A 72,089-nucleotide genomic window follows, 5' to 3' on the forward strand; every position below is an offset into this window, starting at 1 on the left:
CTATAAGAACATGTTGAAGGCTAGCTGTATTGTGTGAGGATGACTGAACTGCTCACTTTTGTGTCTGAAGGCATACAGACAAGGAGGCACACAAAGGTATGTCAATTAGTATTGGTATGTTATGCAGATCAGATGTACCATCCTCACCTACATTATGGACAAGGTATGTGTATGAAACCATTATAAAAATAAAACAATCATTCACATTTACCACAAAAACCAAAGTATGAATACTGTCATGTGCAGGTTTTGTTAAACATCTTTATAATTACTATTTTTTTGGATTCACAGATTTCACCCACTGCCTACACCTTTGATGAATATAACAGGAAACCTGTTCGATCACCATGCACTGCAAAATCATTCTGGCTATGGATACGGAGAACATCAACACATTAACATCAACACTCCAGAGGATATACCCATTGGACTTAGGGCTCTGCTGGGAGTTATTTTTTTTATTCTGCTATGCCACAAAATCCTAATAAACACTGACAACTAAAAGATTGTGTTATTGTTATGCGTATTATTAATAATAATAATAGGGGGGGGGGGGGGGGGGGGGGGGTAGTTAAAAAATGAACCCCAAAAGCGTGTTCAAAAGGTTCTCTGAGGAACCATTAAAAGGGGTTCTTTAAAGAACTTATAGGGCTTCCCCCACAGTTTCAATTTGAAGAACCCCCAGGAATATTTGATTTTTAGAGTGTCACAAACATTTCCACCTAAACAGTCGAATCCTGAAGGCTTTTCCATTGGATTTACATGTAATGAACCAATGGCAGCTTTAGAAATGCCTTTGTCAAATGTAGTTTATAAAGGGTCTGGTATAAACGTTTATTAGTAAGTAATACATTCATTAGAACATAGACCATACCAGTGAACTTATTTTTTGTTGTTGTAATTATTCATAATTTAAATATTTATTGACTCATTGATACAGCATCTGGGATGATGGGTGAAAATTGATGAAAATGCTCTAATGCTCATCCAGTAAGCCAGTCTAACATCCGTTCATACTGTAGGCTATATAAGGCGACTCTAGTTGGGCATATCTTTAGTTTGTATTAAAAGTTACAGTAAGATATCCCTATATACCATGCGTAATTGCTTGGTGCCAGACACCCGGGGGCAGCAGCACATCAACTGTACCACTGATGCAACTCATCACTATGAAGTTGTGCACCTGCAGCTGTTCTGTCAATGATCATAGGGAGGCGTGATCACTCCGCCTTTGACACCTTGCACCGTATTTATTTAGGGCTTCTATATGAAAATAGACACGCCTTATCTCTCTATATGAGGTTTAGTTTGAAAGAGGAAGTTTAGCTGCTATTACGTTGCACTCGCTGCTCGTTCTTTTCGCAGTTTTTTTTTTACTGAGGCATCAGTGGCGTATTACCGCTTCAATTGAGCAAGTGAAGATTCTATCATAGCCTATCCACCTCCGTCAAGGCCTCTGACATCGCAAGGCCTTCGTGGATGAAGAGAACTGCCAGAGTAACATCATTGATTATACAAAATATCTGCTTCCTTTAATTTTTATTATAAGTAGATTGATTCAATAAGACAGATGAGCTCGTTTTACGACAGAAAAGACCCTAGTGAGTTAGGGCTGGAAGAGGAACTGAGTCAAGTAAACTGCCAAGATGAGTTGGAGTTTGATTACCTGTTTGAATATGAACCACCTTGCAACAACTTTCCCGGGGAAGATCAAGGTTTGTCCAATGGCTTGTCAAGTCTCCCGCGCGCTTTTCACATTTTAGATGCTTATATTACTTTTCAACGTAAACACGTTAAATGCAGTGGCGTCATTGAAAACAAATAAACAGCGATGTGATTTTGACAGAATGCTATTTTCCTTCCACTTATAGTTCTAGTAAACATTACTAAAAGGAAATAGATTTTTTTTCTCACAAAAATTATACAATTGATCCTGCATTTGCTCTGCATGTCTGTATACATTGTATAATCATGGCTAGCTTGTTTCAACACACTTTCTAACTGGAAAACATAATCTGTCATTTGTTTTATGTGCACGCTTTAATGTTTACAAATATTCTAACAGTCACAAGGGGCCCCATTTGATGATGTGAATAGTTTCCACACCTAAACCTTTTGTTTTCAATGATTGTTAATCAAACTGATCAAAAGGATTGAATAAAAATGATTGACAACATTATTATTTGAAATGGTTGTTTGTTGAATTCAAAGAACATATAATTTCTGTTTAATGTGGCTCTCATGTGTATTGCAAACATGGATCCAAAGTTTTGTAAGATGTGTGATTTCGGAGAAAACGTAATATCTTCAGTAATTTTACAGACAATGGACAGTCCGTTTATAAATAATATATTTTCTTCTGATCATTTCTCTTCATTGTTCCCTATCTACCTTTCAGCAGATGAGCCAAATCTCTCCTCACTGAGAGTCCTCAGTGCTGCATCTCATCTGGCATACCCCCTGGAGGAGACTTCCCCCTACGACATCAAGTGCAGCGAGCACAACCCAGAGAGCCTTTCTGGTTATGAACACCTGGAGGCTAAAAACTACCTGGACCACACCAGGCCTGGGGGTATCGCTCTGAGCCCCAGGATTGAGATCACTCCATCACGTGAGCTCTACAGCCATGGACGAGACTCCCTACAGAACCACCCTCTGAACATCAGTCCCCGGCCCACTCTGACCGTCCCTGGCCACGACAGCCTGGTATACCGAGAGCCCCAGTGCCTGAGCCCAGCCAGCAGCAACTCCTCCACCAGCTGGCACTCGGAGAGCTATTCCCCCTGGGCCTCCCCTTGCGTGTCCCCAAGTAGTGGCCAGACCGGGGCCGGAGACCTCTGCCCCCGCTTCCAGAACATCCACACCGGCTCCCCCCGCACATCCCCAGGCACTTCCCCCCGTACTGAGGAGGGCTGCCTCGGCCCCCGTTCGCCCTCCCCATCCATTAGGCCAGGATCCCGCTCCACCTCGCCACAGGGCAAGCGCACTTACGACATGTACAGGAATCCCAGCCTGGTCACTGGGATCCGTTCCCGCAGTCCCTCCCCACACGGGGGCCACGGGGAGCACTCCCAACAGAACGCAAGTGCCCATTACGGGACCCCCAACAGTATGGCTGAGGCCATGAACGGCTACGGCACTGTCCAGCCTGGTCTGGTCCCCACCAAGGTAGTGAAGACGGCCAACCAGGCGTACGCCCTCTACCCAGAGAACCACAGGGAGGTCAACTACCTGGTGTCCTGTGAGCAAGACGTTAAGAGTAAAACTGGGGCGGAGTCCTTCTTTGTGATCCCTCCCATCTGGACCAAGCAGCTGGTCCCCAACCTTTGCAGGTGAATGGTGTAGGAAGCCTGTACTGTATAGATAAAGGGTGCAGTGGAATACTTTCTGCCTAACCAGGGACACACCCATATTATGAATAAGATTTAGTGTCTATTACATTGTATCAGTTATATGACTACATTAGGAGCCACGCTTTAGGAAGCCTAATCACAGACAATTAACCCTTTTTTCCATATCTTATTTCCTGTAGCATCCCATTTTCTTCTCTGCCCCCTCTGGAATGGCCTGTCCCCAGCCATACAGACAAGTACGAGCTCCATGTTGACGTGCAGCCCAAGCCTCATCACCGAGCCCACTATGAGACAGAGGGGAGCAGGGGAGCGGTCAAAGCCCCCACTGGAGGTCATCCTGTCGTCCAGGTACGCCGCTGGCTCTGTATCACTCTTAGAAAAGGAGGTGCTTTTGGGAACCTTTTTTGGTTCCATGTAGAACGTTTTCAACAAATGAAGAACCATCAAGAACCCTTTAGGAACCATTTGGTGAAAGGAATCTACAGTACGTTGCAGCAAAAAGTTAAAACACAAACCAAAGAGGGACAGGCGAAGAACCGTTTATGGTTCTAGGTAGCCCATTTTAATGTAGGACACTCTGAATAGGAAGGCCTGTTGCGTGTAATGATATTTCCTAGTCATCATTACAGCATGTGGTACTACTGCCCTAGGGCCTGGCTTATGAAAATGACTACTGTGTGTTACCGTGTACGCTCTGTCATCCTTTACCTCATCTTTTCTCTCTCCCTCTATCTCTCACTCCTCTTTTATTCCTAGCAGCCTGCCACACTCACTGAAATTAGTTATATCTTGCACTGATGTCTTATACATGGCAGCTAATGTATCCTCACCCTAACTCCCATACTTACTACAGTAAAACCTTCCTAGACTATAATTTATTGAATTTTCTATGAACAATATACATTGAGTATACCAAACATTAGGAATGACCCTTTTGCCCTCAGAAGAGCCTCAATTCGTCTTAGCATGGGCTTTATAAGGTGTCAAGCGGTCCACAGAGATGCTGACCCATGTTGACTCCACTGCTTCCCACCGTTGTGTCAAGTTGGCTGGATGTCCTTTGGGTGGTGGACCATTCTTGATACACACAGGAAACTGTTGAGAGTGAAAAACCCAGCAGCATTACAGTTCTTTAAACACTCAAACTGGTGTGCCTGGCACCTACTACCAAACCCCATTCAAAGGCACTTAAATCTTTTGTCTTGCCCATTCACCCTCTGAATGGCACCCATACACAATCCATGTCTCAATTGTCTCAAGGCTTACAAATCCTTGATTACCCTGGCCCCTCACTTTCATCTACACACCTTACCCCTTTACACACTGGTCTCATGACAGTTGTCTCAGGAGACAGGAGTTGTGAACTTTTAGTCAGGCATACTCATATGAAAAACAGAAATGTAAGCTGAACTTAAAGCGCAACTGAAGGCAATAACTTATCTGAGAGAAAATGGCCTTTGTGGCATCGATATTGTTCAGAAGCATTTATTCTAGTATCAAATTTACTACAAAGTGTAAATATGAACATTTTGGTCATAAAGTGACATGAATACGTGGTGTTGAACAAAGGTAGCTGAGTCTGACACAGTGAGTAAAATAGTCTACTGCTGCAAATACTAAACAGGCCATTTGAGAAGCCGGTTGCCATGGTTGCAGTGAGTGAGTCAGAATGAGGGGGACTGGGAAAAGTAAAGTGAAGAGTTCAGTCTGGGACTGGGAGGGAGTTTGGACGTGCCTAGCCAGCCACATGATTGGATGACACCAGGCACAACTCACTGACCATGAGAGACAGAAAATAGAAAGTGAGAAATGCTTCATTTCCACTCGGCCAGGTTCTGACAGTCAACAACCACAAGGAAGCTTTCATTACGTTGCCGTGGAAACGTTAAAATATGAACTAAAAATTATAGGCCCTGCTTAAAATATACAGACGACTGTCAACATGTGGAAATGTCTTCTATTAAAGAGCATCTGAACGCACTGATTCCACATCTATTTCTCTGTTGCTCACTAAGAAAACAAGATTTTTGTCTTGGGGTGTAGTTAGGTGGCAGTTACTGATGTTTGTCCCCCATGAGACACCATAGGAACAAAGCCAGTATCACTTCCTCAAAATAGTCAGAATGAATTTAAGAGAACTCAATAAATCTGTCATTAATTGAGACGTTTTTGTAGAGAAGGTTTAGTCGCACAATTTTACATCTAGCACAGGTGTCTGATGCAGTATTTATCAAGTTAAATGTGAGATATGTTGACTTAGGTACAGTGCATTTGGAAAATTATTCAGACCTCTCGACTTTTTCCACATTTTGTTACGTTACCCCCTTATTCCAAAATCACTCTGCACACAATACCCCATAATGACAAAGCAAAAACTGTTTTTTGAAATGTTTGCAAATGTATTAAAATAAATATATTTACATAAGTATTCAGACCCTTTACTCACTACTTTGTTGAAGCACCTTTGGCAGCATTACAGCCTTGAGTCTTCTTGGGTATGGTGCTACATGCTTGGCACACCTGTATTTGGGGAGCTCCTATTCTTCTCTACAGATCCTCTCAAGCTATGTCGGGTTGGATGGAGAGCGTTGCTGCACAGCTATTTTTAGGTCTCTCCAGGCATGTTCGATCGGGTTCAAGTCCGGGCTCTGGCTGGGTCACTCAAGGACATTCAGAGACTTGTCCTGAAGCCAATACTGCGCTGTCTTGGCTGTGCTTAGGGTCGTTGTCCTGTTGGAAGGTGAACCGTCGCCCCAGTCTGAAGTCGCGAGCGCTCTGGAGCAGGTTTTCATCTAGGATCTCTGTACTTTTCTCCGTTAATCTTTCCATCGATCCTGACTAGTCTCCCAGTCCCTGGCACTGAAAAACATCCCCACAGCATGATGCTGCCACCACCATGCTTCACCGTAGGGATGGTGCCAGGTTTCCTCCAGACGTGACACTTGGCATTCAGGCCAAATAGTTCAATCCTGGTTTCATCAGACCAGAGAACCTTGTTTCTCAAGGTATGTCAGTCCTTTAGGTTCCTTTTGTCAAACTCCAAGCGGGCTGTTCTTTTTACCGAGGAGTGGCTTCCATCTGACCACTACCATAAAGGCCTGATTGGTGGAGTGCTGCAGAGATGGTTTTCCTTCTGGAAGGTTCTCCCATCTCCACAGAGGAACTCTGGAGCTCTGTCAGAGTGACCATCGGGTTCTTGGTCACCTCCCTGACCAAGACCCTTCTCCCCCAATTGCTCTGTTTGGCCGGGCAGCCAGTTATAGGAAGAGTCTTGGTGGATCCAAACTTCTTTCATTTAAGAATTATGGAGGTCACAATGTTCTTGGATGTTTTTGTACCCTGCCCCAGATCTGTGCCTCAACACAATCCTGTCTTGGAGCTCTACGGACAATTCCATCAACCTCATGGCTTGCTTTTTGCTCTGACATGCATTGTCATCTGTAGCACCTTATATAGACAGGTGTGTGCCTTTCCCAATCATGTCCAATCAATTGAATTTACTACAGGTGGACTCCAATCAAGTTATAGAAACATTAAGGATGATCAATGGAAACAGGATGCACCTGAGCTCAATTTTGAGTCTCATAGCAAAGGGTCTGAACACTTATGTAAATGTATTTGCAAAAATGTACAAACATTTCTAAAAACCTGTCTTCGATTTGTCATTATGGGGTATTGTTTGTAGATTGATGAGGGAAAAAAAAGATTTAATCCATTTAAGAATAAATCTGTTAACAAAGTCTGATCCGCTGCGCTGCTGGGCAGTCTGTCACACTGTCTGTGTATTCTGCAGTTGGATTGGATAGAGTGCAATCGCTGCAGATGTGTATCCCGTGTTAGTGGGCAAGTGAGCATTGTTGAAATCAATACCAAACTCTCAAGTCATGACAAACTAATTTACAAAACTCAGTTTTGAACGAGACTGACTTTATGACCAAAATTATCCTATTTACACTTTGTAGTCAATTTTGACACTAGAATAACCGTTTCTGAACAATATCGATACCACATAGGCTGTTTTCTCTCAGGGAAGTTGTTTCTTGCCAGTTGTACTTTAAGTTCAGCTTACATTGAACATGTAAAGAAGTGCTGCTAACTCTATACAAGCCTGCCACACATACTGTACGATACATTTATTAAACATAATAATGAGTGTGAGTTTTTGTCACAACCCGGCTCGTGGGAAGTGACACAGAGCTCTTATATGACCAGGACACAAATAATAATAATATAATAATCAATAATTGTTCTCTTTATTTAGCCATCTTACATGTAGAACCTTATTTGTTCATCAGAAATTGTGAATAACTCTCCACAGGTTAATGAGGGTGGGCTTGAATGGATGCACATAACTCTGCAATGTTGGTTGTATTGGAGAGAGTCTGTCTTAAATAATTTTCCATACACAGTCTGTGCCTGTATTTAGTTTTCATGCTATTGAGGACCGGGAATCCACTCTCACATAGGTACGTTGCTGCAAAGGGCATCAGTGTCTTAATAGCGTGATTTGCCAAGGCAAGAAACTCTGAGCGCAGCCCTATCCAGAAATCTGGCAGTGGCTTCTGATTAAATAACATTGTCACAGAACCGCTTGTTGCAATTTGGATGAGGCTCTCTTGTTCAGATATCGGTAAGTGGACTGGAGGCAGGGCATGAAAGGGATAACGAATCCAGTTGTTTGTGTCATCCGTTTCGGGAAACTACCTGCATAATTACTCACCCAGCTCACTCAGGTGCTTCGCTATATCACGTTTGACATTGTCCGTAAGCTTGAGTTCATTTGCACACAAATCATAGAATGATGGAAAGACCTGAGTGTTGTCCTTGTTAATACAGACAGAAAAGAGCTCCAACTTCTTAATCATAGCCTCAATTTTGTCCTGCACATTGAATATAATTGCAGAGAGTCCCTGTAATCCCAGATTCAGATCATTCAGGCGAGAAAAACTTGTCATCATGCAAGCGGTCAGACAAGGGAAAATTATGGTCAGTAAAGAACCTTGAGACATGGATTGTGTATTTACTTATTTATAGGGGACAGTGCACATTAATCAAGATCAATATTACAATAAGGCAAAATTCATGTAAATGTGCCGGGGTTAGCCAAAAGCAAATTTTCACTGTAGTTCCAGGGCAGCTAAGGACAATTACAAGGCCACAATACACATACTCACTAAAACAATACAAAATACAAATACATTACATCCAATAATATATAATTATTTGTGTGCCATTCAGAGGGTGAATGGGAAAGACAAAAGATTTAAGTGCCTTTGAATGAGGTATGGTAGTAGGTGCACCAGTTTTAGTGCGTCAAGAGCTGCAACACTGCTAGTTTTTTCATACTCAATAGTTTCCGACACCTTGTAGAGTCCATGCCACGATGAATTGAGGTTGTTCTGAGGGCAAAAGAGGGTGCAACTTAATATTAGGAATGTTTTGTACACTCAGTGTATATACACACACACACACACACATACACACATACATACACACAGATGAAGATTAGTGGAGAGACCAGCAACTACCTTGGAAGGAAGCATGCAAAAACCACAAAGCGTGAACTTGCAACTAAAAGTATCTGTCTAAAAAGTCATGAGCTTGACACTGTGTTTGTGCGTGTGTGTGTGTGTGTGTGTGTGTGTGTGTGTGTGTGTGTGTTTGTGTGTGACAGAGACATAAGGGGGTTTAGTGGTGTGAGTTAAAAGAGAAGTACGTAAAGTGTAGACGTCTGAGGTTGCAAGCAGACTTTATTTAGCTCAATATTGTCGACAACTAGGCCTACAACTTATTTGCAATTTTATGTAATGACTTTGATAAACATTTATGATTAGGAGTTTTACATCATGTTATAAACATGTATTTTCTATGTGGCCACCTCCAATTCACCAGACCTCTCCACTGTATAGAAACTTGAGAAGTACTGGAATTAACGTAGACCTTGCCTTCTTTCTTTTGTCTTGAAAGTGTCCGTGGAACATTGGCTCACAGGGTAAAGCTAAGGCTTTGGCAGTCTAATTTTCTCATAATCGAACAAGTATTCCAGTGAATCATAGTTATTCCTACGTAGCTCTTTTGGATTCCATTTACTTTAGGACAAACAGAAACCATCCTCCGACAGGGCCGTCCAACTTTTTAAAATATTTTAAAGTTCAAGCTCATTTACTATTAGCTATACAATTAGCCGTTACACATGAATCCTTAAGAGTTTATTAACGCACCCATGCGTAAATCTAAGTAAGATAATAAAAAAATCCCCATTACAATCCGTCAGATTAAGCTAGAGATATCATCCGCCTATGTCGGCCTTCCGCATTTGCGGTGGAAGGTGGCAGAACTACAACGGTGTTTGTCAGACCATGACAAAAAGAAAATCGGTCTTCTCACGAAAACGTTTGTAGTGTCCGAATGGTTATCACCACTCTATGGAAAGGGGAGACTCTCACAACATGATGGTGTTCTCTGTTTTGCTCTACAACCCCCATCAGTGTCACGGGACTTGTCTGAATATAACCCAAACAAACTAATGGAAGTATGTTTAACCCCTTATTTTTGTGGCAACAAAAATAAGTGGTTAAATATGTTTCCAAAAAAAGCACAAATATTTACTGAGCTTTCTTATATCTTCTAGATATAGGACAAACACTTCAAAACCATATTCCTTATGATACATTTTTTTGACTGTATTTTTGCCATTTGTGGATGTGTTATTAAATGCTATTCTATGGACTATTGTAGCAAAGGCCAAATTCTATATTTGATCAAATAACATTTACATTACCTCAGCACTGGGATTAAAAACTCTAATTTAATACATACTGGGGGATCTGTTAGCAGAAAAAGTATTTAGTTAACAAAAGGTAAAGAAATAAGTTTGATATGTATAACCATTAAAACAATGTTTTTTAATCAATTTTCCTGCAATTCAACACATTTTGCCATGCCAATATCAAATCAAATTTTATTTGTCACATGCACTGAATACAACAAGTGTAGACCTTACCGTCAATGTAAATAGTCCGGTGGCGATTTTATTAATTGTTCAGCAGTCTTATGGCTTGGGGGTAGAAGCTGTTGAGGAGCCTTTTGGTCCTAGACTTGGTGCTCCGGCACCGCTTGCCGTGCGGTAGCAGAGAAAACAGTCTATAACTTGGGTGACTGGAATCTCCTCTGACACCGCCTATTATATAGGTTCTGGATGGCAGGAAGCTTGGCCCCAGTGATGTACTGGGCCGTACACACTACCCTCTATAGCACCTTACGTTCAGTTGCCATACCAGGCAGTTGCCATACCAGGCGGTGATGCAACCGGTCAGGATGCTCTCGAAGGTGCAGCTGTAGAACCTTTTGAGGATCTGAGGACCCATGCCAAATCTTTTCAGTCTCCTGAGGGGGAAAATGTTTAATTGTGCCCTCTTCATGACTGTCTTGGTGTGTTTGGAAAATGATAGTTCGTTGGTGATGTGGACACCAAGGAACTTGAAACTCTCGACCCACTCCACTACAGCCCCGTCGATGTTAATGGGGGCCTGTTCGGCCCTCCTTTTCCTGTAGTCCACGATCATCTCCTTTGTCTTGCTCACATAATATGATATCTGAGTGAGAGTGACTAACAAAATCAGTGGGGGCCATCGGTAATTCGGCCATGATTACAACAAGTGTAGAAAGCTGGCTAGACTAATTAGACTAATTTACCAATCAAAATGATTTCAACTGACATGGGCTAATTGAGGGACTGTCAGTGAGTGGCATGTAACAAGACGAAAACTGCCTCAACAAAGTTTTGAAATTGCACCTTGTGTATTCTACTATTCTAACTCTCAACAGTAAATTGAGACTTGACTGAATACTAATGTTGAGGACTGGAAATAATAATGTTTCCAGCAGTGTGTGTGTCTACCAGGGTGTAAGCTTTATGTTCAGCCTAAACTGTTATCAGCAAACTGGCAAAAAAATACATCTAGTTATTGGCAAAATAATGAGAAAAAACAATCATTATATAAATTCAACTATGTCATAAAACACTGGGTACCTACCAGGTAGAGTAGAAATGTTATTTAAATTTTAAAATTACCCATTATAAAAAGTGTGAACATCTTGACTTTGTTTTATTAATGTTTTATTGGAGTTTCCTCTGGTGTTTCTTCCAGTTGCATGGCTACAGGGGTAAGGAGCCCCTAGGCCTTCAGATCTTCATCGGGACTGCAGACGACAGGATCCTGAAGCCTCACGCCTTCTACCAGGTCCACCGCATCACGGGCAAGACGGTCACCACCACCAGCTACGAGAAGATTATCAACTCCACCAAAGTTCTGGAGATCCCTCTGGAGCCCAAGAACAACATGAAAGCGATGTGAGAGTAGCTAGAGTAGTGACACATGCCGAACACCACCCATACAGAGCAGTGTCTTTTGCAGAACTGGGTTCAAATAGTATTTGTTTTCTTCTAACCTTTTGGGCATTTTTACTCAGCCTGTCTCCAGTGCCACAAGATGGGCATGATGGATTTGCACAGATAAATGATTCTATTGGTTCCATTGTGCCAGGCAAGCTCAATCAAGGATATGAATTAAAAATAGCATACTAATTGAACACAGGTCTGATGTAATTAGCCATATCGGTTGTAATCATAATGCAACATTTGTGTACCGGTACAGGATTTACAGTAGATCTCATATTGGTGTGTTTCTCACAGAATCGACTGTGCTGGGATCCTGAAGCTCAGGAATGCTGACATTGAGCTAAGGAAGGGCGAGACGGACATCGGACGGAAGAACACTCGTGTGCGTCTGGTGTTCCGTGTCCACATACCCCAACCCAATGGGCAACCCATCTCACTGCAAGTTTCCTCCCATCCAATTGAGTGCTGTAAGTACTATAAATCCAACACGTTTAATTTTTTTATTTCACCTTTATTTAACCACGTAGGCTAGTTGAGAACAAGTTCTCATTTACAACTGCGACATGGCCAAGATAAAGCAGTGCGACACAAACAACAACACAGAGTTACACATGGAATAAACAAGGGTACTGTCATTAACACAATACAAAAAAAAAGAAAGTCTATATACAGTGTGTGCAAATGGCGTGAGGAGGTAAGGCAATAAATAAGCCATAGAGGCGAAGTAATTACATTTTAGCAAATTAACACTGGAGTGATAGATGAGTAGATGATGATGTGCAAGTAGAAATACTGATGTGCAAAACAGCAGAAAGTAAATAAAAACAATATTGGATGAGGTAGGTAGATTGGGTGGGCTATTTACAGATGGGCTATGTACAGCTGCAGTGATCTGTTAGCTGCTCAGATAGCTGATGTTTAAAGTTAGTGAGGGAAATATAAGTCTCCAGCTTCAGCAATTTTTGCAATTCGTTCCAGTCACTGGCAGCAGAGAACTGGAAGGAAAGGCGGCCAAAGGAGGTGTTGGCTTTGGGGATGACCAGTGAGATATACCTGCTGGAGCGCATGCTACGGGTGGGTGTTGTTATCGTGACCAGTGAGCTGAGATAAGGCGGAGCTTTACCTAGAATAGACTTATAGGTGACCTGGAGCCAGTAGGTCTGGCGACGAATAGAGGGCCAGCTGACTAGAGCATAGAGGTCGCAGTGGTGGGTGGTATAAGGGACTTTGGTAACAAAAACGGATGGCGCTGTGATAGACTGCATCCAGTTTTCTGAGTAGAGTATTGGAAGCTATTTTGTAGATGACATCGCCGAAGTTGAGGATCGGTAGGATAGTCCGTTTTACTAGGGTAAGTTTGGCGGCGTGAGTGAAGGAGGCTTTGTTGCGAAATAGAAAGACGATTCTAGATTTGATTTTGGATTGGAGATGTTTAATAAGGAGAGTTTAGTCTAGCCAGACACCTAGGTATTTGTAGTTGTCCACATATTCTAGGTCAGAACCATCCAGAGTGGTGATGCTAGTCGGGCGGGCGGGTGCGGGCAGCGAACAGTTGAAAAGCATGCATTTGGTTTTACTAGCATTTAAGAGCAGTTGGAGGACGCAGAAGGAGTGTTGTATGGCATTGAAGCTCGTTTGGAGGTTAGTTAACACAGTGTCCAGAGAAGGGCCATGTCATTCTATATGTCATAAACCTATGATTTTATTTTATGTATAATTCTGTCTATGCGTTCTATAGCCTTCTATAGGTGTGTCCTAAAGGGTGGTTTAGGTTTAACATGTGCTTGTATGTTGATTTTACACAGTACAGTATATTTCCAGCTATGTTTCTTCTTGCCTGTTTTATTTGGACTGACGTTAACCAGAGGTAACACACATAGTAAGCGGGGCTATATTTAAATGAGCTGGGAGTAGTACTGATGGTCCAGGCACACGGACATACAAAGCCTCTTTTATGATTAGGCTTGACAGCCTTTTTATTTGCACTGACTCTCCTGCACCAGCTCTATGCACACTCAAGGGACTCTACCCACACACTTGCACATACTACACTAACACTCCAACACACACACACACACACACACACACACACACACACACACACACACACACACACACACACACACACTACATATGCTCACGCACACAAAACACACACACGCACACATGTATATTGATGCCACACTCTCACACAATCACACATACACAACACGTTCACACTCGTCACATACGCTGCTGCTACTCTCTTTATTATCTATCCTGAATGCCTTGTCACTTTAACCCTACCTACATGTACATATATGAGAACTTGTTCTCAACTGGCCTACCTGGTTAAATTTAAAAAAATGAGAAAACATTATCTCAATTACCTCATACCCCTGCACATTGACTGGTACTGGTATATAGCCTCATTGCTGTTATTTTGTTGTGTTACTACAAACATTTTTTTTACCCATTTTTCTTACTTTTGAACTCTGCATTGTTGGGAAAGGGCTTGTAAGTAGGCATTTCACATGAATGTCTAAACCTGTTGGGTGGCAGGTAGCATAGCGGTTAAGAGTGTTGGGTGGTTAAGAGCTTTGGGCCATTAACCGAAAGGTTGCTGGTTCGAATTCCTGAGCAGTCAAGGCAGTTAACCCCCCAAAACTGCTCCCTGGGTGCCTTATGATGTTGATTAAGGCAGCCCCCAGCAGCGGTCTGATTCAGAGGGGTTGGGTTAAATGCAGAAAACACATTTTGGTTGAATGCATTCATTTGTTCAACTGACTAGGTATCACCTTTCCCTTCCCTGTTGTATTTGGCGCATGTAACAAATTTGATTTGGTTCTCTCAACCCTTAACACTGTGTGTGTATGTGTATGTTTACGATTATGTAGTGCTGGTATCACCGGACCCCCCCAAAAATCAGGTGCAAAGTTGTTTTTGCACAATCGCACTATAACACCCCCAGCACATCTGTCAAAATGGCCGATAAGTAAGCGAAACTGTCGGTCAGTGATGTGGATGAAGAGACTAGCCTCCAGGTATCATCCTCAGTGTACTCACAGTATAGTAGACTGTCCAAAGGTCACTTCACAAGCCTCAGTGGAGATTGAATTTCAGTAATTAAGGCAGGACAATGACGATAAGCTTGAGGAAGTAACTACACCGTTCATGTGTACTAAATGTTTTTAAATTTAATTGCCACACAAACTACTCTAGAAGTAAACATGAAACAGTTAAAACGAGGGCAACTGCCCTTCTCATTCATTACAAGTGATTAATTTGGTCCCTTTGTAACTCAAGCATGCTACCTGGCATGAATCAACTTCAGACTGCCGACAGTTGATCCAAAGGAATAAGGTCAGTCACTATAGATAGCAAGAGTAGCGCTGAGTCATTTAATGCTGTAACGTAATGGTTCCCCAACACTGGATGCCTCCCTATGGGACCCGAGAGTGACACAGCAGTCTAAGGCACTGCATCTCAGTGCAAGATGCGTCACTAGAATCCCTGGTTCGAATCAAGGCTGTATCACATCTGGCTGTGATTGGGAGTCCCATAGGGCGGTGCACAATTGGCCCAGTGTCGTCCAGATTTGGCCAGGATAGGCCGTCATTGTAAATAAGAATTTGTTCTTAGCTGACTTTCGTAGTTAAATAAATATTACAAAAATAATGACTATATCCAAAATTCCCATTCAAGTTGATGGGTTTATGCACAGGTGACCATATTGAATGTACCCATGAGTGTTCCAGTTGAATTGCCATGGTCTGAGGAGCTTTTCCCATTCTATTAATTATATTTCTATGGCTGCCTCTATTCTATTTCTATGGCTGTCTCTGTGGCCGTAGCTTCCTGATTAAGCTATCAGTCCAGGAAATCTACCGTTCCAGGAGAGAACACACTACAGTAGCCGTTCAGTGTCTACTTCACATACAGGTCACAGGGTTTGTTGAACATATGCCAAAATACGCTCCATTGCGTAATGATGATAGTGTTAGAGAGGTCCATCCTTCATATTCCTTCTTCCTCCTCCCCTCTGCCCCTTTCTGTACTGTAGGTTTCTGCACTCTATCATTTGTTTCCACTGGACTGTGTCCCACTTCCATGATGTGCTCTGTGTGTCCAGGCCTCTAGCGTGTAGCCTCATTTTACATCACAACCTTCATTCATATCCTCCCACTGCACTAAATGTACTGCACTGTACCAAGTCATTGGCCTATATTAATGTTTACACAAATCTTATATTTAGACAAATATTTGAAATACACAATGAGGAAATATGGTTTTGAAATGAGTCGTGACAAGCCTCATTCATTGAAATCTGTCAACAATTACCTTGTGAGTTCAAAGCAAATATCAACCTGAGATCAAACTGACCTACCACAGAGTGTGTAATGTCAAGTCATAATACCATGCTCAGTCTGCTGTTCTGCAGCCCAGCGGCCAGTTCTCTACCCACTACGCCAACATGACCTGTCAGTACCACAGATTGTGTAACGTCATGTTCTCTCTTCCGTCCCACAGCCCAGCGGTCGGCCCATGAGCTACCAATGGTGGAGAAACAAGACATGGATAGCTGCTCTGTCCTGGGAGGTCAGCAGATGATCTTGACGGGACAGAACTTCAGCTCTGACTCCAAAGTCATCTTTATGGAAAAAACCCATGGTGAGTATTCAGCCAACACCTCTGAGGGAGGGAGGAAATGATAATGGCATGGTCCATATGCTGTATGATGTGCTGCCTCATCTATTTCAAATGTTATGGTTATTTTGATCCAGGAAAATGTTTGGCAGTATTCGTCTAACAGCTGCCAGATTCTGTTGCAAAAAACCTTTTGCATTATGTGCCAGAAGGGTTGCAAAAGTATTTACCCTCATAAACCAGCCATGATAATCAGACTTAGAGTTATTACCCATGCTTTTAACACCACAGTCCTTTATTATTACATTACTCTCTTGCAGGTTGGGGTCAATTCCATTTTAATTCCATTCAATTTAGAAAGTAAACCCAATTCCAATTTAACATTTTCCTAATTGAAAAGCATTGAAGAGAATTGGAATTGGAATTTCAGTGTACTTCCTGAATTGACTGGAATTGAAATGGAATTGACCCCATCCCTGCTCTCATTTTGGAATGGCAGAATCACCATTACAACACAGATGGTGTCAGATATTGCTGTATGAATCAATGTGACTGAGTAATAGTGACAAAGGCCAGCGTGCTTTCTCTGTCATTTGAATCCTGACCTTTCCTCCTCACTCACCACTCAGATATTTGCATTCAGATTCCTCCTGATACTAAACAGTGGTGTCTTTTTTCAGATAAGAAGCTTATCACAGCAAGGTTTTGTTGTAGGTTTATTTTAGACTTCACCCAATTATTCAACAAGCTGACAGTATTAGTATCGAGTGCAGATTGTTCATGTGCTTCATTGACAGCTTACAGGATTGTACACTGTACTTAAGAGATGTACTTTTTTTGTCATAGTAAACATAAAAAATAAATGTTTTATTGTCACATACACCAGATAGGTGCAGTGACCTGTGTTCGTTTACAGGGTCAGCCATATACAGTTGAAGTCGAAGGTTTTACGTTTTAGGTTGGAGTCATTAAAACTCTTTTTTCAACCACTCCACAAATGTATTGTTAACAAACTATATTTTTGGCAAGTCGGTTAGGACATCTACTTTGTGCATGACACAAGTCATTTTCCCAACAATTGTTTACAGACAGATTATTTCACTTGTTATTCACTGTATCACAATTCCAGTGGGTCAGAAGTTTACATACACTAAGTTGACTGTGCCTTTAAACAGCTTGGAAAATTCCAGAAAATTATGTCAATGCTTTAGGAGCTTCTGATAGGCTAAATAATGTAATTTGAGTGAATTGAAGGTGTGTCTGTGGATGTATTTCAAAGCCTACCTTCAAACTCAGTGCCTCTTTGCTTGACATCATGGGAAAATCTAAAGAAATCAGCCAAGACCTCAGAAAAACATTGTAAACCTCCACAAGTCTGGTTCATCCTTGGGAGCAATTTCCAAACACCTGAAGGTACCACGTTCATCTGTACAAACAATAGTAATCAAGTATAAACACCATGGGACCACGCAGCCGTCATTCCACTCAGGAAGGAGACGCGTTCTGTCTCCTAGAGATGAACGCACTTTGGTGCGAAAAGTGCAAATTAATCCCAGAACAACAGCAAAGGACCTTGTGAAGATGCCGGAGGAAACCGGTACAAAAGTATCTATATCCACATTAAAACGAGTCCTATATTGACATAATCTAAAAGGCCACTCAGCAAGGAAGAAGCCACTTCTCCAAAACCGCCATAAAAAAGCCAGACTACGGGTTGCAACAAAGATCGTACTTTTTGGAGAAATGTCTTCTGGTCTGATGAAACAAAAATAGAACTGTTTGGCCATAATGACCATTGTTTTGTTTGGAGGAAAAATGGTGGGGCTTTCAAGCCGAAGAACACCTTCCCAACCGTGAAGCACGGGGTGGCAGCATCTTGTTGTGGGGGTGCTTTGCTGCAGGAGGGACTGGTGCACAAAATAGATGGCATCATGAGTGAGGAAAATTATGTGGATATATTGAAACAACATCTCAAGACATCAGTCAGGAAGTTAAAGCTTGGTTACAAATTGGTCTTCCAAATGGACAATCACCCCAAGCATACTTCCAAAGTTGTGGCAAAATGGCTTATGGACAACAAATATTAGGTATTGGAGTGGCCATCACAAAGCACTGACCTCAATCCTATAGAAAATGTGTGGGTAGAACTGAAAAAGCGTGTGCGAGGAAGGAGGCTTACAAACTTGACTCAGTTACACCAGCTCTGTCAGGAGGAATGGGCCAGAATTCATCCAACTTATTGTGGGAAGCTTGTGGAAGGCTACCCGAGACATTTGACCCAAGTTAAACAATGTAAAGGCAACGCTACCAAATACTAATTGAGTGTATGTAAACTTCTGACACACTGGGAATGTGATGAAAGAAATAAAAGCTGAAATAAACATTCTCTCTACTATTATTCTTACATTTTACATTCTTAAAATAAAGTGGTGATCCTAACTGACCTAAAGATGGGAATTTTTACTAGAATTGAATGTCAGGAATTGTGAAAAACTGAGTTTAAATGTATTTGGCTAAGGTGTATGTAAACTTCCGACTTCAACTGTAAATATGCCGCCCCTGGAGCAAATTAGGGTTAAGTGCCTTGCTCAAGGGAACATTGACAGACTTTTCACCTTGTTGGCTCGGGTATTTGAACCAGCAACTCTCGATGGGACGAGTGTGGGTAGCTATGAAATGTGGGATCTCTGTGGGCCGAGTGTGGGGAGCTATGAAATGTGGGATCTCTGTGGGCCGAATGTGGGGAGCTATGAGATGTGGGCTCTCTGTGGACTGCTTTAGCTAAAATGTGGATTTCTTCTCTACACTTTTTTCACTGGGCTTTCTTGCTGCTGGTTTACAACACACTGCAGTAATGTATAGTATTGGAGACAGAAAGAAAAATAAAGAAAAAAATAATATCTACTTAGAAGAGGGATTGGCATTGTGCTGTAGAGGTTCTCCACATGACACAGAGTTCTGGAACAGTAAGCCAATGAAATCCCTTTGAATGGGACACAACTGGCTCTGGCTGGGCCTTCTCTGGCTCTAGGATACACACACAAAGACAGACAGACAGACAGACAGACAGACAGACAGACAGACAGACAGACAGACAGACAGACAGACAGACAGACAGACGTGTGTGCACACACACACAGACAGAAGCCAAGCTGGGCCTGCTCAACTCTTTCTGACTGCCTCCATTCCTAATGACCAGAGATACACAAAAATACTAGAGGTATCCAGTAGTTTTGGTACAAAACACAAAAAATATATAAACACCAAGACAGCAGCAGTCATCACCTGTCGTTACTGTGTACTGAAACGGGGCGAGTAAACCATAAAACAAGAGAAAAAAATAAATAAAGAAATCTTGCCAATATTCATGGATTCCACCTCTGTTCTGCTGACTAATTTCAGTATATGTGCCTTTCATTTGTGGACTGACATGGGGTTTCCCACACAGTTTTAAAATGATATTAGGCCGCTGAATACTGGATTTCTTTCCATTTGAGAAAATAGGTAGGCTGTTAATTTTGAAAAGGTGGTCAATCTAGTTTAAATGTAAAAATGTTGATAACAATGGTTCTTTTTGTTGGTTATTTGTGTGTTTTGGAGAGGAATTAATCTTGAAACATAAGTTGTGTTCTACTAGGGCACCTTTGTTTCATGTCTCAGATAGCCCACAAAAGCCAGCATGGATAGAATGCAAGAATTTACTAATATTTGCCATATTCTAATAATTGTGCCTACCTAATCTTGTGCCTACCTATTACCACGGTCTGTGCCATAGTGTAACTTGCACTCACGTAGGCCGATGATCTGAAACAATTTGATGGTGTAACTTCGAATTCCAATGTGAAGCAATTCAGGCATTCTTCAAGTCAAGACAATCTTTGTGCTGCAAAGAAACATTGTCTTTATTGTTGAATAAATGTTTTTTTCAAGCAGTAGGTATTTAGAATTAAATGTGGAGTGGAGCTTTATAGTTGGTAACATCACATGCCTTGAAAATTACAGTATTTTTCACGTACCTTGAAAATTACAGTATTCAGCAATCATAATTTATTAAAAAAACACACATTTGTCGCGATAAAGAAAGGAAAACAAAAGAAAATTCCACCCCTGTCGAACGGATAAAAATGCATTAGATCTTTAAAACAAAATCTCCTATACAGTGCCTTGCAAAAGTATTCATTCCCCTTGGCGTTTTTCCTATTTTGTTGCATGTCATTTAAATGGATTTTTATTTGAATTTCATGCAATGGACATACACAAAATAGTCCAAATTGGTGAAGTGAAATTTAAAAAATGAATTGTGTCAAAAAAATAATAATGGAAAAGTGGTGCGTGCATATGTATACAGCCCCTTTGCTATGAAGCCCCTACAGCCAATTACCTTCAGAATTCACATAATTAGTTAAATAAAGTCCACCTGTGTGCAATCTAAGTGTCACATGATCTGTCACATGGTCTCAGGATACATGTATATACAGTTGAAGTTGTGAGTTTACATACACCTTAGCCAAACACATTTAAACTCAGTTTTTCACAATTCCTGACATTTAATCCTAGTAAAAATTCCCTGTCTTAGGTCAGTTTGATTTGATTTGATTTTGAGGATCACCACTTTATTTTAAGAATGTGAAATGTCAGTATAACAGTAGAGAGAATTATTTATTTCAGCTTTTATTTCTTTCTTTCATCACATTCCCAGTGTGTCAGAAGTTTACATACACTCAATTTGTTTTTGGTAGCATTGCCTTTACATTGTTTAACTTGGGTCAAATGTTTCGGGTAGCCTTCCAAAAGTTTCCCACTTGGATATAGATAGTTTTGTACCTGTTTCCTCCAGCATCTTCACAAGGTCCTTTGCTGTTGTTCTGGGATTGATTTGCACTTTTAGCCCCGAAGTACGTTCATCTCTAGGAGACAGAACGCGTCTCTTTCCTGAGTGGTATGACGGCTGCGTGGTCCCATGGTGTTTATACTTGCGTACTATTGTTTGTACAGATGAACGTGGTACCTTCAGGCGTTTGGTAATTGCTCCCAAGGATGAACCAGACTTGTGGAGGTCTACAATTTTTTTCTGAGGTCTTGGCTGCTTTCTTTGGATTTTCCCATGATGTCAAGCAAAGAGGCACTGAGTTTGAAGGTAGGCCTTGAAATACATCCACATATACACCTCAAATTGACTCAAATTATGTCATTTAGCCTATCAGAAGCTTCTAAAGTCATGGCATCATTTTCTGGAATTTTCCAAGCTGTTTAAAGGCATATGTAAACTTCCGACCCACCGGAATTGTGATACATTGAATGATAAGTGAAATAATTTGTCTGTAAACAATTGTTGAAAAAATTACTTGTCATGCACAAAGTAGATGTCCTAAGCGACTTGCCAAAACTATAGTTTGTTAACAAGAAATGTGTGTAGTGGTTGAAAAACGAGTTTTAATGACTCCAACCTAAGTGTATGTAAACTTCTGACTTCAACTGTACACCTGTTCTGAAAGGCCCCAGAGTCTGCAACACCACTTAGCAAGGGGCACCACCAAGCAAGCGGCACCATGAAGACCAATGAGCTCTCCAAACAGGTCAGGGACAAAGTTGTGGAGAAGTACAGATCAGGGTTGGGTTATAAAAAAATATCAGAAATCTTGAACATCCCACGGAGCACCATTAAATCCATTATTAAAAAATGGAAAGAATATGGCACCACAACAAACCTGCCAAGAGAGGGCCTCCCACCAAAACTCACTGACCAGGCAAAGAGGGCATTAATCAGAGAGGCAACAAAGAGACCAAAGATAACCCTGAAGGAGCTGCAAATCTCCACAGCGGAGATTGGAGTATCTGTCCATAGGTCCACTTTAAGCCGTACACTCCACAAAGCTGGGCATTACGGAAGAGTGGCCAGAAAGAGCCATTGCTTAAAGAGAAAAATAAGGAAACACGTTTGGTGTTTGCCAAAAGGCATGTAGGAGACTCCCCAAACATATGGAGGAAGGTACTCTGGTCACATGAGACTAAAATTGAGTTTTTTGGCCATCAAGGAAAACGCTATGTCTGGCGCAAACCCAACACCTCTCATCACCCGAGAACACCATCCCCACAGTGAAGGATAGGGGTGGCAGCATCATGCTGTCGGGATGTTTTTCATCGGCAGGGTCTGGGAAACTGGTCAGAATTGAAGGAATGATGGATGCCGCTAAAAAATTATTGAGGGAAACCTGATTCCGTCTTCCAGAGATTTGAGACTGGAACCGAGGTTCACCTTCCAGCAGGAAAATTACCCTAAGCATACTGCTAAAGCAACACTCGAGTGGTTTAAGGGGAAACATTTAAATATCTTGGAATGGCCTAGTCAAAGCCCAGACCTTAATCCAATTGAGAATCTTTGGTATGATCTTTGGTATGGAACCCATCCAACTTGAAGGAGCTGGAGAAGTTTTCCCTTGAAGAATGGGCAAAAACCCAGTGGCTAGATGTGCCAAGCGTAGAGACATACTCCAAGAGACTTGCAGCTGTAATTGCTGAAAAGGTGGCTCTACAAAGCCTTTTTGAACACCGATTTGGCCGATTGTTTTTTAATTTTTTATATATATTTTTTTAAATATAACAAAATTACACCTTTTATTTAATCTTTATTTTTTTTATTGAACCTTTATTTAACCAGGTAAGCTAGTTGAGAACAAGTTCTCATTTGCAACTGCGACCTGGCCAAGATAAAGCATAGCAGTTCGACACATACAACATTTAACTAGGCAAGTCAGTTAAGAACACATTCTTATTTTCAATGACGGCCTAGGAACGGTGGGTTACTGCCTTGTTCAGAGGTAGAATGACAGATTTTTACCTTGTCAGATCGGGGATTCAATCTTGCAAACTTACAGTTAACTAGTCCAACGCTCTAACCACCTGCCTCTCACTCTCCTCATTCCACGAGGAGCCTGCCTGTTACGCGAATGCAGTAAGCCAAGGTAAGTTGCTAGCTAGCATTAAACTTATCTTATAAAAAACAATCAATCAATCAATCATAATCACTAGTTAACTACACATGGTTGATGATATTACTAGTTTATCTAGCGTGTCCTGCGTTGCATATAATCGATGCGGTGCGTATTCGTGAAAAAGGACTGTCCTTGCTCCAATGAGTAACTAACCATAAACATCAATGTCTTTCTTAAAATCAATACACAGAAATATATATTTTTAAATCTGCATATTTAGCTAAAAGAAATCCAGGTTAGCAGGCAATATTAACCAGGTGAAATTGTGTCACTTCTCTTGCGTTCATTGCACGCAGAGTCAGTGTATATGCAACAGTTTGGGCCGCCTAATTTGCCAGAATTTTACGTAATTATGCTCGTAAGCATTCAGCACTTTCGTGCGTTTTGCCAGCAGCTCTTTGTTCTGCTTCAATCATTGCGCTGTTTATGACTTCAAGCCCATCAACTCCCGAGATTAGGCTAGTGTAACCGATGTGAAATTGCTAGCTAGTTAGCGGGGTGCACACTAATAGCGTTTCAATCGTCACTCGCTCTGAGACTTAGAGTAGTTGTTCCCCTTGCTCTGCATGGGTAACGATGCTTCGAGGATGGCTGTTGTCGATGTGTTCCTGGTTCGAGCCCAGGTAGGGGCTGTTTTCTTTGTTATTTTGGTTATGTCAGGGTGTGACGAGGGTGGTATGTCTTTTCACTTGTCTAGGGTTTTTTGTATATCTATGGGTTTTGGTATTGTCTAGGTAAATGTAGGTCTATGGTGGCCTGAATTGGTTCCCAATCAGAGACCTCTGTTTATCGTTGTCTCTGATTGGGGATCCTATTTAGGTTGCAATTTTTCATTTTGGTTTTGTGGGTTATTGTCTATGTGTAGTTGCCTGTCAGTACTTGTTATTGTAGCGTTACGGTCATTTTTTTAGTTTGTTAAGTGTTCTTCGTTTAATTAAAAGAAGAATATATTCTTATCACGCAGCTCCTTGGTCTCATCAATACGACGAATGTGACATAACCTTGAGTTTCAAACAATGCCTTACAGTGTGACAGTTGTCAAAAGCAACAATTTCATAGTATTGGTATACATAAAACATGGTGTAAAACAAGTGTGTTAGTATCTCCTCTAAAATCTCTTCATACCCAGACAGGTTTAAGTCTTGAAAACCTGACCCTAGGAAACACAGTGACTAGGGTCTGGTTCCAGTGATGAACTCCTTTGGCATAGAGGAAATGCGTCACTGCGTATGTCACTACTTATGTCACTACGTTATCCCCTTGAATAAAATACAAAATAGTAGCTAGCAAGATGGAGATCACGGAAGTTATTTTTAATGAGTGCATTTCACAAGTGGCTAGTTTGCATCAGCTGAAGCCATCAGCTAAAGCCACATGTTTTGCCTGCAAACTTTGGTTTTGAATCATGACGTTCTGGCATGTCTGCCTTGCCTTGTGATTTGTTCGGACCCCCCCCCCCCCCTTCTATCATGTAGGCAGTGACATAGTTAATCTATGCAAAAATGGTCCATCATTGAAACCAGACCCTAGTCACTGCCTTGCCAAGGGTCAGATATTAAAGACAGGTTTTTGATCACTAGTGTGTATCAAACCTTGGGCCAATGTTCTCCATCACACTTTGTTTATAGAATATACTTTTCTTACTTTAGAAAAATTACCAATATTGCTTGACACACAGTAAATATGTGATTGTATGTATGATTTCATACAATATATTATGGTAAATGTAAGGTCAGGGAATGGCTTCACTTCATGGTAAATACAGTGCCTTCAGAAAGTTACATTACAGCCTTATTCTAAAATTGATTTAAAAAATAAAAAATCACACACAATACCCCATAATGACCAGCTGAAAACAGGTTTTTAGACATTTTGGCAAATGTATTAAAAATTAAAAACGGATACCATACTTACATAAGTATTCAGACCCTTTGCTATGAGACACGAAATTGAGGTCAGGTGCATCCTGGTTCCATTGATCATCCTTGAGATGTTTTTCAACTTGATTGGAGTCCACCTGTGGTAAATTCAATTGACTGGACATGATTTGGAAAGGCACACACCCTTCTATATAAGGTCCCACAGTTGACAGTGTATGTCAGTGCAAAAACCAAGCCATGAGGTCAAAGGAATTGTCCGTAGAGCTTCGAAACAGGATTGTGTCAAGGTACAGATCTGGGGAAGGGTACCCAAAAAGGTTTGCAGATTTGAAGGTCCCCAAGAAAACAGTGGCCTCCGTCATTCTTAAATGGAAGAAGTTTGGAACCACCAAGACTCTTCATAGACCTGGCCACTCCGGGCAAACTGAGCAATCTGGGGAGAAAGGCCTTGGTCAGGGAGGTGACCAAGAACCCTATGGTCACTCTGACAGGTCTCCTGCATCTCTGTGGAGATGAGAGAACTTTCCAGAAGGACAACCATCTCTGCAGCACTCCACCATTCAGGCCTTTATGGTAGAGTGGCCAGACAGAAACCACTCCTCGGGAAAAGGCACATGAAAGCCCGCTCTGAGTTTGCCAAAAGACACCTAAAGACTCTCAGACCATGAGAAACAAGATTCTCTGGTCTGATGAAACCAAGATTGAACTCTTTGGCTTAAATGCCAAGTGTCACGCCTGGAGGAAACTTGGCACCATCCCTACAGTGAAGCATGGTGGTGACAGCCTCTTGCTGTGGGGATGTTTTTCAATAGTAGGGACCAGGAGACTAGTCAGGATCGAGGCAAAGATAAACAGAGTCTTTAAGTACAGAGAGATCCTTTAAAAAACCTGCTCCAGAACGCTCAGGACCCCAGACTGGGGCAAAAGTTCACCTTCCAACAGGACAACAACCCTAAGCACACATTAAATACAAAGTAGGAGTGGCTTCGGGATAAGTCTCTAAATATCCTTGAGTAGCCCGATCGAACATCTCTGGAGAGACCTGAAAATTGCTGTGCAGCAACGCATGTACAGAGAATAAGTGAAGAAACTCCCCAAATACATGTGTGTCAAGCTTATAGTGTCATACCCAAGAAGACTCGAGTCTGTAATGATTGGCAAAGATGCTTCAACAAAGTACTGGGTAAAGGGTCTGAATACTTATGTAAATGTGATATTTGTTTTTTAATTTTAAATACATTCGCAAACATATTTGAGCTTTTCCATAGGGGGGGGGGTTGTATGTAGATTGATGAAAAAAACAATTTAATCAATTTCAGAATAAGGCTGTAACCTAACAAAATGTGGAAAAAGTCAAGGGGTCTGGATACTTTCCGAAGGCATTGTATATAGCTGTCTTTGGCTGTAGGTGAGCAGAATGGTGGAAGGGTAAGTGGTTAGATTATATCTCTTTCCTATGTGACACAAAGAGCCTTCTCTAACACCATGTTAATCATTTGGCCTATGGGTTAGTGGCAGGAAGACAGTGATGTGATGGGTTAAACTAGGCATTGTGTTCTGAGACAGGTGGAGAATCCCATCCCATGCTCTCAATCTGTTGAAGAGACAATAGAGATACAGCTGGGATAGTTAATTTGTTATTGTTTAGAGTACATTTTTCATTGGTCAGCAACTTAGTAAGCACACATTATTTTACCATTGTTAATTTATTTTTTTACCTCTCCTTGTTCTGTGTTTCTGTATTTTCTGTGTCCAATAGGGTTTTGAAATATACCCTGAATTATTGATTTGACCTGAAACAACCCTTCCCTTATCTGTCTCTGCAGATGGACAGCAGATTTGGGAGATGGAGACAACAGTAGACAAAGATAAATGTCAGCCTGTGAGTACCAGTCCTTTCATAGATGGCCCACTTCTCCATGTCTGAAACAGTGGTCAAACCAGTCACTGATTATACTGTCTGGATTGTTTGTCTTAGAAAAAAACTAATTTGATTTAAAATAATGTCCTACTTTATCAACTCTGATTATAATCTTAAATAATAATGTGACAGATTATTATGAACTGAAAACGATGTCATTTTGTAGAGTCTGCTGTTCGTTGAGATCCCTTCCTATCGTGATCCATCTATCTGCCATCCTGCCAAAGTGAACTTCTATGTCATCAATGGGAAGAGGAAGCGCAGCCAGCCACAGCACTTCACATTCACCCCACTGGCAGGTAGGTACCATACGCATCAGCACTAAGGAGGCTCTGAGCCCCTTTAAGTGCTCTGAAAGAACAATACAATGATGTAGGAATGATATCAAGTTACTGTATATGTTTTTCCTTGTCATTAGTATGTCACATTGATATGCTTGGTGTAATAGGCCGTAGTTACTTTAAGCAATATGACTTAACCCCCAGTCATATCTCTGTTGTCTTCCATCTCTCCCACAGTTCCCTCCATTAAAACAGAGCCTGTGGATGACTATCCTTTCACCATGCCCCAGATCCTGGGTGTTTCCCCGCAGTCCTACTACCACCACAGTCCTGTGGGGATCATTCACCCAGACAACAGCCTGGTCTCCAGCATGGCCTCATGCCAGCAGGTCCGATCCGGCCTCCCCACACCCGGCCCAGACCCCCGCTTCCAGCAACAGAGCCCAGCTATTGTGTACACCCGCGGGGGCAAGAGTCTGAGCGGCAGCCCCGAAGGGCTCTACCAGCAGACTGGAGGGATGGGGATGATGCCCGACCCACACCGCTCTGTCCTGGTCCACACAGGCTCCCTAGTCCAGCAGCAACACGGAGGGGGCCAGGGCCAACATCCCTCCATAATTCAGTTCTCCCCCACCAACCAACACCTGCTCAGGGGAGGCGACCCTCCACCTCTCCAGCCTGACAACCAGCAGCATATCATCTACTGTGATGGCTTCCCTCAGCAGGCTGGAGCCCAAGCTCACTCCCCTGTCCCGGCCCACTCCCCCCAGCATTACCCCACCACGGTGATCCAGCAACAGCCCTACGTACCCAAGGTGGTGCCCAAGGGCAGGTCTTCCCCTGTAGGGATGGAAGCCCAGAGATGCGCCCCTGGAGAGGAGCAGAGAGCCAGCCTCCCTGGAGGACAGGTCACGGTCAAGGAGGAGAACCTGGATCAGATGTACCTTGATGACGGTGAGTGTAAGTTAGTGCCAGGGTTTTATACATCAATAGAATTAATGCTCTTGAATGATGCATGGTGGTGTAACATCCATGTTTTTTAAATGTTATTGTCTGAATCACAACAGCATTGGATAGTCATAATTTAGGAAAATAATAATCACTGTTCGCAAAAAAGACTGCAGTGTTCAATGCATGGCTGAGCGTGCAGTGGCAAATCAAATCAAATCAAATCAAATGTTATTTGTCACATACACATGGTTAGCAGATGTTAATGCGAGTGTAGCGAAATGCTTGTGCTTCTAGTTCCGACAATGCAGTAATAACAAGTAATCTAACTAACAATTCCAAAACTACTGTCTTGTACACAGTGTAAGGGGATAAAGAATATGTACATAAGGATATATGAATGAGTGATGGTACAGAGCAGCATAGGCAAGATACAGTAGATGGTATCGAGTACAGTATGTACAAATGAGATGAGTATGTAAACAAAGTGGCATAGTATAAAGTGGCTAGTGATACATGTATTACATAAGGATACAGTCGATGATATAGAGTACAGTATATACGTATGCATATGAGATGAATAATGTAGGGTAAGTAACATTTATATAAGGTAGCATTGTTTAAAGTGGCTAGTGATATATTTTCATAATTTCCCATCAATTCCCATTATTAAAGTGGCTGGAGTTGAGTCAGTGTCAGTGTGTTGGCAGCAGCCACTCAGTGTTAGTGGTGGCTGTTTAACAGTCTGATGGCCTTGAGATAGAAGCTGTTTTTCAGTCTCTCGGTCCCAGCTTTGATGCACCTGTACTGACCTCGCCTTCTGGATGATAGCGGGGTGAACAGGCAGTGGCTCGGGTGGTTGATGTCCTTGATGATCTTTATGGCCTTCCTGTGACATCGGGTGCTGTAGGTGTCCTGGAGGGCAGGTAGTTTGCCCCCGGTGATGCGTTGTGCAGACCTCACTACCCTCTGGAGAGCCTTACGGTTGAGGGCGGTGCAGTTGCCATACCAGGCGGTGATACAGCCCGCCAGGATGCTCTCGATTGTGCATCTGTAGAAGTTTGTGAGTGCTTTTGGTGACAAGCCGAATTTCTTCAGCCTCCTGAGGTTGAAGAGGCGCTGCTGCGCCTTCTTCACGATGCTGTCTGTGTGAGTGGACCAATTCAGTTTGTCTGTGATGTGTATGCCGAGGAACTTAAAACTTGCTACCCTCTCCACTACTGTTCCATCGATGTGGATAGGGGGGTGTTCCCTCTGCTGTTTCCTGAAGTCCACAATCATCTCCTTAGTTTTGTTGACGTTGAGTGTGAGGTTATTTTCCTGACACCACACTCCGAGGGCCCTCACCTCCTCCCTGTAGGCCGTCTCGTCGTTGTTGGTAATCAAGCCTACCACTGTTGTGTCGTCCGCAAACTTGATGATTGAGTTGGAGGCGTGCGTGGCCACGCAGTCGTGGGTGAACAGGGAGTACAGGAGAGGGCTCAGAACGCACCCTTGTGGGGCCCCAGTATTGAGGATCAGCGGGGAGGAGATGTTGTTGCCTACCCTCACCACCTGGGGGCGGCCCGTCAGGAAGTCCAGTACCCAGTTGCACAGGGCGGGGTCGAGACCCAGGGTCTCGAGCTTGATGACGAGCTTGGAGGGTACTATGGTGTTGAATGCCGAGCTGTAGTCGATGAACAGCATTCTCACATAGGTATTCCTCTTGTCCAGATGGGTTAGGGCAGTGTGCAGTGTGGTTGAGATTGCATCGTCTGTGGACCTATTTGGGCGGTAAGCAAATTGGAGTGGGTCTAGGGTGTCAGGTAGGGTGGAGGTGATATGGTCCTTGACTAGTCTCTCAAAGCACTTCATGATGACGGATGTGAGTGCTACGGGGCGGTAGTCGTTTAGCTCAGTTACCTTAGCTTTCTTGGGAACAGGAACAATGGTGGCCCTCTTGAAGCATGTGGGAACAGCAGACTGGTATAGGGATTGATTGAATATGTCCGTAAACACACCGGCCAGCTGGTCTGCGCATGCTCTGAGGGCGCGGCTGGGGATGCCGTCTGGGCCTGCAGCCTTGCGAGGGTTAACACGTTTAAATGTCTTACTCACCTCGGCTGCAGTGAAGGAGAGACCGCATCGAGTAGGCCTAGGCTAAAGGTTATATCAGATATGTATCTTTCTTTTTGTGTTTAGAAACATATTCCATGCAATTCTATTACACCTTCTGTCTAGAGACATTAGCAGAATATTTTTTTAATATGACAAAAATGACAGAGTACTATAGGCCTATATTGCTAACACTAACTGTACAATATGAAGTCCATTTAACCTGGAGGAGGAAACAAAGTTTCAAGTGGAACTGACCTAATTATTAAATGTTAATACGTGCACAAGGCACTCACAGGGGATATGGCCAATGTGCTACGCTGGTGCCAATAAGACTATTCCCTCAAGTTGCAGAACTACTGTAAAAGAAAGATTAGAGTCTTTTTATTGTCTTCTCTTTACAGCAATAGCAATTTGCTTTCCAAACTATGTTTTATATCAATTAAATTAGGGGTAGAAGAGAGAACACGGGATATTAAAATATATATGACTGACTATTTTCTATTCGTTTACATATCTAAACTTGGCGAACGGGAATAGGAATAATATCAAATACCTCTCTTGCAGTAGCCTACAAAGAAATGTGTGTGCTGTCCACAACATGCTTTTTTTGCAGCCATGAGGCTGCAGTAATACTGTTACCAAATCTTGTCTTACGCTTAGGCTAGTCATCACATTAGTAATTGGATTTTGTTATTCTGCATAGATGCATGCATTACTTTATTATAAAGGTGATTGGTCAGCACCCCCTGCTCAAAACAAATTCTTGCAGCTATGCCTTGTATGCAAACATCTAATCTAGGTCTACTAAAAAGTGAGACAATAATTGTACAGTATGACGTTTAACCTGGAGGAGGAAATTATTGTCCAAATACAAAGTTTCAAATGGCACTCATTAGCCCAATGATAAAGAGTGAATATGCTCACTCATTGGGGATGAAGACTATGTTCTCCACTGGTGTTAATAAGATCCTAAAATACTCAAATTGAGAATTTTGATAACTAGAAGACAGATTAGTATTGCTTTCCAAACAATGTTTTCCCACGATTGTATTTTAAATATTGCAATATGCATGGGCCTATATTAGCAGCTTTTCACTGACAGTCGCAACTCAACAATCATTTGTTTGGTATTCTGCCCAAATTGTGGGCCTTCCAATTGTAGGCTATATGCTTGTTATTTAACACATTTTTTGAAGCGAATGATCATCTGGGGCAAAATCATGCTTGCTGGTGTACTAGTCTATTTTGAATGATTGTATTGACAGGAGTAATTACGTAATTGAGGCATTTTAATTCAATTCAATTCCATTTTTTTTACAATTGGACACGCCACGCTACCTTCTCTCTCTCAATTAAGTTGAATTCAATTAAGGGCTTTATTGGCATAGCAAACATATGTTTATATTGCCAAAGCAAGTGAAATAGATAATAACCAATCAAAAATGAACAGTAAACATTACGATCACAAAGTTTCAGAGAAATAGAGACATTTCAAATGTTATATTGTGGCTATGTACAGTGTGACGATGTGCAAATAGATAAAGTACAAAAGGGAAAATAAATAAGCATAAATATGGGTTGTATTGACAATGGTGTTTGTTCTTCACTGCTTGCCCTTTTCTTGTGGCAACAGGTCACAAATCTTGCTACTGTGATGGCACACTGGGGTATTTCATCCAATAGATATGGGAGTTTATCAAAATTGAATTTGTTTTCAAATTCTTTGTGGGTCTGTAATCTGAGGGAAATGTGTTTCTATAGTATGGTCATACATCTGGCAGGGGGTTAGGAACTGCAGCTCAGTTTCAACCTAATTTTGTGGGCAGTGTGCACATAGCCTGTCTTCTCTTGAGAGCAAGTCTGCCTACAGCGACTGCTATCAATAGCAAGGCTATGCTCACTGAGTCTGTACATTTTCAAAGCTTTCCTTCATTTTAGGTCAGTCACAGTGGTCAAGTATTCTGCCACTGTGTACTCTCTACTTAGGGCCAAATAGCATTCCAGTTTGCTCTGTTTTTTGGTAAATTATTTTCAATGTGTCAAACAATTATCTTTTAGTTTTCTTATGATTTTGTTGTGTCTAATTGTGTTCCTGTCCTGGGGCTTTGTGGGGTCTGTTTGTGTTTATGAACAGAGCCCCAGGACCAGCTTGCTTAGGGGACTCTTCTCTAGGTTAATCTCTCTGAAGGTGATGGCTTTATTATGGAACATTTGGGAATCGCTTCCTTTTAGGTCGTTGTAGAATATAACAGCTTCTTGGTTGGTGAGTAAACCCCAGACCCCCAGACCATGAAGGGCAATGGGTTCTATAACTGATTCAATTAACTGATCCTAATTGGGATTTTGAATTTTATGTTCCTTTTGATGGCGTAGAAGGCCCTTGCCTTGTCTCTCAGATCGTTCACAGATTTGTGGAAGTTACTTGTGGTGCTGATGTTTAGGCCAAGGTAGGTACAGTTGTTTGTATGCTCCAGGGCAACGGCGTCTAGATGGAATTTGTATTTGTGGTCCTGGCAACTGGACCTTTTTCGGAAACACCATTATTTTTGTCTTACTGAGATTGACTGTCAGGGCCCTGGTGTGACATAATCTGTGCAGAAGATACTGGAGAGAAGCACTAGATCATCAGCAAAGAGTAGACATTTGACTTCAGATTCTAGTAGGGTGAGGCCGGGTGCTGCAGGCTGTTCTAGTGCCCTCGCCAATTCGTTGATACATATGTTAAAGAGGGTTGGGCTCAAGCTACATCCCTGTCTCACCCACGGCCCAGTGGTAAGAAATGTGTGTTTATTGCCCATTTTAACTGCACACATGTTGGATTTTAGAATGTCGTATGTTTTTCCCCCAAAACCACTTTCTAGCAATTTGTATTGCAGACCCTCATGCCAAATTGAGTCAAAAGCTTTTTTGAAATCAACAAAGCATGAGAAGACTTTGCCTTTGTTTGGTTTGTTTGCCAATTAGGGTGTGCAGGGTGAATATGTGGTCTGTCTTATAGTAATTTGGCAAAAAGCCTATTTGACATTTGCTCAGTACATTGATTTCACTGAGGAAATATACAAGTTTGTTGTCAATGATAATGCAGAGGATTTTCCTAAGGTTGCTGTTGACACATATCCCACCGAAGTTATTGGGGTTAAATTTGTCTCTACTTTTGTGGATTGGAGGGATCAGTCCTTGGTTCCAAATATTGGGGGAGATGCCAGGGCTAAGGATGATGGTTAGTGTAGCCAATTGGAATTTGTGGTCTGTATATTTTATCATTTAATTTAGGATAACATCAACACCACAGGCCTTTTTGTCCTGTAGTTCATTCAATATAATTGGAAAATCCAGTAGGTTCTGGAAGTCCTTGATAGCTGATTTTAAGACTTGTTATTGATCATTTATATTGGAGAAGTGGTTTATCCATACATCTCTGTTTTGAGTAACTCTTCATGTTTGTTTAGTGTGTTCCAATTTTCCCAGAAGTGGTTAGATTCTATGGATTATTAAATTACATTGAGCTGATTTCTGAAATGCTGTTCTTTCTTTTGCCGTAGTGTATTTTAGTGATTCACAATAGTGAAGGTCTCTTTATGTTTTTGGTTTCTCAATTTCTTCTTAGGTTTTTGAATTTTTCATCAAACCATTTGTCATTGTTTAAAATGTTCTTAGGTTGTCTGCTTGATTATTTTTTTTGATTTGATAGGGAAGCTGAAAGGTTAAATATACTGTTTAGGTTTCCTACTGCCAAGTTTACACCTTCACTATTACAGTGAAATGTTTTGTCCATGAAGTTGTCTAAAAGGGATTGAATTTGTTGCCTAATAGTTTTTTTGGAAAGTTTTTACACTATTTTCCTTCCATCTGTAGCATGGGAATGGGAATGGTTGATCTCCCCCTCTAGGATGGAGAAGCTGTCATCATTAAAGTATGGGGATTCTGTTGGGGGGATATAGGAAGGAGACATGAGGACATTTTTCTCTGAGATAATTACCTTATTAATTTCAAGCCATATGTAAAATGTTCCTGTTTTGACTAATGTGGTGAATATCAAATGATCTGGAGTAATGCTCTCAAATAGTCTTCCACTTCTATTTTTTATTAGTTTACAGTTCTAAAGGTGTCAAAAAGGGAATTAAAACAATATTAAATAAGTGACATGGCATTCTCTCGCCCTTGACTCGCAGGTCTGCTCCTGCCCATGTCAAACATGTATGCATACTAGCCCACTATCTAGCAAGCAACACAGTATTGGGTGCGGCCCAGCGAGTGGCAAATGCGCTTTCTACCTACTGGTGCTGGATTGAGATCTTTTCTTTGCGATGGATCGCTTTGCTGTCTATTTGTGCTCAGTTTTAATAGGCACAATCTTGTGTTTACTAATTAAATTACAACACCCCTTTTGTTTTCTCTCTTTCTCACACACACATTGTTATGCAGTAATTTACAAAGAAATGTGCGCTGCTCTGTCCACAAGTCTATTTTGTATTGTAAACAGAGTTAAATTAACTTAGGCTGCAGTGACTAACATTACCTAATCTTGTCCCGAATCTTGGCTGCTCATCACATTAGGAAATGTATCTTATTGTTAACCTGCAAATGTTTTATTATAATTATTTTTTATTTTTTTCAACCCCGCCCCCCCCCCAATAGGAAATGGCCAGGAAATGTAGTTACGTATGTTCCTCAAGGTGGAAATAACATGGTTTATGAGTCATATATTTATACTTAACCTGTGTCAGCCTCATTATTAATATTATTACCCTGTGAGATCAGAATAACAGACCACATCCAGAAGTCATGGTCTTATACCCATCCATTTTTGTTGTGCCCCTTCCAATCCAAATGACATGTTATTACAGTGTGATCGCCAGACCTGATGATGATGTTGACCTTTTAAACATCTGGTTGGGATGGAGAGGTAGGTAGCTAGTCCTCTCTGGTTGGGATGGAGAGGTAGTTAGTCCTCGTCAGTCTCAGGGCAGCTCCCAGACCATGTTGAAGGGTTGTAACCCTGGTGATCTGTGGTCTGAAGGACCTGACAACCCTGTGGTTCAGTTCACCACAACCCTGTCAGAGAGAGAGATGGGTTTCTCTGACATCGCCACATATCATTACATTTATTTTATTTATTTAACTAGGCAAGTCAGTTAAGAACAAATTCATATTTACAATGTCAGCCTACCAAAAAGGCCTCCTGCGGGGATGGGGGCCTGGGATTAAAAATAAACAAATAAATCCACTATTAATATAGGACTAAACACACATCACGACAAGAGAGACAACACTACATAAAGAGAGACCTAACAACATAGCAAGGCAGCAACACATGACAACACAGCATGGTAGCAACACAACATGGTACAAACATTATTGGGCTCAGACAACAGCACAAAGGGCAAGGTAGAGACAACATATCACACAAAGTAGCCACAACTGTCAAATTAAACTTCTCTTTTTTTTTTTCATTCTCTGAAATTAAAAGGGAAAAAGGCAGCAGCCAGTTCTCCTGACCAATCGCCTGGAGATGTTGACACTGTTATGATCTGAAAAACAAGTTCCATGGCAACCATTGTCAAACAGTGGAACGGGCTGCCTCGGAGATCCGGGGAAAGCCTCTTTGTTTGTTGTACTTGGCCAGGGTTTCTCCTTGGCCCCACACCCCTCAATTCTGTGGGGGAACCCACTGGAGGATTTGCTTTTTTCCATCTCCTGCCCGGGATTCTGCCAATATGGCACAATAAATTCCTATTTGCAGCTGCTCTCTTCCAGAAAATCCAGCCTGCTCTCCGTAAGATAGCTATAAGTGTGGGAGTCGGGAGAAAAGCAGCAGCAGGAAGAGGGAAGGGACCGAGTTCGGATGGAAAAAATGAAATTGAAATAAAGGGTACAAGAGTGGACGAGTGGAATTGAGTTTTGGATGGCCTCATAGTGTTTCCCTCCGTAAACTGCAACAGCATTTACTGTTTCTGAATTAACACAGAGTAACTGGGAGAGTCATACTGGTTGGACTGTGTTTGATCCTCCTCCCTAACATCAAGGTATTGATCTCAGAGCTCCCTAGCAAGATCCCTCCATGTAAAGCCTTCCCTCAATTCTGTTAGCTACTTGAACAATTCACCATCTTCCTGGAAATCTCGTAAAAAATATTAATTGGGGAAGTACTACATTTAAGTGCCCTCTTTAATTCCAAAGCATTGTAAATACTAAATTCAGAACACATTATGTAAAGCTTAAAGCAATAAAGACAACATAATAATGGCTCCTAACCAATTGTGCTTTTTTGTGGTTTTTCTGCGTTATTTGTAACTTATTTTGTACAAAATGTTTCTGCCACCGTCTATATGACCGAAAGAGCTTCTGGATATCAGAACATCGATTACTCACCTCAAACTGGACTTACTCCAGATACCCGACCAGGCCCAAATCCCTGTCATCCGTGTGAAGAGAAGACACAGATACAGGGGACACAGGTCTGGGTGCCCTGTGAGAATTCTTTGTTGAGTGGGTAACCCACCTCTATCATCCTTCTTATTGGCCATTGTCCAATCATTGGAGAATAAACTGGATGAGCTCCGATCAAGACTATCCTACCAATGGGACATTAAAAACTGTAGTATCTTATATTTCACTGAGGCCTGGCTGAACGACGACATGGACAATATACAGTTGGCTGATTTTTCCATGCATCGGCAAGACAGAACAGCTGCCTCCGGTAAGACAAGGGGTGGTGGTGTGTGTCTATTTGTCAATAACAGCTGGTGCGAAAAATCGAATATTAAGTATCAAGGTTTTGCTCGCCTGAGGTCGAGTATCTCATGATAAGCTGTAGACCACACTACTTACCAAGAGAGTTTTCATCTATATTTTTCGTAGCTGTCTATTGAACACCACAAACCGATGCTGGCACTAATTCCGTACTCAACGAGCTGTATAAAGCCATAAACAAACAAGAAAATGCTCATCCAGAGGTGGCGCTCCTAGTGGCTGGGGATTTTAATGCAAGGAAACAAACATACAGTCAATAATTCAGTAGAAACAGGTCTATATACGTTGTGAGCAAATGAGGTGAGATAAGGGAGGTAAAGGCAAAAAAAAGGCCATGGTGGCAAAGTAAATAAAATATAGCAAGTAAAACACTGGAATTGTGGATTTGCAGTGGAAGAATGTGCAAAGTAGAAATAAAAATAATGGGGTGCAAAGGAGCAAAATAAATAAATAAATGTTAGAGATATGTTAGAGAAAGACCCCACTGAATGATTCAGAACACGAAGAATCATATGTGTCTTGGTACAATGTATTTTACAACATAAGGTTGTCAAGGTTTACAACATTTTCTCACTGTAGCACATTTTCACCCGCTCTAGGCAGAGTGGGAGGACACCTTTTATATAATATTTCAAAAAGGCACAACTATAGGTGCACTTTGAGACAGAGCATCAGAAGAATCTTTTTACTCAGAAACATCCGTCAGTTATGTTGTATAGGGTATGAATCCACCCACCCAATACAAGTGGTAGTTATGTACAGTAGCTGTAGAAATGGAATAGAACATGTGCCACCCTCGCCTCACCTTCAAACCTTCCCTTCAAAGTTCAAACACAGCACAGGAAGACAGGGCAATGCAGAAAGCCCCATTGGTCTTTCTCTACTAAGATGTCAAGTTGTGTTTTATGCCCAAAACATTCATTTATTTGAACATCACAAATACATTTTCTGAGAAATACAATTTTCAAATGAGTCACTCTTGAGTGTCTTTCACACCTTGCTCATTTTGAAAGTGTTCAACTCTGGAGCACCATGACTCATGGTTAGTTTAGATTCTAGAACTGTGTCATCAGAGTAGCGCTGCTCTCTGTGGTGTCACAGAGGTCAAGGACAACAGAAGAAAGTCATGTATTTCACTATGAGTAAAATCAAAACATGGAATGAACTTCACAGTTCATACTGTACTCAAAAGGCCTTTATCAGAAGCTAGGGGCTTTGCGTGTGTGTATATAGGCCTACAACGTTCTTTATACTGTAAGGATGTTGTCCACAACCTAGAAAGTGATTTCCTTGTGAAGGATGGGAGTTGGGACACACTCTAGTACCTGCAGCTTTCCATGTTGTAGTTGTAGTGAATCTGACTGGAATTAACCCCAGAGGCAGTGGAGCAGGTGAAATTATTCCAGCGTGCAGAAGGATCGAGAGAGCTACCGTTCAGAGATAAAGCACACAGGAAAACAGCTTGGTGAACACACATTAGTTTCAGGTCACTGATGTCCCACTTACCAGCGAGTAGAGGAAAGACAACAATAGCAACATACCCACACTAATACAGGGAACCAGAGTTAAGAAACTAAACTGTGTTATATAGCATACTGTATTCTGAGAATTTAACTTTTGAATGGCTATGATTGATACTCAAGTGTAATGGAAACTTGTTTAACATCATACACCTTATTTTCTCTCTGGCAGTTGAAGGTAGAAGTTCTGGTGGTCAGGTCTGGTGGTCAGGTCTGGTGTCTGTCTGTCTGTCTGTCTGTCTGTCTGTCTGTCTGTCTGTCTGTCTGTCTGTCTGTCTGTCTGTCTGTCTGTCTGTCTGTCTACCCATGCCACTTGTTCTGTGGGTTGATTCTTCTCATGTTGCCAACAAAGTCCCCCAGGCAACCCTCTCAGACTCAGACACACACACACACACACACACACACACACACACACACACACACACACACACACACACACATGCTCCCCCACCTCACAGTAGGCAATGTGAAGTGACTGAGTCAGCTACAGTACTGTACTGTGTGCGTATGAGTGTGTCTCTCTCTCTCTCTCCCACCTCTGGTTGGTAAACAAACACGTTCATTGGCGCAGGACGCTAAAGCCAGACACTCACCTATTGTATGGTTAAGTCTGAGTGTTCCCTGGGCCAGCCTCAAATGGCCATGCCAACCCTTCATGAGGCTCCGTTAAAGCTCTCTACTGTGTAACTTCTCTGGTGCACCACTCGCCTCTCTAAACCCCTTTTTTATACTCAGGAAAATCCTGTGGCCCCATTGGGGAGATGAAAGTTTATTTAAGGCATTAGGTGTCAAAGGGAATTCCACTAGAAACTAAAATAAACATGGACGTTTAGGTTGTGGTTGTGATGACAGCAGAGAGAGCTGGAGCACCCGGGCCGGTTTGGCCACTAGTTGGTTTGCCTCCCTCCCTGTTGCAGCTCTGCTCTGCTCTATAAAGTGTGCTTAGTGTTGAGCTGTTATAAAAGGCCAAGGTTTATTTCTCTTTCACATCTGCAGATGATCAGAGACAGAGGGAGTCAAAAGGAGGAGGAGGATAGACTTGCTGCTACTCTTAATGATATAAGAAGGTCTGCAGCTTGCTGAGCTGCCAATGGTTTAGCTCAGCTTATGGGTTGTTTGTCAGGCAAAATCATTTCTAACTCCCACATCTGATAAATAACTCAGTGACTTGCAATAACTTAGAATGTTTTATATCATTCCAACTGTACATAAAAAACAGAGTGAAACTGGATATCAGTTTCATGGAGTATCTCTCAGCATTGTGGTATCTGTTGAACTGGAGTTGTTTGGGGTGAGGGTTGTTATGTTTATCTTTAAGTGGGTTACTTTGGTACACACTAATGTTCAGCCAGGGATCAGTGTGTCTGTCCGCTTAACTTGCTGTTTAAAGGCGACACCATTTCCCTTGTTCCACTATATAGATCACTGCTTTAAAGGCCCAGTGCAGTCAAAAACTTGATGTTCCTGTGTTTTCTATATATGTCCACACTATGAGGTTGGAATAATACTGTGAATTTGTGAAAATTATGATAATGCCCTTTTAGCATGAGAGTTGTTTGAAAAGACTACCTGAAATGTTGGCTTGTTTTGGTAGGATGGAGTTTTGGGCTGCCTGGTGAAATAAATTAGTTAATAGACCGATACGAAAGAGTTCCAAACCTCTCTGCCAATAATAGCTGGGCAGCAGGTAGCCTAGTGGTTAGAGTGTTGAACTAGTAACCGAAAGGTTGCAAGATCAAATCCCCGAGCTAACAAGGTAAAAATCTATCGGTCTGCCCCTGAACAAGGTAGTTAACCCACTGTTCCTAGACTGTCATTGAAAATAAGAATTTGTTCTTAACTGACTTGCCTAGTTAAATAAAGATAAAATAGCAAGTTTTCAGTTTTGCCCTCCCATGTCACACCACTCTCGTACTGTCCTTGCCAAATTCTTGCTTGAGAAATTGCTCTTTGCTAAGAAGCTATTTAAAAAAATATATTTTTAACCATTTTAATTTAAAACAATCACAACTTTTAAATAGGCCTCCTAAAAGCCTGTTGGATATTGAGGTCCCCTAAACCCGACTCTAAAACAAAGCACAATACATAATATGGTGCTGCTTACTATCTTACTCACTCTATATTATCTCATTCAGTGAAAAAGATTGATCATATTTTAGGATGCTTCATATTAGCAGAGTTTGCTCTATTAAACTATTGTATTAAGTGAGACACAACCTCCCTGTGAATGTTTAAAACATACTAATATAGTATACAGCAGGTAAACATGAATATGGTCAGCTTTTATATACTACATCAATGAATAAAATGCATTAAACTCAAATGATGTCACTGTCACACTCACACTTTTCCCCCTCCCTTTTGGGCATGTCTTAAAATGTATGTTAAAAGTCAAAACAAGGAGCCATGGCGTCAGGCTCTTATGTCCGTAGTGCCAGTATACACAGTGTGCTTCCAGGCCTGTTGGAGCTGTTAGTTACTGATAAAGACAGGCCACATCTTCCGTACTGCAGTCGGTCTATCTGGACAGACTCCACTACAGTACATGTTCAACCTACTGGACAGTCTTAACTTTACTGCAGGTTTCCCCCATTGTCAATGTGAACCAAAAACTGCTGTGGTGTAAGTTACGGCTACAGTAGCACTCTAATTGCTTTTGTGAGGTCATATAATCACTCTTAATTTTCATGTGAATATCTAGCTCTAGTTATGAATGAGACACATTATTCCATTTAACACCTTGCCATTATAGCCACAGTATAGGTATATTTTTTTGTCATTCACAATAGGCCTATAAATATGTTGGTATAGTCCCTATACATTAAAACCAAATGCATGCTTTTCAACCGTTCACTGCCTGCACCCGCACGCCCGACTAGCATCACCACCCTGGATGGTTCCGACCTAGAATATGTGGACATCTATAAGTACCTAGGTGTCTGGCTAGACTGTTAACTCTCCTTCCAGACTCATATCAAACATCTCCAATCTAAAATCAAATCTATAGTCGGCTTTCTATTCCGCAACAAAGCCTCCTTCACTCACGCCGCCAAACTTACCCTAGTAAAACTGACTATCCTACCGATCCTCGACTTCGGCGATGTCATCTACAAAATAGTTTCCAATACTCTACTCAGCAAACTGGATGCAGTTTATCACACTGCCATCCGTTTTGTTACTAAAGCACCTTATACCACTCACCACTGCGACCTGTATGCTCTAGTCGGCTGGCCCTCGCTACATATTCGTCGCCAGACCCACTGGCTCCAGGTCATCTACAAGTCCATGCTAGGTAAAGCTCCGCCTTATCTCAGTTCACTGGTCACGATGGCAACACCCACCCGTAGCACGCTCTCCAGCAGGTGTATCTCACTGATCATCCCTAAAGCCAACACCTCATTTGGCCGCCTTTCCTTCCAGTTCTCTGCTGCCTGTGACTGGAACGAATTGCAAAAATCGCTGAAGTTGGAGACTTTTATCTCCCTCACCAACATTAAACATCTGTTATCTGAGCAGCTAACCGATCGCTGCAGCTGTACATAGTCCACCGGTAAATAGCCCGCCCAATTTACCTACCTCATGTTATTATTTATTTACTTTTCTGCTCTTTTGCACACCAGTATGTATCTCTACCTGCACATGACCATCTGATCATTTATCACTCCAGTGTTAATCTGCAAAATTGTAATTATTCGCCTACCTCCTCATGCCTTTTGCACACAATGTATATAGACTATTTTTTTCTACTGTGTTATTGACTTGTTTATTGTTTACTCCATGTGTAACTCTGTGTTGTTGTCTGTTCACACTGCTATGCTTTATCTTGGCCAGGTCACAGTTGTAAATGAGAACTTGTTCTCAACTAGCCTACCTGGTTAAATAAAGGTGAAATAAAAATATTTTACAAATAAAAAAACAGATCATGGTAAGATAAAAAGGAAATCCTACATTCAATGTATGTAGACTTTTCAAATAGTAAAATATTTGAATGACTTCATGATGGCAATTTGAATTTAATACAGATGTCTATATTTAGCCTTATCACGGACCTCCCAGACAAGAACTCCTTGACATTTGAACTTTGGACAGGTTTAATCTCGTCGCAATGTGTGTAAAATGTGTTTCCCCCACCTTAAACATGGCGTGGTGTGTACACTGTGTAAGCACTCCACACAACTTGACTGAGTCTATTTTTAGAACGCTGAAGTTTCCATTTATACTGCTGTGCTGTGTCACCTGGCTGTCAGTAGAACAACAGGAAGTGATGGGGAATAAAAAAGAGCGGTAGAATGGAACACTATGGTCCTCCTAGTGGACACTCTGTGCCAATGCAGCTCACTGTAGTGACGTCTTCTGGTTTCGCTACCGCAGCCAACTTGCACACAGAGTAATCAGTAGTACTTAGTGTCATGTTTCCCTTGGTGATGTTTTACTGTACGATCAGTATCTTTTTGTCAAGATGTTATGCCCTTTTTGTCTGTGTAATATACTGTACCTTTTGTTAGTGTTTGTTGAAAGAGAAAGGAAGATATGAAAAGGCCAGGAATGAAAATTGCCCTCCCTGATGCTCTGACTAACGAACAGCCTGTATTTGTTTCTCTTCTCCTCCCTGCAGTAAACGAGATCATAAGGAAGGATCTGACCGGTGTGCAGGCCAGAGGTCAGACATAGACGACAGAAAACAGGAAGTGGACAGCTGCAGCTCACTCTTCGTCGCCATGAGAACCTCTTCTTCTTCCCTGTGTGCCCATCTCCATATCAACCCTACAGTATATCAACCCCAGCCACCAGCAGTTTGGCTGCTCTGCCCGTTTCCTTCAAATAACTGTTTCTCAGCTAAAATATTCTCTGCCTTTTACTCAACGCCAAAGAATGTTCTGCCAAAGACAATTTTCTTAGTTTTCAGGCCCAAAATAAACTAGATTGTGCCTTGTTTTATTACTAGTTAGGTTTATCGGATTCAAATGGATGTTTTTCTGTACAATAAATAAGAGAGGGTGAAAATTCCTAAACAAGTCACAATCATGGCAGTCGCTGTAACATTACTGGTTGTTAAACCAATATGCAGTGGTGGAAAAAGTCCCCAATTGTCATACTTGAGTAAAAGTAAAGATACTGTACGTTAATAGAAAATGACTTAAGTAAAATGAAAGTCACCCAGTAAAATACTACTTGAGTAAAAGTAAAAATGATTTAGTTTTAAATACAGTATCAAAAGTAAATGTAATTGCTAAAATATACTTCAGTACCAAAAATAAAAGTGTAAATAATAATTTTAAAATCCTTATGTTAAGCAATAGAGATGTAACAATTTTCTTGTTTTTTATTTTATTTACGGATATCCAGACATAATTTACAAAAGAAGCATGTGTTTTTAATGACTCTTTATAAGTATGTGAATTGGACCATTTTCCTGTCCTGTTAAGCATTCAAAATGTAACAAGTACTTTTGGGTGTCTTGGAAAATGTATGTAATTAAAAGTACATTATTTTCTTTAGAAATGTAGTGAAGTAAAAGTCAGTTGTCAAAAATATAAAAAGTGAAGTACAGATACCCACCAAAAACTACTGAAGTAGTACTTTAAAGTATGTTTACTTAAGTACTTTGCACCGCTGCCTATATGCAAACCTTTAAAATAATTTTAACTCTCTTACCCATCTAGTTGACAATTCTACCAATGACACCATTCATAAAATATGCCAACATGTCAACATTTCACTGTGATATGTGTATTATTTTATACAATTTGAGCTTACTTTGATCATCTCATCGCGCTACTCTAAAGGAGACGAACACTGCCATGCTAATAACCAAATAAATATTGTCTTGTAATTTCACCTCTCCATATTTTTTATTTTCTTGTCTACATGTTTTTGTGTTCTATGTTGTTATGTACCAATTCGGCACAACACATGAAGTTCCCTCCCAGGAAATAATTGGAACGTTATATGCACTGTTTAGTAGGGGAATATTTGTGTATGTATATTCTTACATGGTGTGTTGTCTTTATTCCATAGTTTATATGTTTTCCTCATTGTGTTTGGGTCATGTGATGAACTTAATGTAACTAAAATGTTTATTACAGTATAAGCAGTGGATTGGCCAGATGCCTCATCTGGGCCAGTGATGATACTGCTTAGAGAAAAGTATTTCATCTTTCTCAATGAATTATTGGATATTGAATTAGTCTCAAAAGGCTTATATTCAAAGAATGATATGCTAAATCCTTACACAGGTAAAGATCAGGGGGAAATGCAATTACAAAATTAGCAGGTTCTGAAGATGTCTAAGCAGGCAATGTTTTGAGTGTTGCATGTCTACAATGCATCTGACTACATTCAGGTCTTAAAGGGATAGTCTTTCTATGCTTGCTAATGAGTGCCCAATTTATTAGTAGCCTATATGATTGTAACATTTATCCAAATCTGTTGCATGTTTGGTTGCAACAGAGAAAAATGTTAATAATATGTGTATAACATATATTACAGCCTACCAATTACTATTTTGTGTAATTAATATAATTTTGAGTTTTTCCGTAATGACAATGAACAACATGCTATATATGCAGTGCTAATAAGTGTCTGCCTATACAATAGCATCACAGGTATTCTTACCTGCACTGTACATACTGTGCCTTACATTTCTAAGATGAGCTATGCTTTCCTTGTTCAGTGTCACTGTCATTATATGCGTATTTGATGTACATTCAAACATGAAAAGGCTTTTTGGAGCAAAATGATTAGTGTTGCATAATAATCTATATGATTTACTGCATGTATATAGCCTAGCAAGTGCTCAAAGTGCTTTTATTATTATAAGAAGGGATAGCTGAGATGGGTGCAGAAAGTAGGTGTTTTGTTACATATCAAATAAAATATGTTCAATGTCTTAAGCAGACCCCCCCCAACCCCCCCCCCCCCAAAAAAAAACACTTTACAAATAGTTTAAAAAGTTTATGCCTGACCATTGCCAAGTCATATGCCATTGCTATGATTGCACAAAGATTTAAAAGTTAATGATCCAGACTGAATCTGCCTATGTCATTTTGACTAATTTCATATGATATATTTTATATTAGTTTTTATGTGCTATGAAAAGATATAGATAGTAATAGTTAATAGCTAATATATCTGACTTTTTTAATTGAGCCATTCTCTCAATGTACAGCAAACAGTATGTTTGAAATATCCTGAATGTAAACTTTATAGCTTTCCCCTTCCTTAACTGTAAATAGATAATTGCTTACAACTGTATAAATGGTTCTGGTAGTCCTCTTTTTTTATTGGTAGTTATAGGGTATAGTAGAAAAGTATGTTTTATGAACTGCATCAGTTGTTTTCTGGCTTTCTCATTATGTTTGTTAACCCAGTGTTTTAGTAATAAGCCATATATAGCTGTCAAAACGTTTATATTAAAAGTGATGTTGAAATTAGAGAAACAGATTATATTTTAGTTTCAGATGTCTTACAAGGTTTATAAGCAAAGTTGTGCATCTTGAATGAACGCAGTCATATTCCCCATAGTCTTTATGCTGCTTGACGATCCTTATTGTACGTTTTCTGTTCTATATCAGATGTATGTTTCCTTAACACTGTGGCATTTTCATCTCTATTTTTCCAGGCAAAACTTGTATTTTTAAACTAGCAATGAATCATAAACAAAGAATTCTACAGTTATTGTCATTTTTGTGTACAATCTTTCTGCAATTCATTTCACATACCGTAGGTACATTTCAGTGCCTCAGTCATCCTTATCCAGAACATCAGTTTAAATCAGTTTCATGATTTTTATTATGTTGCTTCCTCTATTGGTTGTTGGCTAGCTACAGTAGGTAATAGTCACTGATGCCTCTCTTTAGACTGTGATGGGAAAATAGAAATCAGCAGACCCTAAGAGTCCGTGACTCATACTACATACAGTAGGTTAAAGAAATATCTTAACCTAGGCTACAGTACCCCAACCCTCTCTCACTCCTCCCCCCTCTCCTCCTGCCTAACTCATCAATGAGGTGACCATTTCTGTTATCCTTTCTTCGTGTACATTTTTTACCACAGCTTCACCTATTACAGACAAACTCAGTGACACCTCACACACACACGCACACACATTCTTGTTTAACTAACCTTGTGGGGACACACAATTCAGCCCCATTTAAAATCCTATTTTCCCTAACCCTTAACCTTAACCCAAAAACCTAACCTTAAGCCTAACAGGCTGACTACATTGCTCGCATTGCGTGCGCGAGGGTTGCAAAAACAAATTTAGAAATCTTTATTAATCGATTATTGCACCCACACTGCTCGCACACGCCAACGAGCGTCTGAGTTGCCAAGGGCTAACAGGCTGACTACACCGCTCATGTCGTGTGCGCGAGCGTTACAAAATGAATTGAAATGAAATGAAATCTATGTTATTCAATTATTGCACCCACACTGCTCGCGCGCGCCAACGAGCGTCTGCGACGCCAAGGGCTTAAACAGAAGTCAGTTCTATTTCTAATGCAGATCGCGCTGCAAGTCCTGCCTCTCCCATCTCCTCATTGGTTTATAGAAGCAGGTACCCATGTGCCATCTCCTCATTGGTTATACCCACGTGGGTGCCTGAAAGATGAACGAGGTCAGTGGCAGTAATGCATCTAATTTATGAAATTTGCCAATCGCAATATAAAGTCAAGAGAAGAAAAATCCTGGAAGGAGGAGAGATGACTAGAAACGATTCGGTTGACCGTTTTTTGTGTGGATTAATTGGCGGAGTAGAGGACCTTGTGCATTTCAGGTAAAATAACAACTCAATGTTTATATCCCAGGACAAATTAGCTAGCAAGAGTAAGCTAGCTAAATAGGACAAATTAGCTGGGCAAGTGCAAGCTAGCTAACTAAATTGCCATAAATGTGTAATGCTTTTCGACCTGTCCCCAAATTAATAAAATTGGCTAAGAGTTTGTTTTGATATTTTAACCTGCGTGTCGTGATCGACAAAATACATTTGCGTACGATGGCGCACGAGTGCAGCCGGTTTGGGTTCCATGTAATCCTAACCCTAACCTTAACCCTAACATCCGTTCTAACCCTTAACCCTAACCCTAACCCTAACCTTAAACCTAAACCCCCTAGAAATAGCATTTGACCTGGTTCAATTTTGGTTTGTTTACTATTCCCACAACTATAGTTAAAAACGTACACACACACACACACACACACACACACTTACAACCCCACCCTTCCCTCAAACAAATAACAACAAAGGGGTTCACTATAGCCCTGTAAGCCCCGTTGCCAGGAGACAGCAGGTTTGGAGCCTCATTTTGGTGGCAGGACTCGCTGGAGGAGGACTCTGTAAATGCACCCTGTATTCAGGAAGTCTCTGCCTATGACATCATAACACGTGTGAGAAAACACAGCATGTGGACTAGATGGGCTCGATAGCTGGATGAGCGTTTTTCACCCACACTCTTAAGAGACATGCCGTGGCCTGTGACTCATGTGCCCTTTCTTTCCAAATGGGTCAATAATGAGATCAGACCACTATAGTACTGATTGACTACGTGAGATTGATCCAGAACAAACAAATCATGAGAGCCTTAAAGTGATTGGAATTTCATTCATTACACTCTGATGTCATTACTTGACTCCGTAGACTATAATATTATTGAGTTAGTCTTACGCAAAATTGTAAATACACCATTACCCACATGGAAAAGAATCATGAAAATCAAATACGAATCTTGTATGGCAGAAGAAGATTTGGACAAAAATCTAATAAGGATCTGGTAAGATTGTGTATGTTTTCGTTAAATGTCAGGGGTGTATTTGTATACTATAAGAAAAATAAAATATTTGTATGCAGTGCCTTCGGAAAGTATTCAGACCCCTTGACTTTTTCCACATTCTGTTACGTTACAGCCTTATTGTAAAATTCATTAAAAACGTAAAAAATTATCAGCAATCTACACACAATACCGCATAATGACGAAGCAAAAATAGGTTTTAAAAATTGTTGCAAGTGTATTAAAGATAAAAAACAGAAATACCTTATTACCATAAGTATTCAGACCCTTTGCTATGAGACTCGAAATTGAGCTCAGGTGCACATTGTTTCCATTTATCATCCTTGAGATGTTTCTACAAGGCGGCAAATTCAATTGATTGGACATGATTTGTAAAGGCACACACTTGTCTATATAAGGTCCCACAGTTGACAGTGCATGTCAGGGCAAAAACCAAGCCATGAGGGCAAAGGAATTGTCCGTAGAGCTCTGAGACAGGATTGTGTCGAGGCACAGATCTGTGGAAGGGTACAGCATTGAAGGTCTGCAGCATTGAAGGTCCCGAAGAACACAGTGGCCTCTATCATACTTAAATGGAAGAAGTTTGGAACCACCAAGACTCTTCCTAGAGCTAGCCGCCCGGCCAAACTGAGCAATTGGGGAAAAGGGCCTTGGTCAGGGAGGTGACCAAGAACTCAATGGTCACTCTGAGAGCTCTAGAGTTCCTCTGTGGAAATGGGAGAACCTTCCAGAAGGACAACCATCTCTGTAGCACTCCACCAATCAGGCCTTTATGGTAGAGTGGTCAGACTGAAGCTACTCCTCAGTAAAAGGCACATGACAGTCCATTTGGAGTTTGCCAAAAGGCATCTAAAGACTCTCAGACCATGAGAAACAAGATTATCTGGTCTGATGAAACAAAGATTCAAACTCTTTGACCTGAAAACCAAGCGTCACGTCTGGAGGAAACTTGGCATCATCCCTACGGTGAAGCATGGTGGTTGCAGCCTCAGGCTGTGGGGATGTTTTTCAGCAGCAGGGACTGGGAGACTAGTCAGGATCGAGGCAAAGATGAACAGTGCAAAGTACAGAGAGATACTTGATGAAAACCTGCTTCAGAGCGCTCAGGACCTCAGACTGGGGTGAAGGTTCACCTTCCAACAGGGCAACGACCCTGAGCACACAGCCGGAGTGGCTTCGGGATAAGTCTCTGATGTCCCTGAGTGTCCCAGCCAGAGCCTGGACTTGAACCTGGTCAAACATTTCTGGAGAGACCTGAAAATAGCTGTGCAGCAACACTCCCCATCCAACCTGACAGAGCTTGTGAGGATCTGCAGAGAAGAATTAGAGAAACTCCCCAAATACAGGTTTGCCAAGCTTGTAGCGTCATACCCAAGAAGACTCAATCCTGTAATTGCTGCCAAAGGTGCTTCAACAAAGTACTGCGTAACGGGTCTGAATACTTATTTAAATGTCCGTTTTTGTTTTGTCATTATAGGGTATTGTGTGTAGATTGATGAGGGGAAAAACTATTTAATCAATTTTAGAATAAGTTTGTAACGTAACAAAATGTGGAAAAAGTCAAGGGGTCTGAATACTTTCCGAAGGCACTGTAGACACCGAGTGTACCAAACATTAAGAATACTTTCCTAATATTGAGATGCATCCCCCCCACCCCCCTCAATTTGTTGTGGCATGTGCATTACAAAAGCGCTGCACAGGGATGCTGGCCCATGTTGGCTCCAATGCTTCTCACAGTTGTGTTAAGTTGGCTAGATGTCCTTTGGGTGGTGGACCATTCTTGTTACACACAGGAAACTGTTAAGCATGAAAAACCCAGCAGCGTTGCAGTTCTTGACACAAACATGTGCGCTTGGCACCATGTTCAAAGCACTTCAATATTTTGTCTTGCCCATTCACCCTCTGAATGGCACAATACACAATCCATGTCTCAATTGTCGCAAGGCTTACAAATCCTTTATCCTGTCTCCTCCCCTTAATCTACAATGATAGAAGTGGATTTAACTTCAGTAAGGGATCATAGCTTTCACCTAGATTCACCTGGCCTGCCTATGTCATGGAAAGAGCTGGTGTTCTTAATGTTTTGTATACTCAGTCTGCATTTTCATATTCAGGTATGAGTTTCCATTGTTAAGGCTGGGCAGCTCCTCCTACTGAACAGTTTATTAATCTACAGCTATGCCTTTGTCTCCCATCCATGTTTTTAACCAAGCCCAGCCTATGCCTGGACACAGCCCTTAACCATGGTATATTGGCCATTGTGGCGTACACCAGGGGGAGACTCGTCGAGGCCTTGTGACAGACGGTGTGGTGTATACATCACGAGGCGATGGCTCCATCTGCTGGATGTGCCAGGTCTCGACGGGTTCTCCGGCCAGGACTAATTGGGGCTGATTGGGAGTTTGTGAGTAATCAAGGGCTGATTGCTCACCAGCTGTGCAAGGCCCATAAAGCTACCAGTGGGCATCACCAAGGGAGAGTGGGGTAGGTGGTGGGGAAAGAAAGGACTCCCGTATAGTTGGGGATGGTTACAGAGGTAACAGGAGTGAGTGCAGTTTTTATCCTGACTGGATACAGCAAGACCCGGAGCCCAGAAGACGGTACCCCAGAGAGGGTCTCATGGGGGACATCTATCCTTTTCTTTTTGATGTATTATTTAAATAAACACCCTTGAAACAGAGCTATTCCTATTCTGTCCGTGTCTGATCTGTGTAAACGTCTTGACCAAACCCCCTGGTCTGCAACACCATATATCACAACCCCATGAGGTGCCTTATTACTATCATAAACGTAATTAGAGCCGTAGAAATAAATGTTTTGTCATACCCGTGGTATACGGTCTGATACACCACGTCTGTCAGTCAATCAGCATTCAGAGCTCGAACCACCAAGTTTATAATAAAAATTATATAATACAAGGTTTTACTAATGTCACCGGATAGGCGCAGTGACGTGTTGTTTTACAGGGTCAGCCATATCGTGAGAATGATTGTTGAGAGATCTCCACTAAATACATCCACTGCTGCTATGTCATTCCTCAACCTCCTCTCCCTCCTCACATCCTCCTCCCCCTCTCCCTCCTTCTCTCCTGTTCTTCCTCTTCTCCCCTCCTCTCCTCATCATCCTCTTCCTGTCCTCCTCCCTCCCTCCTCTCCTCCTCCTCCCTCCTCTCCTCCTCCTCCTCACTGGCACTTTTCAATAAGTGTCACATTGCCTGCGTCAATGATGTCAGACAGTGGCATGCAAAGCTTAATTTACATGTCTTATGTATGTTTTTTATATAATACAATGTTACCCACCCATATACAGTGCCTTGCGAAAGTATTCGGCCCCCTTGAACTTTGCGACCTTTTGCCACATTTCAGGCTTCAAACATAAAGATATAAAACTGTATTTTTTTGTGAAGAATCAACAACAAGTGGGACACAATCATGAAGTGGAACGACATTTATTGGATATTTCAAACTTTTTTAACAAATCAAAAACTGAAAAATTGGGCGTGCAAAATTATTACTTTCAGTGCAAATCAAATGTTTAAGAAAATATGTATCTGATTAGTGTGCCTGGTATGATACAGTGAATGTAATAGAAATGTAAGTAATTAAGATATAAACTTTTGTTTTTACATTACTTGATAGTCAATGGCAATCAATAGTACATTTTCAGTTTGTTATCCGAGCTTGGTCAGGTACGACGGGTCAGGTAAGTTACTACTCAGACCAACTCAGAGGCCAGAATTTCTGTCTATAAAAATGGCAGGGCCCTTGACCAACAGTGATGGCCTGTTGGTGTAATGTTGTGATTGTTGTCCAGTGGCAAATGCACTCCTCACAAACCTGCATCCTGTTCTCCCTCAGAGACGTTAGTCAGTTTCCTGCAAGGCAGCCATACACGTGCATGTAAGATGTGTACACATACAACACTAAACTGTGGAAAAGTTAGTTAGCCTTTACAAATGATTTAATTATTTAATTCACGAAAATTATCCCTTATGAATACCAGCGGTGTAAAGTAATTCAGTAAAAATACTTTGAAGTACTACTTAAGTAGTTTTGGGGGGGTATTTATACTTTACTTTACTACTATATATATTTGACAAAATACTTTCATTTCCCTATATTCCTACATTTTGAATACTTAGCAGGACAGGAAAATGGTCCAATTCACACACTTATCAAGGGGAACATCCCTGGTCATCCCTACTGCCTCTGATCTTGTGGACAAAAAACACACACTTTGTTTGTAAATTATGTCTGAGTGTGCCCCTGGCTGTCCCTAAATAAATACAAACTAGAAAATGGTGCCGTCTGGTTTTCTTTATATAAGGAATTAGATATCATTTATACATTTACTTTTGATATATAAGTATATTTAAAATCAAATACTAGTATTTGCAGTAAAAAGTAGTATTTTATTGAGTGACTTTCACTTTTACTTGAGTAATTTTCTATTAAGGTATCTTTACTTTAATTATGACAATTGGGTACTTTTCCCACCACTGATGAATACTTACATTCCCCTTGAATAAGACAGTAATATACACTGCTCAAAAAAATAAAGGGAACAATTAAACAACACCATGTAACTCCAAGTCAATCACACATCTGTGAAATCAAACTGTCCACTTAGGAAGCAGCACTGATTGACAATACATTTCACATGCTGTTGTGCAAATGGAATAGCAAACAGGTGGAAATTATAGGCATTTAGCAAGACACCCCCAATAAAGGAGTGGTTCTGCAGGTGGGGACCACTTCTCAGTTCCTATGCTTCCTGGCTGATGTTTTGGTCACTTTTGAATGCTGGCGGTGCTTTCACTCTAATGGTAGCATGAGACGGAGTCTGCAACCCACACAAGTGGCTCAGGTAGTGCAGCTCATCCAGGATGGCACATCAATGCGAGATGTGGCAAGAAGGTTTGCTGTGTCTGTCAGCGTAGTGTCCAGAGCATGGAGGCGCTACCAGGAGACAGGCCAGTACATCAGGAGACTTGGAGGAGGCCGTAAGAGGGCAACAACCCAGCAGCAGGACCGCTACCTCCGCCTTTGTGCAAGGAGGAGCAGGAGGAGCACTGCCAGAGCCCTGCAAAATGACCTCCAGCAGGCCACAAATGTGCATGTGTCTGCTCAAACGGTCAGAAACTCAATGAGGGACTCCATGAGGGTGGTATGAGGGCCCGACGTCCACAGGTGGGAGTTGTGCTTACAGCCCAACACCGTGCAGGACGTTTGGCATTTGCCAGAGAATACCAAGATTGGCAAATTCGCCACTGGCGCCCTGTGTTCTTCACAGATGAAAGCAGGTTCACACTGAGCACATGTGACAGACGTGACAGTCTGGAGACGCCGTGGAGAACGTTCTGCTGCCTGCAACATCCTCCAGCATGAATGACCTCCAGCAGGCCACAAATGTGCATGTGTCTGCTCAAACGGTCAGAAACTCAATGAGGGACTCCATGAGGGTGGTATGAGGGCCCGACGTCCACAGGTGGGAGTTGTGCTTACAGCCCAACACCGTGCAGGACGTTTGGCATTTGCCAGAGAACACCAAGATTGGCAAATTCGCCACTGGCGCCCTGTGTTCTTCACAGATGAAAGCAGGTTCACACTGAGCACATGTGACAGACGTGACAGTCTGGAGACGCCGTGGAGAACGTTCTGCTGCCTGCAACATCCTCCAGCATGACCGGTTTGGCGGTGGGTCAGTCATGGTGTGGGATGGCATTTCTTTGGGGGGCCGCACAGCCCTCCATGTGTTCGCCAGAGGTAGCCTGACTGCCATTAGGTACCGAGATGAGATCCTCAGACCCCTTGTGAGACCATATGCTGGTGTGGTTGGCCCTGGGTTCCTCCTAATGCAAAACAATGCTAGACCTCATGTGGCTGGAGTGTGTCAGCAGTTCCTGCAAGAGGAAGGCATTGATGCTATGGACTGGCCCGCCCGTTCCCCAGACCTGAATCCAATTGAGCACATCTGGGACATCATGTCTCGCTCCATCCACCAACGCCACATTGCACCACAGACTGTCCATGAGTTGGCGGATGCTTTAGTCCAGGTCTGGGAGGAGATCCCTCAGGAGACCATCCGCCACCTCATCAGGAGCATGCCCAGGCGTTGTAGGGAGGTCATACAGGCACGTGGAGGCCACACACACTACTGAGCCTCATTTTGACTTGTTTTAAGGACATTACATCAAAGTTGGATCAGCCTGTAGTGTGGTTTTCCACTTTCATTTTGAGTGTGACTCCAAATCCAGACCTCCATGGGTTGATAAATTTGATTTCCATTGATCATTTTTGTGTGATTTTGTTGTCAGCACATTCAACTATGTAAAGAAAAAAGTATTTAATAAGAATATTTCATTCATTCAGATCTAGGGTGTGTTATTTTAGTGTTCCCTTTATTTTTTTGAGCAGTGTATATACACTACCGTTCAAAAGTTTGGAGTCACATAGAAATGTCCTTGTTTTTGAAAGAAAGGCACATTTTTGTCCATTAAAATAACATAAAATTGATCAGAACTACAGTGTAGACATTGTTAATGTTGTAAATGACTGTTGTAGATAGAAATGCAGATTTGTAATGTAATATCTACATAGGCGTACAGAGGCCCATTATCAGCAACCATCACTCCTGTGTTCCAATGGCACGTTGTGTTAGCTAGTCAAATTATATAATTTGAAAAGGCTAATTGATCATTAGAAAATAATTTTGCAATTATGTTAGCACAGCTGAAAACTGTTGTTCTGATTAAAGAAGCAATAAAACTGGCCTTCATTAGAGTATCTGGAGCATCAACATTTGTGGGTTCGATTACAGGCTCAAAATGTCCAGAAACGAAGCACTTTCTTCTGAAACTCGTCAGTCTATTCTTGTACTGAGAAATGAAGGCTATTCCATGCGAGAAATTGCCAAGAAACTGAAGATCTCGTACAATGCTGTGCACTACTTCCTTCACAGAATAGCACAAACTGTCTCTAACCAGACTAGAAAGAGGAGTGGGAGGACCCAGTGCACAACTGTGCAAGAGGACAAGTACATTAGAATGTTTAGTTTGAGAAACAGGCGCCTCACACGTCCTCAACGGGCAGCTTCATTAAATAGTACCCGCAAAACACCAGTCTCAACAGTGAAGAGGCGACTCTGGGATGCTGGCCTTCTAGGCAGAGTTCCTCTGTCCAGTGTCTGTGTTTTTTGAGACTCTTCCAAGGGCAAAAGTGGGGGAGGGTGCAACTCAAATTTAGGAAGGTGTTCTTAATGCTTGGTATACTCAGTGTATGTGCAATCTCCACATACACAAACAAACATTATGGGAAGAATAACCAGATACACAATGACACACAATTTCTCCCCTGTAATTAAACTATTGCATTTCCCTTATCGGTCCATGGCCACAGTTGTGTATATAAGCATACAGAAGAGTGAACACAATGTCACACAATTATTATCCTTTGAGCTATTTCATTTGTCCTATCTATTGGTCATATTTGTGTGCTTTAATACTGTACTGTTTTATTACTGTACTGTAGGTCTGCTGTTAGAATGGTTCATTATTATCATGGAAATATTGTTGCCTGACAACTCAAACTGAACTCTTCCGCTGCTCTATACCCACTGCATACTTCAGTCTAAGACTGCCATTGTTGAAGTCTTTTGTGGCGATGTCAAAATGAGGGGTGTTCTAAAAAACAAAGTCATCGGCATTTGGATCGTCTCTATCCAATCAGAGTATCAAAGTCAATGACAAAGAACATTTTTAAATGCTGCTTTACCCACGTCTGTCCTGGCTCTAGCCCAACCCATCGGTTCTGTCATGACGTTGGCCTGAGTGGGGGAGATTTATGAACCCCCGTAAATACCTTTCCCCTTTTTCCTCTCTCTTCTCTACTGATGTGACTATTGAAAATCCCTTTGTTAACAAAGAGCATCTGGTGACATCAAACGATGGGAACGGACCCATATTTCGGTAATCCAACCAGCTGAAAATATGCTTTGGTACTAAATGAATATGATGCCAGATCAGTTGGCGTCTGAGACATTATTACTGATGATAGGACGACATAAACTGTATCTTGGAACATAGAATTGTTGTGCAATTTAAAAATAAAACTATTTGTGAAAAGATTCATTGTAATCTTAGCTTCCAAATGAGAGAATTGGATTTTCATGAGTGAACTATGCTCAACTCAGTGGCCCAGCCCATGTGAACAGACATTGGTTATAAACTATGAAACAAGATATTCTCTCCCCTCCCTTGATGAAAATGTAACTTCCTGTTCCAAGGGCGTGTGAACTTGAGGTCCCCACGTTGAAAGGACAAAGACCACCTGCAGAACTAAGCCAACCTTGGAGAACCTAACGAAATTAGCATTGAATTTCAATGTGAAGGTGACAACCTACATGCCGGAAGGATGAATTTTGACTATACCAGCCAGAATATAGCATGAGCATATAGTATGGCAACTTGGTATGAACTTTGAACTCTTATTCACTAAAGAAGTGTTACCCACTCCCCCCGCTAAACGTTGGCTAGGAGAGGACAGAAAGAGTATCCATTCTACCACACTCCACCACTAGACAGTCTTCAGAGGACCAGAGATCCATGCTGGACAACCCGGCCTACGATCTACGACGAATCTACCGAAGCGCAGCTCAGAGTAAATATTCATTGCATTCTCCTTTTTCAAATGGGTGGTAATTTAGAATGCATAAGATACTGTATTTATGATAGCATAGCTTCTCCCTTTGTTACTCAGTCTTCCCGCTCTTTCACTCAAACCCAATCCCCTTTCCTTTGTGTAACCAGCCTGGCTCCGTCCACCAGGGACGTTTTATGACATAATTTGTAATCAATCCATTCTGTGTATATGTAATTCTGTGTGATTAGTTAGGTATTTAGTAACCCAAGAGCGGACTCAGATGCGGAAGCAGGGATGAATGAACCAAAATGTTTATTGTACACAGAGAGATATGGATTGCAGAACCGGGGTAGCTCAGATGAGTTGCAGAAAACCCCGAAGTTGTAGAGTGAGATTGAAGTTGACTGAGTGAACAGGGTAAACAGGTCCTGAGGGGAATCCAAGGTGGTGGTGGTGGTGAGTGAAGTCCAGAGCAAGGTGGTTGGGTGGTGAGATGTGGTACAGGAGACAGGAGCCAGAGACAGAGCGGTAACTGCAATGAGAGGACAAAACAGTGTAAGGCAGGGAAACAAGCACAGCAGGGCAATAGGATCTTGAGAACTGACAAAAGGCTAGGATAGCGACTGACTGAGCAGAGTTTACGATCTGGCAGAGTGGAGGTGGCAGGAATGAGTATATGTAGAGGTCTTGATTATGGGACGATTTGCAGCTGGTAGGGAGAGAGAGAGAGAGAGAGAGAGAGAGAGAGAGAGAGTATACAGGGGGAAAACTGCAGGTTAGGACGACACCGAATGAACACCAGAGGGCGTAGTGGGAGCAGCTGTGACAACTAAATGAGGTGAGGATTAAATATTGACTGCTACTGACGTAAAATATTACTAGGTCTTTAAGAGTTTATTCGGAAGATTACAGCTCTATAAACATTATTTCGTGGTGCCCCGACTTTCTAGTTAATTATCTACCTGATTAGCTTAATCAGGTAATATTAATTACAGAGAAGTTATTTTATAAAATAGCATGTCATATCACTTAAATCGGCATAGCCAACAGTTCCTAGGACCAATTAGAACGGTTCGAATGTATTTGCGTTCCAAAAATTTCAGGAAGGTACTCAAATCCAGACTCATTGCGGAGAAGAAACGCTTGTGGGTGTGGCGTTTGTCCAGCACAATGAGTTTGGGTAGCCAGGCAAGAAGATTCTGTGTTAAAATGTAGAGGTAATATCCAATTGAATCAACATATTGACCATATATTGACCGTCTCCGTGTACGCAGGAACATGGCCTTAAATTTCAATCGAGCTACAGTATAAAGTAGAACTTCCACGATACTTCCACTGTAAATATTCCTGACTCCCATGTAACTTGGAGATAGTTCATTTCTATACTGTAGGCCCCTGCTCCTGCTGTAAGACTTGCATCCATGTTTAGCATAATGCTTCCATCGTGCTCCTTCAGTCTACCTCTACAGCCATGTGACTGATAATATGGGTGGGAGCATAGTGTTTGACAACATTCTGACTTTTTCCATGTGAGAAAAACTTAAATACCAATTGGATGTCAATATTGTTACTCCCGTCTTCTCAGATCTCAGAAGCTATACAGTTTTCAAGAGACTCTCTGTACCATATGATCCTGTAGTTTATGTAGAATCCCGTATTTCAGTGAAGTCTTTCCTATTCTGAAATGGTTCAAAATTCTAAAAGGCACTAGCACATCTGAGCTATCTTGTTTCAATTGCATGGTAACAATTGAATAACATTAAACAAAAGAGAAACCCGTGACATTTTTTAATTAATGGCGGAAACGACCAAAAGGAGACCCATTGTCAATGAGAATGGACAGAACTTAGTTCCTTTTTTATGTCTCTATTTTGGTTTGGTCAGGGCGTGAGTTGGGGTGGGCATTCTATGTTTTTCATTCTATGTTTTGTTCTGTGTGTTGTATTTCTTTGTGTTTGGCCTGGTATGGTTCCCAATCAGAGGCAGCCGTCAATCCTTGTCTCTGATTGAGAACCATACTTAGGTAGCCTGTTCCCACCTGTGTTTGTGGGTAGTTGTTTTCTGTTTTGTATTCTGTACCAGACAGAACTGTTTTGTTCATGCTCTTTTTTCATTCAGTCTTCAATTCATAAATAAAGATGAACACGTACCACGCTGCACCTTGGTCCTCACCTTCTTCCACCAACGGCCGTTACAAGAACAGTTTGTTCGTGACAAAGGTGAATTATATCCATTATCCATTATGCACTAGAGATGGATCTTCCTCCACAATGTTTCTAAGCCCGGGTCTGCCCAGAGATAATGGGTCTCTCTAGGCCTTTTGTGAGTGTAGGTCAGGATTACCTTTCTGCTCGGTACTGCCATATATAGCCCTATATACAGTAATAACATGATTATTCCAGTACCATACAGTAGGTCCGTCATCTAAGATCACTACTCATGCTTTACTGCCTGAGTTTCAGTCTAATACTACTTGTATTCAACTGTTTGTTGTGTACATGTTGCACTGCTGTAGAACACACTGTTGCATATCAACTCGCTAGCTCCTCACTCCTTTTGGAATTTGTAATCGGATCAACTGAAAACAACTGATTTGTTGTTGTGACTAATGACTTTTAGCCAGAGCAGAGATCCTCTGGTTAGGGTTTCTAACAGAGAGGATAATAGGAAATGAGGAAGAAATTAAGAGATAACACTGCTGGCTTTTACTACACAGATCGACAGATAAACAGATAGACAGCATGGTATTCCACTGTTGGCTGAATGATTGATATCTGTGGCTACATGAGGTTTGTTTCTTCTGTTTACAAGGAAACAGATGTGTGATGAATGAATGTGTCTGTTCGCCAAGAGGTTTGTCTTCCTCCAAGTAGAATACAGTAATTGTGGCATAACAAGAAAAATGGCATCCACATTAACAGTATAACAACCGAAAGTGCCCAGTAAGTTAAATTATATGAACTTTGCCGCACCCTAAAAGGCTCTTGGATTTCAGATGCACTCAGGCCTGTGTATGGCCGCCTTGTATGGCAACTGCTCGGCATCTGACCGAAAGGCGCTACAGAGGGTAGTGCGTACGGCCCAATACATCACTGGGGCCAAGTTTCCTGCCATTCAGGATCTATATACCAGGCGGTGTCAGAGGATGGCCCAAATAATTGTCAAAGTCTCCAGTCACCCAAGTCATAGACTGTTTTCTCTGCACCTTGACTACCCTGTAGCCCCGCACATTGACTTGGTACCGGAACCCCCTGTGAATAGCCTTGTAACTGTTATGTCATTTTATTGTGTTACTTTACATTTTTTACTTTAGTTTATTTAGCTTGTAAGTAAGCCTTTCATGGTAAGGTCTACACCTTACTGTGAAATGTTGTATTCGGTGCATGTGACAAATACAAGTCGATTTGAATTGATTTGGATCTTCTATTCCAGCCACGTGCTTCCCAGCTAACAGGTAATGATGGCCATTGTCTATTGTCTATGCCCACATACTTAGTTTTCTCCTTTGTTCTGTGAAATCATCATGCAATGTAGTATATTGAACTCTGTGTATACTCAAATATACAATTAATATGCATATCCAGATGCTGTTAGCTAAACATCAAAAAGGAAGATTCATTAGTGGTTGATAGTGGATGTTTTGACAATTTGTCATTTCTCAGTTGAATGATTCTGAACCAAATAAAATATGTGTTGACAAAATTCTTGGCTGTGTTCTGTTGATAGGGGAAGACAGGATGGTCCAATTAGTGAGAAGCCCATTTACTCCTACGTAAACAACATTTCCATTTCCCTTGGTTTTACTACTGTTGGTGGTGTCATGCTCCTGGTGGTGTCATGCTCCTGGTGGTGTCATGAGTATTATTCCTGTTCTGTTTAATTTAATTAAACAACCTGAAGCAAAGTTTATGAAGTTTATATACTCTATCTTACACATTCTTAAGTTTATAATATAGTCCACAGCTGTAAAGGAATACAAGGGTTGGGGTTGAGTCAGGATGTGGACGTGGTGCTAGGTTTGGGGTTAGGGTTGATGGTAGGGTTGGGGTTAGGGTTGGGGTTGAGCCAGGATGTGGATGTGACGCTAGGGTTGGGGTTCGAGTTGATGGTAGGGTTAGGGTTAGGGTTGGGGTTGAGTCAGGATGTGGACATGATCCTTGGTTTGGGGTTAGGGTTGATGGTAGGGTTAAGGTTAGGGTTGATGGTAGGGTTGGGGTTAGGGTTAAGGTTGGGGTTGAGTCAGGATGCGGACTTGACGCTAGGGTTTTGGTTAGGGTTGATGGTAGGGTTGGGGTTAGGGTTAGGATTGATGGTAGGGTTGGGTTTAGGGTTGGGATTGAGTCAGGATGTGGATGTGACGCTAGGGTTGGTGTTAGGGTTGATGATAGGTTTGGGGTTAGTGTTGATGGTAGGGTTGTGGTTAGGGTTAAAGGTAGTTTGATGTTAGGGTTGATGGTTAGGGTTAAGGTTGAGCCAGGATATGGACGTGATGCTAAGGTTGTGGTTAGGCTTGATGATAGGGTTGGGGTTAGTGTTGATGGTAGGGTTGTGGTTAGGGGTAAAGGTAGTTTGATGTTAGGGTTGATGGTAGGGTTAGGGTTAAGGTTGAGCCAGGATGTGGACGTGACTCTAGGGTTGGGGTTAGGGTTGGAGGTAGGGTTGGGGTTAAGGTTGATGGTAGGGTTGGGGTTAGGGTTGATGGTAGGGTTGGGGTTAGGGTTAGAGGTAGGGTTGGGTTTAGGGTTGATGGTAGGGTTGAGGTTAGGGTTGATGGTAGGGTTGAGGTTTGGGTTGATGGTAGGGTTGGGGTTAGGGTTGATGGTAGGGTTGGGGTTAGGGTTGATGGTAGGTTAGGGTTACGGTTAGGTTTGGGGTTGAGCCAGGATGTGGACGTGATGCTAAGTTTGGGGTTATCTGACTGGTTTAAAAACCCTCATTCAGACCGCTGGGTGTAATTGTTTGTAGGTCTCTTATCCACCTACGTTCTACTGCTTTTCGCCGCCCACTGGTCCACCCAGAACACGACTGTAAGCCTGATACTGTATATTGAGGTAAGTGATGGGGTGATCCTGGAAATGAGTGACTACTTCTGTGTGTAGATGGGCCTGTTTGATGTTGTATTTCTATTGTATACTGGGTTTCCCCAATGTAGTGTTTTTTGCTAAATTTACAGGTGATTATATACATGACATTTGGAGTATTGAGTGAGATTGAGTCTAAAACTGGAGTGGAGGTCTTGCTATGTGGGTTTGAAATGAACTTTCTTGGTCTGAAGTGGGTCGTGTAGGGTTTGGGTGGTTGTGGGGGCTTAGTACTGTATTTGGCTTGGATGAGGATGTCTTTAAGACTCTTATTCCTTCTGAATGCTGAGATTATTCCATACGGCTGGAAGGGTGTGTATGCCTGTTAGGTGATGGAAAAATTGTGTTTGAATGCCTGATGTAACGATCTGATCCTATGTGAGAATGTAGTAACTAAGGGGATAAGGATTGTCTGCTGATTGGAAGGGCAATAAGAGGAGGAGAGAAGGTTGTGGTTCAGAAGGGGTTCAATATCCAAGTCTGTTGCTCTAGGGGGGTAAGGTTAGGGTAAGGGGTGGGTATGGGTATGGAGTTAGGGTTAGGGGTGGGGTTAGGGGTGGGGATGGGGTTGAGGGTTAGGGATGAGGTTGGGGATGGGGTTAGGGATGGGGGTGACGTTAAAATTCGGAGTGGGGTTAGGGTTAGGAATAGGGTCACGAGTAGGGTTAGGGTTAGAGTTAGGGGTGGGAACAGGAGACGAACCCGGGTTAGGTTTGAGTCTAGGGTTAGGCTTGAACCTGGATGTGGACATGAAGCTACAGTAGGGTTAGGGTTGGAGTTGAGGCTAGGATTGAGCTAGGATGTGGGCATGAAGCTAGGGTTAGGGTTAGACAGATTCGGTACCTGCTCAAACATTATTTGAAAGACACCTAGCTAACCTAACTAAACCCACCAAGCAGTTATCTACTGCCCTACTCTGCTATAATTACCCATTGTGACCAAACCTCAACATGCCCTTGAACCTTGTTCCTGTAGAAATCTCTATCAGTGATGTAGCAAAGAACACTGATTAGGCCAAATTGAGAGGGAACCTTAATTATACACCTGATCAAATAATCAAGGTTAACCCCCTCAAGAGATTTGAATCTTAAGTAGAGCGCAACACCTGAGGTGAAAAAGCAGATGAACAACACCTGAGGTGAAAAAGCAGATGAACAACACCTGAGGTGAAAAAGCAGATGAACAACACCTGAGGTGAAAAAGCAGATGAACAACACCTGAGGTGAAAAAGCAGATGAACAACACCCGAGGTGAAAAAGCAGATGAACAACACCTGAGGTGAAAAAGCAGATGAACGTGTAAACCATGCAAAGGTATGCTAATGCGTGCAGTCTTTGGTTTATTCATTGTTGTATTGACTCCATGGGCTTTACTCATTTTCAAATATCTTGACTAATGCCAAATTGGCTCTGCCTTGAGAGTCCATATTATCTCTGATCCTGAGTTTATTAAAAAGAAAAACATTCAATCTGACAAGTTGAAAGAAGCCAGTCACCAAAGGCCTCTTGTTTGGTTTCATCTTCCATGCCATGTTGAGTCTAAAATGTTACTTTCACCGTGAGGGACTGTGGCTATTACTGATAGGATACGAGTGATGGCCGTGACTTCTGTTATTCCATTAACCACAGAAAATGGTCAAATATCCAATCATTCACATGTACATACATGGAAAACACATACACTTCGCACTTCATGCGACATATCAAATCTGTCACATAGCAACAATGCTGTATCCATAGAAACTGCTTCAAACTTAAAACAAAATGTACTGTATGTGTATCTCTTTTGTCAGAAAAACAAATGTAATTAGGCATCACTCATACAGTCAATCATTTAGGATGAAATCTCCAAAAGCATCACTCTTACAGTCAATCATGTGGGAACAAATCTCCACAGGCATATCTCATACAATACATAATTTACGATTTAAAAAATAAATAATTCTAATATGGGGTGCGTTCTGAAATTCACTCGACAATCTGCTCTGAAATGCAAGCGCTCTGGTTCAAGCGTCCTAGAGCGCTTGATAAAGACACATTTCCGAACTATAAAACGTTTCACAAATAAAAATGGCCGAAAACAGAGAAGGCATGACTGCTCTCTTTTGGGTAGTGAACAATGTTTCATCCATTTTTGAGACTGGTTGACAGCGACAGTGATGAGGACAGTAAGATGAACACATTGGCCTTGCAACATGCATTTGGCATGTCAGTGTGTTACTGACCTTCTTTTTAGCTACAGTAACATCAAGCTAGCTAACGTTGGTAAGTGCAATCTGCTGATTGTCAGCTGGAATGGCAATAGCTTGAGTAGTATAACGGAAGTGACTTAGCTAGGAACATAGCAGGCTAGTCTAGCCAGACAACTAGCTTGCCACAGTACAATGTGTTTTATTTGTTTCTTTTAGGAGTATGACACTGCCAACATTTCAAATGATATACAATAAAACAGCAAGCGATCTACAATAAAACTCACAAGAAATCCACCCTGCTAAATGATCAATCAGTTTTGTTTACATGATATTGACATGACCTTTCAACTGTCATAAAGCACTGTATCAAAAGGCACATGTCAGCTGACACCTTGTGGTGGTAATGACGAACTGTGTGTTACTGCAGCATCATTTGGATTTGATCTTGAATCATGACTGATAGGCCTAGTTGGCAAAGAGTGAACTTAAGTTCAGAGTAGTGTTATAATGTTATATCATAATGTATATAATATCATTATAAAAATTATAATTATATTCGGCGACAGGTTCAATGTCTCTAAATCTACGGTCAACGCCTGCTTCCAGAGGGTGATCGAAGCAGTATCACATCTGTCTGCATGAGTCATTGTCTGGCCAACAGGGGCCAGAGCACAAGAGGTCATCAGTGGCTTCACAAAGGCAACCTACATTCCCAACAAGGCCCCCCGAGATATACCCGTCAGACCGAGAGACAGACCCTGAGACATACTGTATGTCAACCGAAAGTCATTCCATTCTATGCACCTCCAGGCCGCCTACGCTGACAAAATGCTTTTCACCCGTGTATTTAGTGCCTATCCCGGCTCAGTGCATGATGCAAGGGTGTATCGGAACTCAGACCTGCATCAGATGTTTACCGCTGATCCGCAGTCTATGGTGCCCAAAGATATCCACATCCTGGGGGATCCCTCATACCCTCCACAACCATGGCTCCTGGTTCCCTTCAAAGAAAATGGCCACCTATCAGGAGTTAAAAAAATATTCAACACCTCACTCCACACGACAAGGTGCACAATAGAGAGGTCCTTCGCCCACCTGAAGGGCGGTTGAGGTGTCTGAAGCACCTTGATATGAACTGACTTGATCCCACTCTGTAAACTGACTTGATCCCACTCTGTAACCTGACTTGATCCCACTCTGTACACTGACCTGATCCCACTCTGTACACTGACCTGATCCCACTCTGTAACCTGACTTAATCCCACTCTGTACACTGACCTGATCCCACTCTGTAAACTGACTTGATCCCACTCTGTAAACTGACCTGATCCCACTCTGTACACTGACCTGATCCCACTCTGTACACTGACCTGATCCCACTCTGTACACTGACCTGATCCCACTCTGTAACCTGACTTGATCCCACTCTGTACACTGACCTGATCCCACTCTGTAAACTGACTTGATCCCACTCTGTAAACTGACTTGATCCCACTCTGTACACTGACTTGATCCCACTCTGTACACTGACCTGATCCCACTCTGTACACTGACCTGATCCCACTCTGTACACTGACCTGATCCCACTCTGTACACTGACCTGTAATGGGAAAATATTATTAGGGTGAGGCACATGGGCTACTAACAGCTTACTACACAAAATACAATTAGTATTACTTTCTTAGCTACACTATACATATCTCTCTGGCATCTTACATAATGTATTCAGTGGTACACAATATAGTTTTTGGACTCACCGAAAAATGTCAAACCTTGTCATCAAAGTCTGGAATTCTCTGTAGTTATGCTGCTTTCAAGACAACTGGGAACTCTGAAAAAACAAGGTTGAATCATGACGTCAGTGATCTTCAGTATACTGAGCCAATCACGGCGCAACTAGAGAACATTATCAACCCCTACGCTCAGTATTTTCCACTCGCTTCGAGGCAAGCAACACTGAGGCATGCATGAGAACATCAGCTGTTCCGGACGACTGTGTGATCACGCTCTCCATAGCCGACGTGAGTAAGACCTTTAAACAGGTCAACATACACAAGGCTGCGGGGCCAGATGGATTATCAGGACGTGTGCTTCGGGCATGTGCTGACCATGCCCCTGATTGAGTCTGTAATACCAACTTATTTCAAGCAGACCACCATAGTCCCTGTGCCCAAGAACTCCAAGGCAACATGCCTAAATGACTACTGACCCGTAGCACTCACGTCCGTAGCCATGAAGTGCTTTGAAAGGTTGGTAATGACTCACATCAACACCATTATCCCAGAAACCCTAGACCCACTCCAATTTGCATACCGCCCAAACAGATCCACAGATGATGCAATCTCTATTGCACTGCCCTTTCCCACCTGGACAAAAGGAACACTTATGTGAGAATGCTATTGATTGACTACAGCTCGGCGTTCAACACCATAGTACCCTCAAAGCTCATCACTAAGCTAAGGATCCTGGGGCTAAATACCCCCCTCTGCAACTGGATCCTGGACTTCCTGACGGGCCGCCCCCAGGTGGTGAGGGTAGGTAGCAACACATCTGCCACCCTGATCCTCAAGACTGGAGCGCCACAGGGGTGCGTGCTCAGTCCCCTCCTGTACTCCCTGTTCACCCACGACTGCATGGCTTTGCACGACTCCAACACCATCATCAAGTTTGCAGACGACACAACAGTGGTATTCCTGATCACCGACAATGACGAGACAGCCTATAGGGAGGAGGTCAGAGACCTGGCTGGGTGGTGCCAGAACATCAACCCATCACTCAACGTAACCAAGAAAAGGAGATGATTGTCGACTACAGGAAAAGGAGGACCTAGCACGCCCCCATTCTCATCGACGGGGCTGTAGTGGAGAAGGTTGAGAACTTCAAGTTCCTTGGTGTCCACATCAACAACAAACTACAATGGTTCAAACACACCAAGACAGTCGTGGAGAGGGCACGACAAAGCCTATTCCCCCTCAGGAAACTAAAAAGATTTGGCATGGGTTCTGAGATCCTTAAAAGGTTCTACAGCTGCAACATCGAGAGCATGGTTGCATCACTGCCTGGTACGGAAATTGCTCGGCCTCTGACTGCAAGGCACTACAGAGAGTAGTGCGTACGGCCCAGTACATCACTGTGGCTAAGCTGCCTGCCATCCAGGACCTCTACACCAGGCGGTGTCAGAGGAAAGCCCTAAAAATTGTCCAAGAGCCCAGCCACCCCAGTCATAGACTGTTCTCTCTACCACCTTTTAATGGCGTCAGACCGAGGCTCTGCATCTGCTCCTAGACCTTAGTGCTGCTTTTGATATCATTGATCACCACATTCTTTTGGAGAATTGGTCTACACGGACAAGTTCTGGCCTGGTTTAGATCTTATCTGTCGGAAAGATATCAGTTTGTCTCTGTGAATGGTTTGTCCTCTGACAAATCAACTGTAAATTTCGGTGTTCCTCAAGGTTCCATTTTAGGACCACTATTGTTTTCACCATATATTTTACCTCATGGGGATGTCATTCGAAAACATAATGTTAACTTTCACTGCTATGTGGATGACACACAGCTGTACATTTCAATGAAACATGGTGAAGCCCCAAAATTGCCCTCGCTAGAATCCTGTGTTTCAGACATAGGGAAGTGGAGGGCTGCAAACTTTCTACTTTTAAACTCGGACAAAACAGAGATGCTTGTTCTAGGTCCCAAGAAACAAAGAGATCTTCTGTTGAACCTGACAATTAATCTTGATGGTTGAACAGTCGTCTCAAATAAAACTGTGAAGGACCTCGGCGTTACTCTGGACCCTGATTTATCTTTTGACGAACATATCAAGACTGTTTCAAGGACAGCTTTTTTCCATCTACGTAACATTGCAAAAATCAGAAACTTTCTGTCCAAAATTGATGCAGAAAAATTAATCCATGCTTTTGTTACTTCTAGGTTAAACTACTGCAATGTTCTACTTTCCGGCTACCAGGATAAAACACCCACCCCTTTCTTTGTGGGCTATACTCGGCCTTGTCTCAGGATGGTAAGTTGGTGGTTGAAGATATCCCTCTAGTGGTGTGGGGGCTGTGCTTTGACAAAGTGGGTGGGGTTATATCCTTCCTGTTTGCCCTGTCCGGGGGTATCATCAGTGGGGCCACAGTGTTTCCTGACCCCTCCTGTCTCAGCCTCCAGTATTTATGCTGCAGTAGTTTATGTGTCGGGGGCTAGGGTCAGTCTGTTATATCTGGAGTACTTCTCCTGTCTTATCTGGTGTCCTGTGTGAATTTAAGTTTGCTCGGAGGACTTGAGCCCTAAGACCATGCCTCAGGACTACCTGGCATGATGACTCCTTGCTGTCCCCAGTCCACCTGGCCGTGCTGCTGCTACAGTTTCAACTGTTCTGCCTGTGGCTATGGAAACCTGACCTGTTCACCGGACGTGGTACCTGTCCCAGACCTGCTGTTTTCAACTCTCTAGAGACAGCAGGGGCGGTAGAGATACTCTTAATGATCGGCTATGAAAAGCAAACTGACATTTACTCCTGAGGTGCTGACTTGCTGCACCCTCAACAACTACTGTGATTATTATTATTTGACCATGCTGGTCATTTATGAACATTTGAACATATTGGCCATGTTCTGTTATAATCTCCACCCGGCACAGCCAGAAGAGGACTGGCCACCCCTCATAGCTTGGTTCCTTTCTAGGTTTCTTCCTAGGTTTTGGCCTTTCTATGGAGTTTTTCCTAGCCACCGTGCTTCTACACCTGCATTGCTTGCTGTTTGGGCTGGGTTTCTGTACAGCACTTTGAGATATCAGCTGATATAAGAAGGGCTATATAAATACATTTGATTTGATTTGATTTGATGGCAAGCGGTACCAGAGTGCCAAGTCTAGGACAAAAAGGCTTATCAACAGTTTTTACCCCCAAGCCATAAGACTCCTGAACAGGTAATCAAATGGCTACCCGGACTATTTGCATTGTGTGCCGCCCGCTCTTTTTACGCTGCTGCTACTGTCTGTTAATCATATATGCATAGTCACTTTAACTATACATTAATGTACATACTTCCTCAATAAGGCCGACCAACCAGTGCTCCCGCACATTGGCTAACCGGGCTATCTGCATTGTGTCCCGCCACCCACCACCTGCCAACCCCTCTTTTACACTACTGCTACTCTCTGTTCATCATATATGCATAGTCACTTTAACCATATCTAGGTGTACATACTACCTCAATCAGCCTGACTAACCGGTGTCTGTATGTAGCCTCGCTACTTTTATAGCCTCGCTACTGTATATAGCCTGTCGTTTTATTTATTTACTTACCTATTTTTCACCTAACACCTTTTTTGCACTAGTGGTTAGAGCATATAAGTAATCATTTCACTGTTGTTTTCGGCGCACGTGACAAATACATTTTGATTTGATTTGATTTGGCCTGCCCCACCACCACAGAAAGCACTGAGCTAGCTGAAACACCTGCATTTTGGAGCTGCCTTACTCAAGAAAGAAAAAAAGAGAACATTTTTGTATGCATCTTTATTAACTTAATGATCTTTTGTTGTCATTGCATTGTTTGCAAACTGATATGTGACACGTATTAATTCCAAAATAACATGCAAAACAGGCAACAGAAAAAAACTGGTGGGGTTGAAAACAGGTCGGGCTCTGCCCCACCTGCCCTGAATGATGGGTCGCCACTGCTCCTTGTACACTTTTAACATGCCCTTCCACTTGTTGTCACATTGGGGGGCCTATGACCTGTTGGCATTCTTTCTGCGTTTCTAGTGCTATGAGCTCCCAGGAAGCTTATTTATCATTTTTAAAGAATGGAAATTCTATCTATATTTTTCATAATGTGCAATGAGGAGATAGACCGCTGCCTGGTCCCAGTTGAACCCTGCTACCCCTGACTCAATGGCTCACTGACTGACTGATGAGGTTTCCTCACTGGCTCCCTGAATCCCTGACTCCCTTGCTCTCTCACTGGTTGGCTCCTGCAGTGATCCTGACTCTACAAAATAAACATTTAATACAACAATATAAGGCTACTGTCATAGTAAAGTGCAATTATATTGCTATTGTATTACTAGGTTGAAGATAACAACCCCTAGATCAATTAAAGGATGGAGAAACTGGGCTAGCTAATGTTAGCTAGCTAACGTTATATAAGTTAGCTAGCTAGCTAACATTAGCTTACCTAGTAAGTGAACGTAATAAATTATGTACATCTTCATGAACACATACATACTCTACATAACTAAATGATCTCCTTGGTTTGTTTTGCCATTACATTTTGCAATATGTTGAATTATAACTTCAAGTGTATCAATATAGCCACATCCATCACATCTTGACGTTACGGACACTGCCATTTTGAAATTGGATTGACCTCTTGCAGATGCTCGGATCATCCCTACTCCTTGTCCAGAGCTTCTAGTGTGCGCTCTGAACGCACCGAGAGTGAAACACTCTGAATATACGAAAGGACAATCTGACAGCGCTCTGAATTTATGAATGCCCAGAGCGCACTCTGAGCGCTCCAGAGTGAATTTACGAACGCACCCATGGTCATATCCAGACTCAATGGGTGCCATACATCTTTACATGTGACATTTGCTCTCAGGTACAGATAAAAACCTCTCAGTGTGTAGCAGTATTACCCACCAGTCATATATAGACATCATTATACAGTACACTGAGTGGACAAAACATTAGGAACACCTTCCTAATATTGAGTTCCACCCCCCTTTTGCCCTCAGAACAGCCTCAATTCGTCGGGACATGGACTCTACAAGGTGTCGAAAGAGTTCCACAGGAATGCTGGCCCACGTTGCCGCCAATGCTTCCCACAGTTGTGTCAAGTTTGCTGGATGTCCTTCGGATGGTGGACCATTCTTGATACACACAGGAAACTGTTGAGCGTGAAAAAACCAGCAGCATTGCAGTTCCTGTACGCCTGACACCTACTAACATACCCTGTTCAAATGCACTTACAAATTTTGTCTTGCCCATTCACCCTCTGAATGGCACACATACACAATCCATGTCAATTGTCTCAAGGCTTAAAAATCCTTATTTAACCTCCCTCCTCGTCTTCATCTACACTGATTGAAGTGGATTTAACAAGTGACATCAATAAGGGATTATAGCTCCCACCTAGCCACTCCATGTCATGGAAAGAGCAGGTGTCCTTAATGTTTTGAACACTCAGTGTAATATGGCTCTTTTACCCTTGTCATAGTCTAAAATAGATTCATACATATTGATTCATTCATTCAATCAATCTTATCATTGCACATTGCTTTTCCAATCAGCAATATGATCATGGTAAGAAGCAGTACCACTGAACATGGTTGTGGTTACACCACTTGTTTCAATTATTCTGAAAGCTGGATGCCCAATTAAAAAACACACTCCAACTGAAACACTATGCCGTCCATTATTAACATTGGCACTGGCACCGGCAGTTGAAATCACATTTGAATTGCAAATCTGTCTGCCTTTTGAAATGGAGAGCTAGAAGAGTGACTCCACTGCTGTTGTAATAGATCTGTCTTTCTCGTTAGTATAACAGGTTGTGTATTAGGCTGGTTGAGTTCCTGCAAAGGTCACATCACTTCATTGTTCTGAG

At 42.0% G+C, this 72,089-nt stretch overlaps 1 protein-coding gene across 4 annotated transcripts; it reads left to right on the forward strand.

The window, feature by feature from the left end:
• Positions 1-1,305: 1,305 nt before the first annotated feature.
• Positions 1,306-46,443, forward strand: LOC139416758 (nuclear factor of activated T-cells, cytoplasmic 2-like). Of its 4 annotated transcripts, none has more exons than XM_071165804.1 (10): positions 1,306-1,715; positions 2,399-3,332; positions 3,533-3,701; positions 11,504-11,706; positions 12,049-12,221; positions 16,264-16,404; positions 27,079-27,134; positions 27,340-27,472; positions 27,692-28,408; positions 43,388-44,409. In XM_071165804.1, exons 1-10 carry the CDS (start codon positions 1,571-1,573, stop codon positions 43,441-43,443), a joined length of 2,727 nt encoding a protein of 908 aa, XP_071021905.1. In that variant the 5' UTR covers positions 1,306-1,570; the 3' UTR covers positions 43,444-44,409. The 4 variants fall into 4 exon arrangements, with proteins under 4 accessions (XP_071021905.1, XP_071021906.1, XP_071021903.1 ...); XM_071165805.1 differs by having other exon boundaries at positions 1,368-1,715; positions 2,402-3,332; positions 43,388-46,443; XM_071165802.1 differs by having other exon boundaries at positions 1,396-1,715; positions 27,692-28,414.
• Positions 46,444-72,089: the final 25,646 nt, after the last annotated feature.

This window comes from Oncorhynchus clarkii, chromosome 9 (assembly GCF_045791955.1).
Source record: "Oncorhynchus clarkii lewisi isolate Uvic-CL-2024 chromosome 9, UVic_Ocla_1.0, whole genome shotgun sequence".
Taxonomy (NCBI): Eukaryota; Metazoa; Chordata; class Actinopteri; order Salmoniformes; family Salmonidae; genus Oncorhynchus; species Oncorhynchus clarkii.

What these genes read in the sequence shown, in the direction of transcription:
- LOC139416758 (XM_071165802.1), top strand. Translation starts at nt 1,571, where the DNA reads ATGAGCTCGTTTTACGACAGAAAAGACCCTAGTGAGTTAGGGCTGGAA. An exon ending in CTTTCCCGGGGAAGATCAAG is followed by an intron (nt 1,716 to 2,398) that starts GTTTGTCCAATG and finishes TCTACCTTTCAG; the next exon opens with CAGATGAGCCAAATCTCTCC. An exon ending in ACAAAGATAAATGTCAGCCT is followed by an intron (nt 27,135 to 27,339) that starts GTGAGTACCAGT and finishes GTCATTTTGTAG; the next exon opens with AGTCTGCTGTTCGTTGAGAT.